At 55.0% G+C, this 52,969-nt stretch overlaps 1 protein-coding gene across 1 annotated transcript; it reads left to right on the top strand.

The window, feature by feature from the left end:
* Window positions 1-370: 370 nt before the first annotated feature.
* EPHA8 (EPH receptor A8) lies at window positions 371-37,778 on the top strand. The gene is made up of 17 exons (XM_030913114.1): window positions 371-591; window positions 6,130-6,194; window positions 12,618-13,281; window positions 22,343-22,498; window positions 24,758-25,093; window positions 29,148-29,272; window positions 29,346-29,508; window positions 31,223-31,316; window positions 32,084-32,151; window positions 33,296-33,460; window positions 33,641-33,826; window positions 34,116-34,177; window positions 34,796-35,005; window positions 36,681-36,830; window positions 36,918-37,108; window positions 37,305-37,478; window positions 37,642-37,778. Exons 1-17 carry the CDS (start codon window positions 498-500, stop codon window positions 37,754-37,756), a joined length of 3,018 nt encoding a protein of 1,005 aa, XP_030768974.1. The 5' UTR covers window positions 371-497; the 3' UTR covers window positions 37,757-37,778.
* Window positions 37,779-52,969: the final 15,191 nt, after the last annotated feature.

Here is a 52,969-nt window from a genome sequence, read left to right on the forward strand (position 1 = left end):
TGTTTGGGGTCATGCGTGCAGGAGCGAGCTTGCGGTGGATGTGCGGCCCGCGCGTGTGTCCACAGAGGGAATCCCTGGGTGGGTCTGGTCCTGGTGTCGCTGGGACGTCCCGATGGTGTCTTCGCGCACTGGGGCCCTAAGTCCACGTGCGCAGCGCGGGGCGCGCCCCCGAAGGTGCCCGCCGCCCGGGGAGGGTGGGCGTGCGCACGTGCGGCGGCGGTGGCCGCGGGCCGGGTGGCCGCGGTGCGGGCTCCGTGTCCCCCACCCCCCCGCCTCGGTGCTGATTGGCTCGGCGCCGTGACGGGCCGGCCCCCGCCCGGGGCGGCGGCGGCGGCGGGCGCGGGTGCCCGCGTGTGCGCTGGGAGCCGCGTGTGCGCCGGGGTGTGCGCCCGGCCGGGTGTGCGGAGAGCGAGGGAGCGCGCTCCCTCCCGACGCGCGGGCCGCCGCGGCCGAGCCCGAGGGTGCGCGGCGCCCCCGCCCGCCCGCCCGGCCCGGCCATGGCCCCCGCCCGGGGCCGCCTGCCCCCCGCGCTCTGGGTCGTCACGGCCGCGGCGGCGGCGGCCACCTGCGTGTCCGCGGCGCGCGGCGAAGGTGAGCGGCGGCGGCGGCGGGGCGGGGGCGGCCGAGGGGCGCGGGGCGCGGCGCGCGCTGCCTGCGGCTCAACTTCCTTTGCATCGACCCTGAGCTCCAAGGCGGCTGGGATCCCTCGGCCCGGGGGGCAGGGGTGGCACCGCGGAAGAGACCCGGGATTAAGGGACAGAGCAGTGGAGATGGGAACCCGCCAGCTTGAGGAAGAGGGACAGGTACCGGGGACTGGGGGACAGTGGGAAAGGACAGGAGACAGGACTGAGGGATGTGCAGCTGGGGACAGAAAACTGAGGGCCGGGGACAAGGGGACAGGACTGGACAGAAGACAAGAGAAGAGGTAAGGAGGAAAGGGTACAGTGAGATAGGGCAAGGAAGAGGGTTGGGGACAGAGAACGTGGGGGTAGGCACTAGGGATGGAGAGACAGGAGAATGGCAGAGGAGGTTCAGAGGTCGGAAGGAAAAGGGGGTGGGGACGGCATTGAGAGATAGGAGCCAGGCGCTGAGAAACGGGACCCCGGAGAGCAGGACGGGCTTTGAGGGGAGGCAGGAATGAGGGGCAGGGAATGAGAGTCTGGGAGAGGGGTCAGGACCCGAGGGCCACAGTCTGGTGATGGGCTGGGGAGAAGAAGCGAGGGCAGGGAAGTTCCGACTGGAGGAGAGGCAGCTTGGTGGGCAGCGGGAGCGGCTTGGGGAGGAGAGGGCTGGGGGATGGGGAGGCCACAGAGAGACTGAGGTAGGCAGGCCCCAGAGAGCAAAGTCTTGTCAGAGAAGGCTGGGATGGCAGGGTCACTCTGGGGCCCCGTGTGGGAGGAAGGATTGGGGTGGGAAGGTGCACTGAGTCGTTGGGACCCAAAAGGTCTGGGAAATGACTTCTGGTGGTGGGGGGACAAGAAAAGCTGAGAGGGAGCACCCAAGCCTCCCATCCACACACCCCTTAGCTCCCTGGAGACCCCAGCTCCATCCAGCTCAGGAGGTTTCCCTGGGTCCCACTCCCCACACCCCAATCCTTGCCCTGGTCCTCCTCTGTTCCCATAGCTCTGCCCCAAGGAAGCCAGAGCATCTCTGTGCAGGCTCCTGGGCTGACGATGTCCAGGGACCAGAGCTGGGTCCTCACCCTGCCAGGATGAACTTCCAGGTGTGAGCAAACTCCAGAGCTGGTGCTGCTCTTCCACGCCCAGACAGACCACAGATCTGCCCTTCACGCACAGCTCACCGAGGTCCCACCCTACGCACAAGCACACACACAGGCTACTTGGGACTCACACTTGTGACTCAGGCCTGTAGAGACTCACGTGTGTGGTCAGTCTCCCCACCCCACATAACATCCACAGCCACACACACAGAAATGAAGCCAGTACACATGAGCACAAACACATATGTACATGCATGTACAGATGCATGCACATGCAAATATGCAACTCTGTGTCTACATATATATATCACACCACATATGTAAGGAGCCCGTCGCTTGCATTCATGCCCATGGAAATGCATGTGCACCAACAAACACACACAGACACAGATAAAATCATAGTCTCCCGTGAGCCCAGGACCCAGCATGGAGGAGGGGCATGGCAGGGTTGCCGAGAGGTGAGATGCCGGCAGAGCAGGGCCAGGTGGGTGTAACAAGACGCAGGTTCCCAGGCACCGGGAGAGGTCTGGGGTTGGGGGGTGCTGGGGAGTAGGAAAGGGGGCAGGGTTGGAATCTAAGAGGTCTTGGGGCCCTGGGAGCTGCGCCTGAGAAGACGGCTTTCTGAGGGTGGGTGGAGGGAAGGGGGCAGTTTGTTTGCCCAGCAGGCTCTGAGGAGCCCTCCATCAAGGTGCTGGGAGTCCGGTGATGCACCCCCAACCCCCTGCCTCAACTCTCCTCTCTGGGGAGGAGCCATCACCCTCTGGAATCCCAGGCTGGTAGCCCCAGAGCCCCTCGAAGAGGGTGCTTGGACCAGGCTCATGTGCCAAGGACAAACCATGGGTCTGGGGAGGGGACCTGTGCAGCGGGGGAGGGGGGGGTGGGCCAGCAGCTGAGGAAGAGGCAGGGTCTAGAGAGAGAGGCAGGTGGGGAAGTCTATGTCCCGGGTGAAGAGAGGCATAGCCCAAGGGCGAAAGTCCACGCCCTCTCCGATCAATGCAGCAGGGCACCCATAGCCAGGCACAGGTTACCCACGCGAGTCAGACAGCCATGGGGTGGAGACCTAGGACCTGAGTCCCATGTGGCGCATCTAGGAGTCCTCTCCAGCACTGTCCCTGGGCTGGTCTAGAACAACCAGTGCCAGCTGAGGAGACTGTTGGAACTCGGGAGCAGGGGCTCTGCTCCCAGCTGGGTCTAGCAAAGGTGACAGGACCTTAGCCTGGCCAAATACCCTTACACCAGCCACTCTCAGAGCCTTTGCTGGGGCACCCGTGGGCCCAGGAAGGGCCCTGCACCTGCAGAGATGCCCTCTGACCCCTGCCAGGCCCAAGGCCGCTTATTGCTCTCTGGTGTGGTTTATCCTCCACTTTGAGGTGATCTCCAAGGCATTCAGAATCCTGGCTGACATCCCCTGGCCACCCCGAATTCTCCAGCCTCACCATCCTGCGCTGTGTCCTCAGGGAATGTAAATCAATTTAAGTATTAGTCTCAGCGAAATGGAATGGGGGAAGGCGACGGTGCTGGAGAAAAAAAGAAATCACATAATGCCTTCTACAGTCCAACAGGAACGGCTTAGGAGTTATCTGTGTTTCCCAGAGCAGGAGAGGGACCCGTTTGATCCCCCCAGAATAGCCCGGGCAGATAGGCCTAGGAGGGATGCCTGTGGACATCTTTCAGATAAGGAAACTGAGGCAGAGGGGTTAAGTGCTTCGCTTCACTGAAGGGCCCTGGGAGACCATGGAGTCCAATCCCCCTGGTTTGTAATCGGGGAGATGGGCCCACAGGGGAGAACTGGCCTCACAGTCTGGCAGGGCAAGAGGCGGGAGAGAGGCCCCCTGTGGTGACCAGAGGGTCTGAATTCCCAAGGGGACCCAGACCCAGGGTGAGTGGGCCTAATGCTGGCGTTCTCTTCAGCCCTGATCAAACCTCCTATGGACTTGGGGCTTCCTTCAAGGGACACTCTGCGTTTTCATCCATTCAAGGGGACATGGATGGGGAAGGGAAGGTGGAGATGGAGACAGAGGAAGAGGAGGGAGGGGAGGGACAGAGAAGGGTCTGGAATGAATTGGAACAAACAGCCCTGTAATCCTATAGCCCTTCCTGAGTCCGATAGAATCGACTTTTGACTTATCTTTGGATTATCTGAGCCCCCGGCTGGTTGATCAAGAATCAGCTGCAGATAAGGTGGGGCTTCCCCGGGGAGGGCAGGGCCTGGAGAGCAGTGTCTGCAGGCCCTGAAGTCCGCACGCTCCAGGGGGAGAATCCGAAGCGGTGGATATCCACTCGGTGGCTCCAGGGTAGGGGCAAGTCTGGGCTGCATCCAGGCCAGGTCACGGAAGGGGCCCAGTCACCCCGAGACCTGTGTCCGGGATGCGGGGTGAGGCGGGGGGCCCCATACGTGTCCTTCCCTCACCGTCTCCCCAAACTCGGCTTTGCTGGTCTGGGGGAAACTGCAGTGCGGCCCCCTCCCCCTCCCACCAGCCAGCAGGAGGAGAGAGCTTGCCTGACCCAGTTTTCTCCACATTGCCTGAGAGGGAGGGAGGGAGGCGGGAAGCCTTCTCTCTGCCTCTGCCCCTGATGTGGGGCCGGCTTGGGGAGGGGGACGTCCCTCTGCGGACATTCGCTCTGTCCCCTGATCCCAGGTGGCCCCTGGGGACCCAGGGGGGAATGCAGGGAGGAGCATGGAGAACCCCTCCCTAGTTCTGGCAGCCCCACTCCAGCCGGCCTCCTCCAGGGTCCCTGATGGTGGGGTGGGGAGGGTGAGAGGCAGGAGAAAATCAGCAAATAAGAGCATCTTCACCCCAGCATTTCCTGAGGACACTTGTCCCCATCTTTGAGGGGCAGGCTTAGAGCTATGCAAATCTCAGGCAGAAAGACACCCAGCCTCCCTGTGGGAAAGTTCCAGGAGGGCTCCATCTTTAACCCCCATCACCTGCCCAAGCCCGCTGACTGGGGTGATTAAAAGCCCATGGCTGTTGGCTGGGAGAGGAGGTTCATGGAAGGCAGAGTGAAAGGGAAAGCTGTGGGACTCTGGAGCCAAGGGCGTCTCATACAGCAATCACCAGCTAACCAAAAGGAAGCAGAGTGGTGAAGGGACTTAACCAAGGACACACAGCAGTTAGAGACGGCTGAAGCCTGAGCCCTGATTTCTAAACAGCATAATGCATCTGTATCACCTTAAATGAGGGAGTGATCACAAGGGACGTGGAGAGAGGTGGAGGGCGAGGGACTTAGAGAAGGGAAACTAGTGTTGTTAAGGACCAGCCCTGGCTCCAGGCTTTACATACTTTCTTGACCCTCATCCCACTCTTAGGTACTATGAACCCATTTTACAGATGCGTAAATTAAGGGTCACCTGCTAATAAGTAGCTGCCTTGAGACATGGGCCCAGGAATGTCTGACCCCCAAGATGGGCTCTTTTCCCTACCGTGTCGAGCTTGCAGGCTCTCCTTTGCAGAGGGCCTGACTTAGAGTGACTTGCCCTTTGGACCAGTGCTCCTTTCCCGCCGTGGAGACTACCCAGAGGTTCTGCTTCTCGGGCCTGAGCATCCAGGGATGGTGATGGCCTGCAGTTGCTAAAGCAGGTGCTCTGAATGCCAGCCCTGCCAGCTACACCTGTGGGGCTCTTGGCACATTCCTGGACCTCCCTGAGGTTCGGTTCTTTTATCTGTAAAATGGAGATAATAATGGCCGCCTCTCAGGTTGTTGGGCGGGGGCGCAGATGAGGCATCTCAAGCTCCCCTTGCAGATATTGGCACATAGTAGGTGCTCACTAAGAGGCAGCTCTTACCCCCCAAGCCCCTCCACACCAGATGTGCACAGAGGACGTGCTAGACGCCAGGCACCATGCTGGGGGAACAGGGTAATTACTAAGCTGGGGCCAGTCCTCCAATGGGAGGTATGACTTTGCAGCATGGACCTTGAATGCCATCATGGCTCCTGCAGGAGACAAGGGTCAGGTCATCGTCACAAAAGCCCTGTGGGACCGAAATCGTTATCACCCTATTTTACAGAGGAGGAGGCTGAGGCTCAGGGAGGTGAGGGGAATTGCCCAGGGACACACAGCTCCTAAGTGGCACAACTGGGATTTTGAGGCCTGCCAGCCTCGAGCCCACCTCTTAACTATCCCACTGTGCCACCAACCAAGGATGTCTGGCACTTGGAACAGCTTGTGCTCTGGGAGTTCAGAATATTACTTTTTGGCCAAGAGGGTGAGAGGAAGGCTTCAGGGAAGAGAACTTAAACTGGGCCTTCAAGGAGAGGGGAAGAGAGAAAGGACATTCAGGCAGAGGGACCCGTGTGAGCTGTGTGCTGGGGGCTGAGTGTGGACCAGTGTAGCTGGGTCAGGCTGTGCTTGAGGATCTGGGGAGAGGTTACAGGGGCCTGATGCTCTCTTGTCTCCTGTTTTACAGTGAATTTGCTGGACACATCGACCATCCACGGGGACTGGGGCTGGCTCACGTATCCGGCTCATGGTGTAAGTGACGGGCAGTGGGGACAATGCCATCCCCCTGTGAGCGGAGAGAGGCTGCCACTCACAGAGTCTGCATGAGATCAATCAAAGGAAGCAGAGGCCCAGAGAGGTCAGGAGACTTACCCAAGGGCACACAGCAGTTAGTGCTGCTGATCTCTTAACAGTTTAGTGCATACAGACCCTTGAGATTACAGAACCAACCCTGGCAACAGATCCCTGATTCTTCAAGTCTGAGGCCCTAGGTCTGGGGATCCCCATGGCTGCATCCTACAGATTCATGAGGTGCCAGGCCAGGACTAAAGAAGGCCAGCCAGGCCTTCCTGCCTTCTGGGTTGCTCCCTCCCTCCCAGTTGCCCTGGCCTCACCAGTCCTCTGACCTCTGGAGTCTCTGCTTGTCTCTCTCCCCAAGTGGCCAGGTTCCCAGGCCTCCATGGTGACTCTGGACTCAACCTTCAGGTCGCTGTGGGTAATGTGCTCACAGACCATGCCCCCATCCTCCTGGGGAGGAGCTGCAGTGAGCAGGCTGCACTGCCCCATCCCTCTGCTTCTCTTCTCTGAATCCTGCGGGGGCAGGGAAGTAGAGTAGGAGTGAGCCCACCAGCCTGGTGAGATCCCTGCTCTGTCCTTGACAAGCAGATGGCCTTGGGTCACCACTTCACCTCTCTGAGTCTCAGTTTCCCCATCTATAGAAAGGGACAAGCCTGTGACGACCTCCTAGGTCTACGGCAGGGCGAGAGCAGATGACACAGTCTTGGCACTGAGTCTGGCACAGGGTGAGCCCTCAATGAACGTAGGCTTTTATAATGATCTTTAGCATTGTTACTCACGTGTATTATCTCACACAGTTACCGTCACATGAACTTCCTCTCACCAGGGTGCTCAGAAACACACACATGCACACACACGCATGCGCATACACACACATGCACACATCCCTGCCACGGACACGAGCACATGGTGCATACCTGAGTTCTGTCATGTCCACGTTCAGCTTCTATGGCTGTGAGGACAGAGGGATAATAATATTAATGATGATGATGATAATGTTACCAATGGTTAACACTTATGAAGGGCCTTTCTTGACTTTGGGTAGAGTTTTCATCTGGGCATTTTGTGGGGGGCCTGTGGTTGGAAGTCTAGACATGGCCCCGCTCCTCTGTCTCTGGGGATCTGGTCACCAGGCAGCAGTGAGCTGAGCCTGTTATCAACCCTCATGCACCGGGCTCCCGGGAGCTGGGGGTGGGCCACATGGCCCTGGCTCTCCAGGTCCCCGAGCCTGGAGAAAGCCCTCATCACCTGAGCCAGCACCACTGCCCGAGGACGGAGGCCGGGTGCTTGGGGTATCCCTTTACCTTGCAGCATGTCAGTCCCCTGCTCTGTAAAACGCTCCTTGGTGTGGCTGTCTTCCCCGCGTGAGTGTGGTGTGGAAGGCTTTGGTGCAGTGAGCTGGCCCCCGTGTCAGGGTTCCACCCGTGAGGAGACGGGTCCTGGTTCCTCCCTCACTGCATGGCGTTTGGCTGACTTGGCATTCCCCTGAGTCCCAGCAGCTAGGAGGGCACACCTGGGCCCTGGCTGGCTCCGGGGTGTCTTTATCCCGCCCAGAGCATCGGACTTGGTGTTTAGGGTAGCGAGGAATTGTCAGGGTTTTCAGCAGGTGGGGAGCATGGCTGGCCTCGTGTTTTGGACGCTCACTCTGGCAGTCTCAGGTGTGTTTTCGTGCAGGGCGCTCTAAAGCATAGCTCAGCATTCTGGCATTGCATTCGCGAGTTAGAACAAATCAGGCAACTTCACTGAGCTCTGAGCAGGTCACAGGCATTATCTCATCACTCCCCACAACCAATCCTTGAGGTGGGTGCAGCCACTGCACTTCACAGGTGAGGAAGCTGAGGCTCAGGGCAGTGAGGAGTAATTTGCCCATCATCAGGCAGGTTCCAGCTGATGGCAAGCTGGGACTTAAACTTGGGTCTCTCTGGGCCCAGAACCTGTGGTGAGTCCCTTATGCCACCTTTGAACTGCAGGCAGTAAGGCCCACTCTGTGACCATTTCGTGAGATAGGAAGGCAAGCCTGCACTCTCTGCTGAGCCAGGGACCACCTACCATCGTCAGGGGGCCTGGAGACTGGGGCTCCTCGGAGAGGAGGGAAGGCTGGAATGACATGCCTGATTCCCAAACTCTAGACTTTGAACCTGTGCCAGGCCAGCAGGTGAAGGCTGCAGAGTTCCACATCCAGGAGGTCTGTGGAAGGGCCTGGGAATCTTCTGTTTAATAAGCTTTCCAGGGAGCCAAGCATGGTGGCCCACACCTGTAAGTGTAGCATTTTAGGAGGCTTGCTTGCGACCAGGAGTTCGAGACCAGCCTGGGCAACATAGTGAGATGCTTTCTGTACAAAGATATTAAAATTAGTTGGGTGTGGTGGTGTGCGCTTGTGGTCCCAGCTACTCAGGAGGCTGAGGTAGGAAGATCGCTTGAGCCTGGGAGGTCGAGGCTCCAGTGAGTCACTGTACTCCAGCCTGGGTGACAGAGAGAGATCTTGTCTCAAAAATAAAAATTAAAGTTAATCAGCTTTCCAGGTGATTCTCCTGCCCAGCTGGGAGGGGGAACCTCTGGAGATGGTCCTTGAGGTTCATCCATCCCTCTGACTCTGGAGTCCATTCAGTAACTTGAGGACAAGGGTCACCCAGGACAGTCTGCAGCCTCAGAAATGTTACCCGATTGTCAGACAGGTGCAGAACCTGAAGGGCCCGGGCGCTGGGTCCTGATGAATGGGGGCTCCGCCTCCTGTAGTCAGTGTGATTCAGGCAGATCACTTACTTCATCTCCACCTCCTCATTTATAACATGGGGACAATCTTAGAACTGCTCCGTGCAGTGCCACCAATGGGATGATACATGAAAAGGCCGTTTTACCAATGAGAAACTGAAAGCTCTCAGAGGCGAAGCAATTCTGCGAAGACGGGGAGGTCTGGCCCAGACCCTCTGCTCTTCATCAGGCTGCGTCCTTCCCTCTGCTCCCGGGAACTTCCGCACGCTGGGGCTGGGACGTGCTCCGCCTGCTCTGGCTAATTAACATGGACTAATGAATGCTGCTTTAGGTAAGCGGGCAGGTTAATTTCCATTGTACCCCCTGGAGTAGACGGAAGGAGCAGGCATTCGCTACCCCATTTTACAGAAGAGAAGCCCAAGCCTCAGAGAAGGGACGTGCCTCAGCAAGCACTGCACAGCTGGTTCACTGCATTCTGATCTGGGAGGAGGACAGAGTTGGGGGAGCAGTGTGCCAGAGTCAGTTTTTGGGCTTGAGAAGCAGCGGAGATGGGAGTGGCACCCAGCATGGGGTGGGGGTGCCCCAGGCAGAGAACAGGGCTGATTCTGCCCTTGCACCAGACCTCCAGGAGTCTGTGCCACTCTGGGCATCTGCAGCAGCTCCTGGGGTTGGCAGGGCTAGGCCAGACCATTGGCCCCGGTGGGGCAGCTGTAGTAGACTCAGATTGAGCTGATTAATTTATCCGGGTCCCTGGCAGGAAACAGACAGGGAGCAGCTGGCTGGCTCTTTGGTGCTCCATTAATTGTGACAATGACTTTAACCCCAGATGTGATGCTGTGCTGCCTGGAGCCTCTGACAGCAGAGCGGGGTGTGGAGCAGGGTCCTTCTTGGGTTGGGGAGACTCGGAAGCGTAAACTCTTTCAGGTGAGGCTCGCACTTCCTGGGACCCCTTTGGAAACAGGACATCTTCCCACATGGTCCCTGGAGGCAGGCGCAGTGGGCTGTGAAGATGCTGCCAGTTCAGTATCATATTCAGGCCATTCGTTAAGTGCCTTCCTGTGCCAGGCCTGAGCTAAGCACTTTGCAGAAAGTTTCCCACTGCATCCTCTCAAACCTAGCTGAAGTGGGGCCTGCTTGAGTCCCATTTTACAGATGTGGGCACTGAGGATCAAGACGAGACTAGATGGAGGGGCTTGGGATGGGCAGGAAAAGACTTGAGATGCCCATGACCTTCTCTCTAGCACTTGTGGAATAAGCCCAGAACTCCACAGGTTCTCAGAGCATCTGGTCATGAAGCCCCCCTCCCCCTTTAAGCAATAGGCTCTCTCATTCAAGGACAATTGAAGAAAGTCAAGGTGTTGCATATGTGAAGGAACCGGGACAGGGGCCGAGAGACCAACCCTTCCTCTGCCCTCATCCTCCAGCTCCTCCTTGGAGCTCTCATGAGTCCCTGAAATCAGCTCAACAAGGACTGCTCCCGGCCAGCCGGTGCTCAGCAACCGAGGAAGCTAGGGCTGTCCCCTCCCGTCTTCTGCAGACATCCACCCTTGCAAGAGGGTACTGCTTCATTGCAGTGCCAGGTTGACAGGTAAACTACAGATGCCCACACCCAGGAGGGCTGGAGAGGGGCCTGGGAGTCTTACCCACCTGGATTCCCTCGGCTCATCACCCTGCACTGCCTGGTCTGGTGGACCCGGGGCACTTGGGACAGGGAGCGTTTGTGGTATCTTTCTTTCTTTCTTGTTTATTCTGGTGAAATACACATAATGTAAAGTTTACCATCTTAACCCTTTTTAAGTGCACAGCTTGGTGACATGTAGTACATTCACATTGCTGTGTGGCCGTAACCATCACCACTGCCAGGACTCTGTTCATCCTGCAAAACAGAAACTCCGCACATTTAAGCAGTTGCTGACTCCTCCCTGCCAGCCCCTGGCAGCCAGCGTTCTACTTTCTGTCTTTTGTAAATCTGGCTACTCTAGGTACTGCATATACATCGAATCCTAACAATATTTGTTCTTTGTTTCTAGCTTATTTCATTTGGCATATCTTTAAGGTGTATCAGAATTTCCTTCCCTTTCAAGGCTAATACTCCATTATAGGTATATACCACATTTTGCTTATATACTGGTTCATTGACGTACACTTGGGTTCCTTCCACATTTTGGCTCTTGTGAATAATGCTGCTATGAATAGGGGTGTACACATATCTTTTTGAGACCTTGCTTTCAATTCTTTGGGATATATACCCAGAAATGGGATTGCCAGATCATATGGTAATTCTATTTTAAACACTTTGAGAAGCTGCCATACTGTTTTCCACAGCAGCTGCACTATTTTACAGTCCCACCCGTAATGCACAGGGTTCTAATTTCTCCACATCCTTGCCAACACTTATTATTATCATTTTTTTTTTTTTGAAAGGGAGTCTCGCTCTGTCACCCAGGCTGGAGTACAGTGGTGCGATCTTGGCTCACTGCAACCCATCTCCCAGATTAAAGTGATTCTCCTGCCGCAGCCTCCCGAGTAGCTGGAATTATAGGCACGCGCCACTGCATCTGGCTAAGTTTTGTATTTTTAGTAGAGACGGGGTTTCTCCATGTTGGCCAGGCTGGTCTTGAACTCCTGACTTCAGGTGATCCACCTGCTTCGGCCTCCCAAGGTGCTGGGATTACAGGTGTGAGCCACCGTACCCGGCCTTATTATTATTATTTTTTATAACAGTCATCCTAATGTGTATGAAGTGGTATCTCATTGTGGTTTTGGTTTGTATTTCCCTAATGATTAGCAATGTTGAGCATCTTTTCATTTGGCCACCTGAGTATTTTCTTTAGAGAAATGTCTGTTCACGTCCTTTGCCCATTTTCTGATCGAACTGTTTCTTTTCTGTTGTTGTTGAGTTGTGGGAATTCTTTATGTATTCTGGATATTAATCCCTTATCAGCTACATGACTGGCATATCGCTTCCCCCATTTCATGGGTTACCTTTTCACTCTGTTGAGAGTGTCTGGTTTATTTCAGAATCACTGATGCCCAGCCAGCAGGCAGCACAGAAGCAATTACACTGAACTTTCTCACATCCTGGGATTCCCTTGAGTGGGACCCAGGCCATCCCAGGGAAACAGCAAGAAGAGCAGGGTGGAGGGAGTCTGTGGATCAGGCAGTCACTCAACAAGCAGCAGTGCAGGAGAGGCTGCTGAAGGATTTGAGGTGGGGGCAAGGCATAATCTGGTTCATATGTTAGAAAGATCCCTCTGGCAACTGATACGGAAACTGGACTTACTGACTTCCCCAGGCAAGTCCTCCCACTCTAAGAAAGATAGAAGGAGCCATAGAGAAATGAGGGCAGAGCTTTGGCATCAGACAGGCCCGATTCCCGTCCAGCCATTGCTCGATAACGACATAACCTCACACATGTGGCTCACAGGTCAGAGCCTCTACTTCCTCATCTCTAGAGTTAGTAAATAACACTTCCCCTGAAGATTGTGGCCCTCTGCGAGATCACGTCTTCAGGGGGCCTGACATCTGGTAGCTATGACAGTCCACCAGCAGGCCAGTTCCTTTGTCTTTTTGTCCCCAGCGACCCCAGCACAAAACACAGGGTCACTGGCAAAAGAAGGTGAGGTGCTGGCTGTGCTTCAGTGGCTGTGTTCTCTCTGCCCACAGTGGGACTCCATCAACGAGGTGGACGAGTCTTTCCAGCCCATCCACACGTACCAGGTGTGCAATGTCATGAGCCCCAACCAGAACAACTGGCTCCGCACGAGCTGGGTTCCCCGCGATGGCGCCCGGCGCGTCTATGCCGAGATCAAGTTTACCCTGCGCGACTGCAACAGCATGCCCGGCGTGCTGGGCACCTGCAAGGAGACCTTCAACCTCTACTACCTGGAGTCGGACCGCGACCTGGGGGCCAGCACACAAGAAAGCCAGTTCCTCAAAATCGACACTATTGCCGCCGACGAGAGCTTCACAGGTGCCGACCTTGGTGTGCGGCGTCTCAAGCTCAACACGGAGGTGCGCGGTGTGGGTCCCCTCAGCAAGCGCGGCTTCTACCTGGCCTTCCAGGACATCGGTGCCTGCCTGGCCATCCTCTCTCTCCGCATCTACTATAAGAAGTGCCCCGCCATGGTGCGCAATCTGGCTGCCTTCTCGGAGGCAGTGACGGGGGCTGACTCTTCCTCACTGGTGGAGGTGCGGGGCCAGTGCGTGCGGCACTCAGAAGAGCGGGACACGCCCAAGATGTACTGCAGTGCGGAGGGCGAGTGGCTGGTGCCCATCGGCAAATGTGTGTGCAGTGCCGGCTACGAGGAGCGGCGGGATGCCTGTGTGGGTGAGCGCGCCATGGCCTGGGCATGGGTCAGCCGGCAGCGGCGCTTGGTCTGGGCAGGGCTGCCAGGGTGTAAGGGGGGGACGTCAGAGCCCACAGGCACCTGGGTGGCCCACACAGCCCCTGGGAAGATGGATAAACCTCCAGTGTTCCTACATCAGCAAATACGCCAGGCCACCTGTGTCCGTGTGTTGGGGAAGGACGTGGAAGCAAGAAGGGGGAGGGGAGAGGGAGGGAAACAGACTCCAGCCAGGCGGTGCCTTCTGTCGGGGGTACCTACCAGCTAAAGGCACCTGTGCAATTGGGTATGCTATGGGATTCCTACCTGGATTAGGGAACGATACCGTGGGCTAACTCAGGTCAGACATAGTTCTAAGCACTTTGCGAGTATTAACTCATTGAATCCTGGCCACTGCGTTATGACATAGGAACTGCTATTATCCTGGTTTTATAGATGAGGAGACTGAGACACAGGCAAAGCAACTTGCCCAAGGTCATGCAGCTGGGGATGGCAGAGCTGGGATTTCAACTCAGAAGTCTAGCTCCAGAGTTGGTGCTCGAAACCACTGAACTTCTAACCTGTAGAGTAGAGGGAAGTGGGACCCGGGCCCTGGGTGAATGAGCACAGTGAGGGGTATAAAGCCAGGGGCACCCGGGAAGTACAGTCTGGGTTGGGCCTGTCCCTGGGGCCCTGAAAAGGCTGCTTCTGTTCAGGGGGAGCTTATCAGGGACCTGTGCTAAAGACAGGCAAGGGCCTTGTGGAGGAAGACAGCGAGCAGAGAGCCCCTGGGCTATGACTTAGGGTGGCGCCTGGACCCATAGGTGTGCTGCTGGGTTCCTGTGTCGGACCAGGAGCAGGGCATGCAGACGGGGGAGCCGAGGCCCAGGTGGTGTGAGTGTATGTATGCATGTGTGTGTGCATGTGTGTGCAAGTGCACATACGCATATATGGGTACGCGTGTGCATGTGTGCGTGAGTGTACACATGTGTGTACGTGTGTGTATGCATGTGTGTGCATGTGTGCGTGAGTGTATGTATGCATGTGTGTACATTTGTGCACGAGTGTATGTATGCATGTGTGTGTGCATGTGTGTGCAAGTGCACATACGCATATATGGGTACGCGTGTGCATGTGTGCGTGAGTGTACACATGTGTGTACATGTGTGTGTATGCATGTGTGTGCATGTGTGCGTGAGTGTATGTATGCATGTGTGTACATTTGTGCACGAGTGTATGTATGCATGTGTGTGCATGTGTGTGTGCATGTGTGTGTATGCGTGTGTGTGCACGTGTGTGTGCACGCATGTGTGTGCATGTGTGCATGAGTGTATGTGTGCCTGTGGGCATGAGTGTACGTGTGCATTTGTGTACATGTGTGTGAGTGTATGTGTGCATGTGTGCAAGTGTATCTGTGCATGTGTGTGTGTCCGTGTGTGTGCGTGTGCGCGTGCACGCGAGTGTATGTGTGCGTGTGTGCATGTGTGCGCGTATGTGTGCAGTGTGTGCACATGTGTATGTGTGCATGTGTGTGTACGTGTGTGCGACTGAGCAGGCGTGTGCATGTGAGTGTGTGCAGTGTGTGTGCATGGGCGCGACTGTGCATGTGTGTGCATGTGTGTGTGAGTGTATGTGTGCATGTTTGTGTGCATGTGTGCATGAGTCTATGTGCGCGTGTATGTGTGCGAGTGTATGTGTGCATGTGTGCATGCAGGTGTGCGTGATTGTATGTGTGTGCATGTGTGCGTGAGTGTAATGTGTGCCTTTGTGCATGTGTGCACACGTGTGCGTGTGTGCGTGTGTGCACATGTGTGTGAGTGCATGTGAGTGCATGTGTATGTGTGCATCAGTGTATGTATATGTGTGTGCATATGTGCCTGAGTGTATGTATGCATGTGTGTGCATGTGCAATTGAGTGTATGTGTGCATGTGTGCATAAGTATATGTGTGCATGTATGCATGAGTGTGTGTGCATGTGTGCGTGCATGTGTGTGAGTGTATGTATGCATAGTGTGTGCATGTGTGTGCGTGTGGGGGAGTCTGTTCAGCCAGGCACCCCAAGAGCAGGGAACACTAAGCAAGCTTGTGTGGACAAACAGCAGGTGCCCAGCTGCTCCTGGTCTTGGCCCAGCTTCTCTCTGTCGTTTTCTTTGGTCTCACCAGTGGCACATGGTGGCTCAGCTCCCGGGGCACAGTGAAGCCTGGCTTTTGAGATCATTGGATCCCCTGGACAGAGGAGGTGAAAGGGAGGGGGATGTTCCTATGCAGGGATCAGAGAGACAAGAGCCTGTCCCCAGATAACCTTAGTGACAACTGGAACGGGGCCCTTGTCAGCCACTGGGAATATACTCCTAGCCTTTTGCTGCTACTACACAGGCCCTGGGACCACAGTGAGAGGGATCTTTAGTCCTCATCACCTATCCCTCTGCCCCCAGCAGGCAGGCGGGAAAGGCCCCTGAGCACTAACAGGACTGGGTATGACATAGGCTGACAGCCTCAGGTAATAACAGGTGGGGATGGAATCCAGCTGGCTCCACTTAGGAGCCATCTTGCCCAGAGATCTCTGGGGCCAGGATCTTCTCTGCAGCCACCAGGCCCTTTCCAGCCCTTCCCAGAGGCTCAATGGTTCTCTCTTTCTTTCTTTTCTTCTTTTATCTCTTTTTTCTTTCTTTTCTTTCTTTCTCCTTCCTTCCTTCCTCCCTCCCTCCCTTCCTTTTTTTTTTGGAGATGGAGTTTTCACTTTTGTTGCCCAGGCTGGAAGTGCAATGGTGTGATCTCAACTCTCTGCAACCTCCGCCTCCCGGGTTCAAACGATTCTCCTGCCTCAGCCTCCCGAGTAGCTAGGATTACAGGCACCCACCACCACGCCCAACTTATTTTTGTATTTTTAGTAGAGACGGGGTTTCACCATGTTGGCCAGGCTGGTCTCAAACTCCTGACCTCAAGTGATCCGCCTGCCTCGGCCTCCCAAAGTGCTGGGATTACAGGCGTGAGCCACCGCCTCCAACCCACTCTCTGGTTTTCTTAAGAAGTCTTGTTTCACATCCCCAATTTCTGAGTCTTCTCCTGTCCTGAGCTCTAAACCCCAAAGCACCTTCTATGGCGTTTGCCCATTTCTGGATTTGTTCTGCCCTCTGCAGCCTGGTTTGCCAGGCTCCCCAGGCCACAAGCCTCTCATGGTTACTATCACAGACAGCCCTGTATGGCTCAGCTTTGCACTGGGGAAGAAAACCAACACCCCTATTGCCTTCACAGCTTATAGTGGGGTGCATCACATACCACCTCATTTGCTCATTGCAGCAAGGCAGGTATCACAATTCCATTTTACAGACGGGGAAGCTGAGGTGTAAGAGGTAGTGTTACCTGCTTAGGCCTCACAGCTGGTGAGAGCTGGAGCCTGAAGACAGGTCTGTATTGCTCTGAGCCAGATACAGGCTTTTAGCGTCTCACTGGCTTGCCCCAGGCTGCTTTGCCTACCAGAGCTGCTCCAAACATCCCCTCATTCTGATGGGGATAATGAAGGACCTTAGTGATGATTTTTCGTCTTTGATGTTATAACAGTTATCCATTCTGCTGAGCATCTACTGTGTCCCAGCACTGGGGATACAGGTACAATACAGGTACAGGGAGTCCCTGCCTCTGGGGACTTAGCAGTTTCCTATCCTTACAACAGTCCTCTAAGCTAAGTATTATAGTCCCATTTTACAGATAAGAAAAACTGAGGCCCCTCAACTTAAGTAGCAGAGTAGTGATCTGATCCCAGGTTGCCTGATTCCAGCACCTTCAATTGCTTCCTCTGTGCACAAAGCCCTCTGCGAAGCCCCACTTCCCTCCTCCATGGGGTAGCGTTCGGATGGATGGTTAGTAACTGGTACAGCATAAGTCATAACAATCTGGCTGGTTGGCCAGCGCATACGCACTCAGGGTCGGCCACCATCCCCAACTCTGGATTTAGCCAGCGAGTACAAATACATCAATCATTTGTCCCAGGTGCACTGAGCCACATTTGTCTGTAGGAAGGAGACCTGCCCTCCTGTCTTTGGGGTCAAGACCTCACTTGGAGGCCTCAGGTAACGCTGCAGTCTTCTTGTGTGGCAGAAGAAGGTAGCGGAGCCCAGAAAGGGAATGTATCTTGCCCAATTTTCACAGCACATCAGGGGTGGGGCTCTGAGTGGAAACCCCAGGGCCTGAGTGGCAGGACCTCACGGGGGCTGGGAGAGGCCGAGGCCACTCCTATTTCCTGGCGCTGCTGCCACATTAATAACAAATAGAAAGAAATGCCAAAGTGGAGTTAGGGAATTGCAGCATATTTTGAATTTTACATTTAAATCATAATACAACATAATTATGCCAGTTTCAAGATAATTACAGGTTTTATAAAAAATATTAATTCATAGTGCACTGCAGGCAGTGAGATTTGGGAACGGAAAGCCTGTTTTAAGTCGCACAAGGAAAGACATTTCTCAGCCCCGTCGGTGGCTTCTGTAGCTGTATAACTTCATTTGGGAAGGGCAGCACGGGTCCCAAACCAAGGCCCTTCACAAGTGGTAGCCAGGTCCAAGAGCCCCGCCTGGTCCCCCTTTCCACCCCTGGAGAAGCCCTTGACCTCTGTGGAGCTGCCTGGCTCCTTAGTGGATGGCCTGGGTTAAAGGAGGGGCTGGGAACAGAGTGGGGTACTTTTCCTGGGATACTTGAGATGTTTTCTGCAAGCTGGGGCTGCCCCTGCCCAGCCTGAGGGAGATTCAGGAGATCTGCTGAGGTCCATGGGGCCCCTGCCTGGTTTGAGGACATCCTGATCCCTTTTGGGCAATTCTCTCAGCAAGCAGTTAAGGAGAGGAAGGGCGTGGAGTCAGGGGTCTCAGCTCACCCAGCCCTGAGTCCTTGTCCTTCTAGTGACAGGAGCAGGGGTCGAGAGCCTGAGACCCACAGTAGCGGTCAGGCCCCTTCTACAGCTGCCATCCCTGCCTCGGGTTTTGCCCTCAGAGGTACCCTCAGAAGGTGGCCAGGCAGTACTTGATTTTGCAGAAGAAGACAGTATAGCCTGGGATAAGGGATCCACCAGGTCACATGGCTCTTTAGAGGTCTTGCTTAGATTGCACTCAGGCCTCAGAGGCCCATGGAAAAATGTCAGAGCGATGTGGGGCTCGTCCAGTTTACCACTGGGGAATTGGAGGCCCAGAGAAGTGAAGTGACTAGCCCAAGGGCACACAGTGAGAGGTAGTTGATAGAATCTCACGTCTCCGGACTCCTTGACCAGAGGAAGCTCCCCAAACTCCACAACTCTGGATCCAGTGACCTCCCCACACCAGGCTGTACTTCCCAGCACCCCCCTGGACCCCGGTTCACCCCAGAAAGGGGAAGGGCCTCTCAGGGCATCACCCAACAGAGCAGCAGCCCAGAGTCTGAAGTCCTGGTTGCCGTCCTTCCTGTCACCTGGACGCAGAATGTAAATCACCCTTCGCGGCCCTAATCATCTTTCTATAAATATCAGAGAGTCTCATTTCGGAGGGGGAGCAGGAACAGCGAGCTCTTTTGCCTTCCTGACTGTGTTTAAAATCTGATTTAGAATTAATTTCCTTTGGTTGTCCACCGGTGGACACCTTATTTGTCAAATCTCCGGCTCTTTGCGGGGGAGAGCAGAGAGGTGGCCGGGGCCACAGGCGGCTGCTGGCCTGACAGGCGGCCTGGGCAAGGTGCCCTCGGCAGGGGCAGGAGCCCCTCCTGGCTTGCGGCCCGACACCCGGCCACACGCAGGCTCCGGAAGCACCCCGGGTCGACAGGCAGGGTCGGGCCCCAGCCCAGAGCTGCTCCATCTGTCTCAGCCATTAATTCCCGGCCCAGCCTCCAGGTCTCTGGGCTCCCTGAGGCCTGGTGATTAGTATTCTTATTAAAGATTGTTTTATTTTCATTGCGTGGATTAATCTGGCCTTGACACGTTATAGCCATATGGGTATTAGCCGAGCGTGTGAGAACTGCCGACTGGTGAGCCACAGCGGCACAGCTATCTCTCAGCTCTGGGATGGTGCTGCGAAGACAGGGGAAAAGGCCATAGCTCCAGAGGCTCCCCGGCCTGGCTGCACGTCCTGGCTCTGCTGGGAACCTGGGGCAAGGCACTCAGGCTCCCTGAGCCTCTGTTTCCTCTTCTGTCGAACAATTGTAAGAATTCCAGCTACATCAAATTGTTATAACAACAAGTGCCAGGCACTGCCCTGGCATGAATTTATGTGTTTTCACTCATGTCATCCTTGCCATCTCCCTCTAAGGCGGGTAGAATTATGATCTCCACCTTACAGACAAGAAAACTTGACTTCCAGCAACTTGCCCAATGTCACCGAGCTCAGATAAAGGGGGTCAGGCAAGGACAGGAACCCAGGCACTGCTCCCGAGTTTCTGCTCAGGCCTGACAAGGACCAGGTGGGCGCAGGAAAGGGTCAGAGACTTGCAGGACCAGCTGTGGTTCTGGCTTCCCTCAGGCCCTGCATCGCGCCATGAGGCTTTGTTTGTCCGTCTTCCAATGCCCTGGAAGCTCCCTAAGAGCAGGCCCAGCTCTTACTTCTCTTGGGTCCATAGTAGAAGCTCAGTAAATTTGGAGAAGGGAATAAATGAGGGAGGGAAGAAGCAAACGGTCTCTGAGGTGTTAATCATTGTGGACTGGATCACTGCAGTGAGGATTACTGTTATTCAGCTCAACAACAGGTTCAACAAATATTTGCTGACAAAATGCAAAGCCCTCTTCTGATGATGCCACCCCCAGCGGCCCGCGGGGCTCAGAAGGAGCCTGCGCCCCAGGCTGTGCCCCAGGACTAAGCCTCCCGGGGGGCTTCTGGGAAGAGGAGGTGAGATCACAGTGTGTCAATCAAGACTCCCCGGGACTCCGAGCTCCCAGCCTTGAGCTCAGCCCCCAGGCAGGCCGGAGCCCTCTTGGAGTCCTCTGGAGGGGAGGGAAAGGTGTCGCAACACTGGGAGGTATTTTCCCGCACCCTGCAACTTACAAGCCCTTTCTTGCTCTGCAGCCTTCTAGAGCGTGAAGCAACTTCAGGGCGTTACCATTTCTCCTGACTCCAGGTTTTCTCTCAAGTTTGTAGAATTGTACAACCGAACCTGGTTTTAGCTTTTATAATAAAGAGATACAATCAACATCCAGAGAAGAAATGCTCTGCAGTGGCGTGATGTCTTTGTAAATGAAGCTTCTCTCAGACGCTAAGTTTTCCAGAACAGGATCTAGTGGAGAGAGAACCGCAGTGAACTTCCTGGTGGTGCCTGTTGCAAAGGACTTCAGCTCCATGGACGCACCTGGGAGCTGCCTGGCTGGGTGGCATTTGGTCTCCCTGAACCTCTAGGGTTTCTGCCCAGAGCAGATAGTGGTGGGATCCACTCAATTTGAAACCTCTTGCCTGGAGTTTAACAGCATCTGCCCAGAGCTAGCACTGGACCAGGTTCTGGGACATTGAGATGAATAAGGGAGTCCTACTCTGTTTGCAAGGATCTGCCCACAAGGGCCTCTCAGTCTAGAAAGAGAGTCAGACACAGACAAGCGAGTACAGCCATAGTGTTGCAGGTGGTGAGGCCAAGCAGGGGCTGCAGGAGCAGGGCGGGGAGTGGTCCTTTCTCTCTCTCTCTCTCTCTCTCTCTCTCTCTCTCTCTGTGTGTGTGTGTGTCTAGAGTTCCAGAAGGGACAGTCTAAATTAATCTTAAAAGAGGAGCTCAGCAGGTGGACAAAGGAGAAAAAGCATCCCAGGAAGAGGGCACAACATGTGCAAAGGCCCTGAGGCAGGAATCAGCCAGCTGGGTGTGGGAATCAGCCAGTGCTTTAGTTTGGCCTAAGGATGGGGGTGAGGGGCAGCACTAAAGGAGGCTGCAAGTGGGTTTTGGCTGGGCAGGGAGGGATTTGAACACCAGGTTTCATTGTGTAAGCCCTGGAGAGCCTGTGAGGTGCAAAATAGGCAGTGACTAACTGAGATGTGCATTTTGGAGACTCCCTCAACCGAGGGTATCCCCCTCCCTGCACAGTGGACTTGTTCTTATTCTTTAGGCCACAACTCAGATATCATCTCCTCCTCTGGGAAGTAGCTCCTCCCACTGTTTACCCTTCCTTCACCTTGGCCCCCTCTTCTCTCCCTCCCTCCCAGCAGTGATCACAGCTGAGAGCCAGTGGCTCTGGTTCACAGCCCTCGGAGGCCCAAACAGGCCTGGTCCAGAGTCGCGCTCATGAACAGTGGTTGACTGAAAGCATGATCATGCAGGCAGCTGTGGGGTGTAGGCGGGGCTGGAGGCTGAGTCTGAAGGCTGCTGTGGGTGAGAGATGAGGTAGGGTGTGGCAGAGGCTGGAGAGAGGGTCAGTCCCAGCCACAGTGACAGTGACAGTGACAGTGACAGTGTGGGCCCGGGAGGGGAGGAGCCTGCACTTCTTGGATAGTCAGCTTCCCACGGGGAGCTTGTAAAACAGATCCCCAGGTACTGGCCCTGGCTCTTCTAACTCAGCTGTCTGTGGTGGGGCCAGGAATCTGTATTTTTACAGAGGTGGCTCCATGTCTCCCCGTGTTTGGGAGCGATGGGTCTTACCATGTGTCCTCGCCTTTCTAGTCGCATTCCCAGCAACCCCGTCCCTGGCCGGCTTCCTCATCCCACCCAAGTCACTCCCAGGGCATTTGATCCTCAGCCCTATGGCCCTGGCCCCTAGGCTGGTGTCCCACATAAGGACCAGCGTCCCATAAAGGACAGAAGGACAGCATCTCCACCCCTAAAGCTGGAGACAGGGCCTGGGGGAGGGATCAGAGGAGGGCGGGAGAATTTGGAGATGCTCGGGGTGAGGCTGACTTTGAGGCTGGGACTCCCATGTCAGGGTCTTAACTTCAGCTCCGCCCTGACTGGCTGTGGAAGACACAGGCCCTCTGTGGACTTCAGTTCTGCCACCTGCAAATGAGGGCAGCACTGGGCAGTGCTGAAGGTCTGCACCTCTGTCCCCCTGGGGGACCGCCAGGATGCTGTGGGCCCCAGTGTGAGCTGTCCCCAAGGCCTGCCAGGGTGGCCCTGCTGGCTCACGTGCAGCCACCTTCTCCTCCACAGCCTGTGAGCTGGGCTTCTACAAGTCAGCCCCTGGGGACCAGCTGTGTGCCCGCTGCCCTCCCCACAGCCACTCTGCAGCTCCCGCCGCCCAAGCCTGCCACTGTGACCTCAGCTACTACCGTGCAGCCCTGGACCCGCCGTCCTCAGCCTGCACCCGTGAGTACCACTCCCAGATGCCAGCACCCTTGAGCCCAAGACTGGGCCGGGCCCCTGTGTTTGGTCCTCCAGGCCTCAGAGAGCCAGTTCTCTGCTGGTGGGCAGGGGCAGGTGGCTCTCTTGGGCTAGAGGTCAGACTGGGGTCGGGGGGTGACTCTGACCCCTCCACGGTGGCCTAGACCTCTCTGGGCTCCCCGCCTCTGCCATGTGTCACCTACACTGGAGGGCAGAATGGAGCTGGCCTCACTTCCTTCACCACACTGAGCAGTTTTTGTCATCTTCTGATCTAGCGGCGATGCTGATGTCCTGAGGGCCAGGTGGGCAAGCCAGGGTGCTCGCCTGTGCGGAGAGGGTGAGGATTAGAGCAGCAACCCCTCCATCACCATCATCTTTGATGAACTTGTTGGAACTACTGAATGCTGAGAGTTGCCTTAAGTGTGGATGGTGTGTGTGCGTGTGTGTGCACACATGGAGTTTGCATGTCTGATTCTGTGTGTGCCCTGGGCCCCCTGCAAGGATTGTGTGGCTGCATGTGTCTGTGTGGGCAGCTGCTCTTACAGACGACACCTGTATCGTGTTTGGATGCCTGCATGTAAATGTGTGGTGTGTAGTTGAGCTCACATATATAAAGGATTCATCACATATATTAAGGATTCTTAAGAGGAGGGGTGTGTGTGTGTGTGTGTGTGTGTGTATAGGTATATGTACATCTGGGTACCTGAAAGGGACTCAGAAGTCCTTGTAAAGCTTGAACGAGGGTGTCTTGTGAGCTCAGCACGTGTGTGCGTGCATGTGCACACCTGCCTCTGCAAGGGTGCATGTGCCTGAAGAGGGTGTGGCTGCATGTGCACCAGCCTTGCGGACCTGAAGGTATGGGAGGGATTCTGCGCCCATGCCTGCAAGGCCGCGTGACTGTCCTACCTTCTGCTGATGCAGCGCCTGGGTTCTCTCCTCTCATCTGTCCTGACGGGCCACTCATACTCCCATTCCAGGCCTGGGGAGGGACCACAGCCTGCTCAGCCCAGCCCAGTTGCCAACCCTGGGCTCTTGTGGTAGGGCAAGAGGCGCTTCAGACTGTTGTGATTTTGCTCTGAATCTACGCAAGCACTGACCTCCATCTCCCCCTCCCATACATCCATCACCACCCAGCTCCAGACTCCCTGCACATGGCAGGCGAGGGCCCAGGTGCATTCATGCCTACATGCTTGTGCACATACAGACACACACACACACCCTCCCTCCACTGCCCTGCCCAGATCTGTGCATTTTCCCCGTGTGGGACCTGTTGGGGCAGAAAAGGTGACCGGGTGACAGGGTGACAGCGTGGGCTCCTCAGGCAAGGCGAGTCCGGCCCCAGGTCATGGACACTTGCGTGGAACTGGCTGGACTCTGGTTTCTTTCCAAACCCACAGTTCAGTGCCTTTAGGTTCTGGAAAGCTTAAGACCATAAAGGCCGATCTTTTAGTATTCTATACCCTTCAGATGTTAAAATTCTCTTCTCTTCAGATTGTAAGATTCTGATTCCAAGATCTTACAATTCTGTTTTCTGAAGACCTAAGATTCTCTGCCTGGGATTCTGAAAACTAGAATTCTGAGGCCAGGGGCCCCCACAGACCCCCATGCTCTCCTCGCTCAAACCCCCACCCCAGCCCCTCATGCCCCAGCCCCACGTCCTGGTCTGCTCAACCAGGGGGTCACCCCTCTCTCTCCAAGTCTTTGTGCTGCCCAGACAGAGGCTCCCATGCCCGGGATTGGGGAGGGGTTGCTTGGTACACACAGCCATGGGGATATACAGTGGGCTTCTGAGGACCTCCACTTAATCCTACAATGCATGCTCAGTGGCATTTTATATCAGATCCAGCTCAGAAGGGTCAAGGAATGAATGTGGCTGTAAATGCCTGGGTCACTTACACACAGGGTGGCTGCTCTGGGCGCCCCCGGGACTGTGCGCTCTCTCTCCCGCTCTGGGTGAGTGCTGGGACGCCCAGACCCTGGGATCACGGTGGTCCTGATGGGTGCGGGGGATGGGGTCCCAGGGTTCTGTGCCCAGACTCTGACATTGTGGTCCCAGTCTGATGGCAGAGACACAAACTCTGCCGTTGGGGAGGCTCTAGAGGATGGAGTAGATGAGACCCTATCCTTAGGGAGCCCTAAATATGGTGGGGAGCCCTTCTCTTGGGGAGCCCCAGGTCTGACGATAGGAAGACAGGACGGCTCACATCAATAACCACTGCCCCACCTGTCATCCTCTGCCCTCAGGGCCGCCCTCGGCACCAGTGAACCTGATCTCCAGTGTGAATGGGACATCGGTGACTCTGGAGTGGGCCCCTCCCCTGGACCCAGGTGGCCGCAGTGACATCACCTACAACGCCGTGTGCCGCCGCTGCCCCTGGGCCTTGAGCCGCTGCGAGGCATGTGGGAGCGGCACCCGCTTTGTGCCCCAGCAGACAAGCCTGGTGCAGGCCAGCCTACTGGTGGCCAATCTGCTGGCCCACATGAACTACTCCTTCTGGATCGAGGCCGTCAATGGCGTGTCCGACCTGAGCCCCGAGCCCCGCCGGGCCGCTGTGGTCAACATCACCACGAACCAGGCAGGTAGGCGGAGAAGCTCCGGCTGGCAGCCTCCCGGTCTCCCAGCTTCCCCTGCCCCAGGCCCATCCAGGGATCAGAGCTCTGCCGGGACATGCTGTGGGCCTTTAGGCAAGTGCCTCTCTGGCCCTGCCCTTCTCACCAGGACCCAGAGCTAGAGGCTCTTCATTGCCTTTAGAAAAGTGGAACATGTTCTATCAGTAACAGAAATCCCAAAAGCTCAGAGGCAGGCTAGTGTGGCTGTCGAAAGCCTAGGTTCCAGAATTTTCCCACTCTGTGCCTCTGTTTCCTCCCTGGTGCAATGGGAATAATAGTACCTGCCCGAGGTCCTCTCAGGAGGCTTAAATGAGAGGAATGAAATTGCTTAACCCAGCACCTGGCCCGTGGTAAATGCTCAATAAATGTCATTAAAAAGTAAAATCACTCTGATGATCATTTTCCAGAACAGCTGCTACAGCTGCCCCTGGGATAGACCTGGCTTCACTGGCTTGGACCATAGTCATTTATCCATCAGTTTCTGGCCAGCTGGTGGGCTGAATTCACCCCGGAACCTCTTTCTTCCCAAACTCTGGAGGATCGTGCCTGTCAAGCGACAGGCTGGCCCAACAGCCTGCCCAGGGCAGCTTCCTATTAACAGCCACCATCACCTGTGCCCAGGACCCTCAGACCCCCACCCACCATCTCCTCCCAAAACCACGCAGCCCTGGCCCCACAGACACTACACCTACCATGTCACAGAAGAAGAAACTGAGGTCTGGAGAGCCACCCAGGGCCACCTGACATAGGAAGTGGCAGAGGCAGGGCTCAAACCCAGGTCTGTGTCACTCCCAAGTGAAGCAGGTCCCCCCAACTCTGAATCCAGGGCACGCTGTTCCCTGGTGCCAGGGCCTCACCCCTTCAGAAGATTCCCTCATTCTACAGCCCTCGTGGAGCACCCACTAAATGCCAAGCGCGGTGCCAGGTGCTGGCAACACAGAGAGTGACCTATGTGCCCCGTGGTAGAGCCCAGCCCTTGCCCACCTGTCTCTAGGCACCTGAGGTCCCTGGCAGGCTGGTCCCAATGGAGGGGAGAGCAAGAGAAGCCCACAGCATTCAGGCAGCATCCAGGAAGCCCCAACATTAAAGAGGAAACTAGACCCTGCCTTGAACCTGCCTTCCCTTCCAGCCACCAGACAGTTTCTCTTCCCATAAGACCCTCTCTGTCCGTGCCTGGCGTATCTACTTCCTCTCCCCTGTGGGCCTTCTCTGCATCTTTCCTCACCTCTCCACAGAAGTCAGCAGCCCCACATGGCCACATCCATGGGCGCCTCTCCCCTTTCATTTCCTCCACCTAGAAACACTTTTCTCTTGCTCCTGTGTCCCAGCCCACCCCCATTTTCCATCGACCTATGTGGCCTGTCCGTCTCATCTTTGTAACCCCACCTCCTCTAAATGGCCTCTAAAGGCCACAAGTCCCTGGGAATGTCCTGGGTCCTCCTCTCTTTCCTGTGTGCCCAGATCCATCTTTTCTGGGCGGCTGTTTCAGGGCCCATGACTTTGAATTCCATCTTCGTACTAACAACCCCAACTTGCGGTCACCAGCGCAGACCTCTCCCCTGGGACCCAGCTGCCCACTCCCGTCTCCATTCGGTTGTGTGAAAAACAAACAACCCTGCCACACCTGCACCTGCCCCGCCCTAGGACGTCGCACCCCCAAACCCAAGGCTGTCATCCTTGACTCTCATGCATGTCACATCCATCCACCTGAAAGCCCCAGGGGCCTCCCTTCAAAATGACCAACTGACCTCCACCCCCGACGAGTTCATGCCTGGACCACCACAGGAGACCCTCTTGCCTCACCCCCATGACATTCTCCACACCACTTCTGAGTGAGCTTTACAAATAGAAGTGAGGGCTGGGCGTGGTGGCTCACGCCTGTAATCCCAGCATTTTGGGAGGCCAAGGCAGGAGGATTGCTTGAGGCCAGGAGTTTGAGACCAGCCTGGGCAACATGGCAAGACCCCATTTCTGCAAAAAAATTTCTTTTTTTGAGACAATGTCTCAATCTGTCACCCATGCTAGAGTGCAGTGGCATAATCACAGCTCACTGCAGTCTTGGTCTCCGGAGCCCAAGTGATCCTCCCATCTCAGCCTCCCAAGTAGCTGACCAAAGGCACACAGCACCATGCCCAGTGATTTTTTTTTTTTTTTTTTTTTGTAGAAATGGGGTCTCCCTGTATTTCCCAGGCTGATGTGAAACTTCTGGGCTAAAGTGATCCTCCTGCCTCAGCCTCCCACAGTGCTGGGATTACAGGCACGAGCCACCGTGCCCAGCCCCCCAAAATTTTTTAAATGAAAATACGTGAGATCAAGCTGTCCTCAAAGCCCTTCACAGCCCAGGCTGAGTGCACATGCAATTCAGACATTCTCATGGCCTGTGGACCCACATGGCTTCGCCCCCGCCTGCCTCTCCAGAGCACCTCTTTCCCTGGCTCACTCTCTTCTGGCCACGATGGCCTCCGGTGTCCCTCGTTGAACACGCTGGGTCTTTCCCTGCTGCTAGGCCGTGGCCTGGCTTCTCCTTCGGAATGACTCGCTCTTCCCCAGACATTCCCATGCCTGGCTCCTCTGCCCTGGAAGCTCCCCCGACCATCGCAGCTGAAATGGCCCAGTGCCCTTCCGGGCCCTGCAGACATCTTCTCCATCACAGCACCCCTTCCTACCTTTCCCAGCACCAAAAGAACCCCCATTCTCCTGTTTATTGGACGCCCTGTCTCCTTTCCTGGGACAGAAGCTCCTTGAGGGCTGTCTTAGGCACCGCAGTGCTCCCGGCTCCTCGCCCCATGCCCAGCATGTGATAGGCACTCAGGAGTTCTGAAGGATCAAGCAACAGCTCTAAGCAAATGGGGAGGACTGTGCTCAAAGACCACCTGCCCCTCCTGCCTCACCATCGCCACTTCTCTACAACCAGCTTCTCCCTGGAGCACTCCCACTCTGGGCCCTGGTCTCACTCTGTCCACCCCCATCCCACAGCACCTCCTGCTTTGGTTTTTAAGAGACACACCCTGTGTGTCCCTTGCAAACAGTGGCCTCATCGAATCCTCCCCTCCCCCTGGCAGGTGGTGCTCACTAGCTTCACTTTATAGAAGGGGACCTGGCGTCCACAGGCAGCAAGTGACTCACCCAGGATCCCAGCTAGAAAGAGGGTCCCAAACCCACGCCTGGCTCCTGGGCTGGTGGGCTTTACCCTGGACCACACCCTTCCAGTGCAACTCTGGAGCTGCTTCTTAATTTCTCATGCCAGAATCATCAGCAGCATTTATTGAGCACCTACTGTGTGCAGTGCCTGCCCTCAGGGAGCTCCCAGTTATGCTGGGGATGCCCAGACATGAGGGAAGACTTAGTCACGTAGGATAGAAAGTCAGAACTCGGAGTGAGCAGAGGGGAGGAGGAGGCCTGAGGGCTGGAGGGGCAGGAAGGACAGTGCAGTTCCCTCTGTTTGGCTGTGGCTGTGGCTGTGTCTGACCCCTCCTAGCAGGCTCCCCACAGGGCTGACTGCACCTGAGCCAGGAGGCAGGGATGCATGAAGAAAGGCATGGGTGACTCTGTCAAGGAGGGAGGGGTGGTTGGGCAACCAAGTGTGAATACCTGGGGCTCAGCTCACCCCCTTCCCTCAGCATCCAGAGTTGTCCCAGCTACGCCCTCCAAACCCAGGCAGTAAGGGCCCCGTTCCTCCAGTCTTTCTACACTTCTTTCGCCTGACCTTTCCTCCTTCCTCAAGCACTCCCAAGCAGCTGGTCCATGCCAGGCCCTGGGCTGGAGAGCGAGACTCAAACCTCTTCTTGGCCAAGCCAACCCTAGCATCCCAGACCATGCCAGGCTACACCAACCCCAGGGGACTGACCCCAAGTGGCCACCAGTGATTTGTTGGGAGAACTGGAGGGTGCTGGCTGTCCTGGGGCTGGGGCAGGACCGTCAGGAAGCTGAGCAGGGCTGGAACCAGGATCCCCGGGTGGAGCCTGGGAAGGCGTGGGAGAGAGGCCACCCCTTGTCTCCCATCCGCCCATCTTGGCCGCCCCAGCCCCATCCCAGGTGATGGTGATCCGGCAAGAGTGGGCAGGGCAGACCAGCGTCTCGCTACTGTGGCAGGAGCCTGAGCAGCCCAACGGCATCATCCTGGAGTATGAGATCAAGTACTACGAGAAGGTACCATGGGCAGGACTGAGCGGGCGGGGCTGGGCCATCAGGGCAGGGCCCACTGACCACCGTCCTGTGGCAGGACAAGGAGATGCAGAGCTACTCCACCCTCAAGGCCGTCACCACCAGAGCCACCGTCTCCGGCCTCAAGCCAGGCACGCGCTATGTGTTCCAGGTCCGAGCCCGCACCTCGGCAGGCTGTGGCCGCTTCAGCCAGGCCATGGAGGTGGAGACCGGGAAACCCCGTGAGTGCAGGGAGGGGGCGGGCATGGGCATGGAGCAGCCCAGGCGCCAGGACCCTGGGTTTGGGGGGTGGCCGAGAAGAGAGCTAGTGCGGGCTGAGCTGGTGCCAATGCAGGATTTCTGCTCTGCTTGCCCTACCAAGTGGGGTTGTCGGAGTTTTTTGTTTAATTGAGACAGTTTCACTCTGCCACCCAGGCTGGAGTGCAGCGGCATGATCTCGGCTTATTGCAGCCGCCGCCTCCTGAGTAGGGCTCAAGGGATTCTTCTGCCTCAGCCTCCACAGTAGTGGGAATTACAGGTTTGAGCCAATACACCCGACTACTTTTTTTTTTTTAGATGGAGTCTTGCTCTATCGCCCAGGCTAGAGTGCAGTGGTATGATCTCGACTCACTGCAACCTCCACCTCCCAGGTTCAAGCAATTCTCCTGCCTCTGCCTCCCGAGTAGCTGGGACTACAGGTGCCCCCCCACCATGCCCAGCTAATTTTTGTATTTTTAGTAGAGACGAGATTTCACCATCTTGGCCAGGCTGGTCTCGAACGCTTGACCTTGTGATCCACCCACCTGAGCCTCCCAAAGTGCTGGGATTACAGGCATGAGCCACCGCTGCCAGCCTAATTTTTTGTATATTTAATAGAAATGGGGTTTCACCATGTTGACCAGGCTGGTCTTGAACTCCTGACCTCAGGTGATCCACCTGCCTTGGCCTCCCAAAGTGCTGGGATTACAGGCATGAGCCACTGCACCCGGCCTCTGTCGGCATTTTCGCAGATGAAAAACCGAGGCTCAGAGAAGGACAGTTGCTCACCTAAGGCGGCAGAGATGGTGACAGCACCCCACATGCAATGGCTGGTACTGAGATCAGTGTCAGGGTCTGGGACCAGCAGCATTGCTCTCACCTGGGGACTTACCAAAAATGCGAATTCCCGGTCCTCACCCCAGCCCTTCCGAAACCCTGTGGGTGGGGCCCAGCCATTTGGGTTTTAACAAGCCCTTGGTGCTCCCCAGGCACTGTCACATTTGGGACCCTCTGGCTTCGAGGCTGTCCCTTTCACTCTCCTGCCCCAATCTCCAGCCTGAGTCAGGGTCTCCTGTATGTGCACCCACCGTGTGCTGGAGCTAGGACAGAGATAGCGACCACCCACCTGGCACTCACTGGGCGTCTGAGTGCCTCCGGTGCTCGTAGGCCTGGCACCCCCTCGAGATCACCCGGATGAGAATCCTGAGCCCTCCATCCTATGTACTGTGTGACCTCGAGTCAATTCCTTGAGTTCTCTGAGCCTCAGCTTTCCATCTGAAAACTGAAGATAATGCTGGGGTCTCCCTGGAAGGGATGTGGGGAGGGTTTACTGAAGCTTGAAGGTACAGCTCTCAGCACACTCCGTGTTGTCACTGTCAGGATAACAGGAAGGACAGGCGTTTATTGGGTCAGAGGACACACGAGTCTTCCCCGGTCCCATAGCCCCAAGAAGCAGCGGCACCAGCATGAGGAAGCCGGGGCATCCAGGTCCAGGAACTTGAAGAGGAAGCTTAGGAGAGGGTGGGGTGGGAGCAGAGGAGGAGCTGGCCTGCGCCCTGACTCTGGGCTGGCTCATGGCTAAGGAGGCTCCCCACTGGCCCCAGGGTCCCAGCCAGGCAGGCTCAGAGGACTGCCAGACCCCTGGGCCCAAGGCCAAGGCTGAGAGCCTGGTCCCCCAACCCTGGCTTTCCCCTGCAGGGCCCCGCTATGACACCAGGACCATTGTCTGGATCTGCCTGAGTCTCATCACGGGCCTGGTGGTGCTTCTGCTCCTGCTTATCTGCAAGAAGAGGTGGGTGGTCTGGCCCAGCCACATCCAGCCCCTCCTCTCAAGCGCTGTACCTCCTGCCTGCCCCCAGCCCCACCGAGCCGGTGGTCCCCGTGTGCCTGGGGCTGGCTCACTTACAAATACATCACCTTATTTAACCTAATGACATGCCAGTGATGTAGAGATTCTGACCTCACTTTGCAGGTGAGTAAATTGGGGATCAGAGAGGCTAGGCTTCTTGCCAGAATCACACAGTTGATAGATGCCAGAGCTAGGACACGAGCCTAGGTCTGTCAAACTCAAGCCCATACTCTCAGTTGTCCTCTCCACTCCATTTTGGAGGGAGGTAGAGACAGGATAGTGTGTGGGCTTGGGGTCCCAGACAATGAGGATCATCTGATTGATGGAGAAATGGTGACCCAGGGAAGGGAAGGGGCTGGCCAAGGTCACCCAGTGTCGTTGGCCACAGAAGCCTCATCTCCCGATGCCCCACCAACAGTGGTTTCATATAACATTGGGCTGACAGCATCGTAGACTTTGCCAAGAGGGTCAGGTGGACTCGAGAGCATTTTGAGGATCGCACAGTGCTTGTGACCGTCACGGCGGTCACAGTTTAGCTGGGTTGAGAGCCTGAGGTCAGGGACTTTCCCCTGCAGACTTTGTAAGGAGCAGGAGCTGACCTGTCAGGGGAAGGGGCATGAAGAGAGAAGCCATGACTCATCCCCTGGTTGGGGTCAGGTCCTGGGCTAGGGATGGCCTGGCCTCAGGCAGGGGGGTGCCCTCCTCTGCAGGCACTGTGGCTACAGCAAGGCCTTCCAGGACTCGGACGAGGAGAAGATGCACTATCAGAATGGACAGGGTGAGTGCAGGGGCCCAGAGGTCTGGGGCAGAGGGAAGGGCACAGGGGGACCCAGTGCTGGACTAGGGGTGGCACAGATGGGAAGGAGGAAGGTGCCCAGTGAAAAGACCAGAGCTTGAGAGACAGACTCCAGGATGTCACAGAGACCTGGTGTCCCAGAGGGCAGCGCCATTCATGCCTCTTGGACTCTCAGACTACATTCAGGATGCTAGAGATCCTCTCCCCAGGGAAGGGCACACATTTGTATATGATTTCGGAGTGGGAGTTCATATACTCTTTGACAAGAACCCCTACTACGGAGAGATTTTCAGGATCCTGTAGAGATCCCAGACAACGAGGCGAATCTGGGAATGCCTCCCTCCATGCCCCACTCCTGTGCCCATGGCAGACATTAGCATCAAGCATGGTGCCAGTTCCCACCAGGCCTGGGTGCAGACTCAGACTCCTCCTTAACTACTTTTTATATTTATTTATTTATTTATTTATTTATTTATTTATTTATTTATTCTGAGATGGAGTCTCACTCTGTCACCCAGGCTGGAGTGCAGTGGCTCAATCTCAGCTCACTGCAACCTCTGCCTCCAGAGTTCAAGCGATTATTCTGCCTCAGCCTCCCAAGTAGCTGGGACTACAAGCGTGCACCAACACTCACTGCTAATTTTTGTATTTTTAGTAGAGACGAGGTTTCACCATGTTGGCCAGGCTGGTCTTGAACTCCTGACCTCAAGTGATCCACCCGCCTCAGCCTCCCAAAGTGCTGGGATTACAGGTGTGAACCAATGCGCCTGGCCAGAAACTATTTTCAATGAATCAAAGTTGACCCTTGTGGCAAAAACTTATTTTTGCTACATCCCTACTCCAGAACAATTGAGAAAGATCTCAAGGACTGTAAAAGTGACCCCAGAAAATGACAGACATGCCCAGAACTCTCTGGAGACTCCACAACCCCATAGAAATCCCAGAGCGACTCCAGATACCCCGCTTTCACGTGGGAAGTACTTATGGGGTGCGTGTTGTTTGCTAGCACATTCAGAGATTCCCAGAGACACCCCTTACTCCACCCAGACCCATCCCAGGCCCAGGGACTGCTGGGAGAGAGAAATCCCCCCTGGGCCCCACTGAAGGGCCTCCTCCCGCCCCTCAGCACCCCCACCTGTCTTCCTACCCCTGCACCACCCCCCGGGAAAGCTCCCAGAGCCCCAGTTCTATGCGGAACCCCACACCTATGAGGAGCCGGGCCGGGCGGGCCGCAGTTTCACCCGGGAGATCGAGGCCTCTAGGATCTACATCGAGAAAATCATTGGCTCTGGTGAGTCTCAGGGGTTGTGAGGGCGGGGACTGCATGGGGCAAGGTGGGGGCACCCAGGGCAGAGGAAGCGTGTGACCCAAGGGTCTGGCAGGCCCAGGGGGCACAAGGTCCTGGGAGCCTGGGGGAGTCTGAGGGTCCCACTGCTCCCCCTCCCCACCTGCCCCTCTTGGGGGCCTGCAGGAGAGTCCGGGGAAGTCTGCTACGGGAGGCTGCGGGTGCCAGGGCAGCAGGATGTGCCTGTGGCCATCAAGGCCCTCAAAGCCGGCTACACGGAGAGACAGCGGCGGGACTTCCTGAGTGAGGCGTCCATCATGGGGCAATTTGACCACCCCAACGTTATCCGCCTTGAGGGTGTCGTCACCCGCGGTAGGTGCCAGGCGAGGACAGCCTCCCCCTGCAGTGCCCCTCCTGCCTGGAGAGGCCTCTGGGTCCATCCCCTCATCCATCCTGCTCTGCCCCACCTGACCCTGTCCTCTTGGTTCAGATCCCCAAATGACTCGGGGTGTTCAGAGCCTGGGACCCCAGTGGAAACCCAAAGCACCCTGGGGCTTCCAGTGCTGGCACAGGTCCTGGGATGGCAGTATGCTCCTGGGGTCTCTGATCAGCAGCCCTGAGCCCCAACCAAGAGCCACCCTCTCCCCACTGCCCGCCCCAGGCCGCCTGGCAATGATCGTGACGGAGTACATGGAGAACGGCTCCCTGGACGCCTTCCTGAGGGTGCGTGTCCCACCCCTGCCTCTTGCATGGGCTTGGGGAGGGAGGTCCAGTCTGGGTTTTGGGAGATAGTGCAAAGCCCTCTAAGCCTCCTCCCTGGCTTGGACACCACAGGCTGGGGAGTGGGAGGCAGGTATAGGGAGGAGGTCTTCGCAGTCAGCCAGTCAAACTGCCTTTCGGCCCCCATTGCATGAAAGTCCCTCTGCTCCACGGGGTCCTGCTGCCCCGCACACAGGCCGAGGGAGGTGCCCCTGTGGGAATCCAGGCCCCACCCAGCTGGGGGACATGCTGGCTGTCATGGAGACGGCGGGATTCCCAGCTGCTGCCCTGCAGTTTCTTTGATGGGTGCTCTTAGGCACAGAGCTTAACCTCTCTGGGCCTCCATCTCTCGTTCCACAAAATGGGTAAGCCATCATTGCTGCCCCACCTACCTCGCAGGGTTGCTGTGAGGGCAAATGAGACCAGGAGAATAACCCTTAACTGCAAGGTGCTTCAGAAGCATGGAGCACTTGGTAAATTGCAAAGCGCCATCTAGAGCATCCTACAGATGGGAGGGGTTCCTGTTCACGGACCAGGCACCTCACTGGGCCTTCCTGAAGCCCAAGCCGTGTCCCCCTGCAGACCCACGACGGGCAGTTCACCATCATGCAGCTGGTGGGCATGCTCAGAGGAGTGGGTGCTGGCATGCGCTACCTCTCAGACCTGGGCTACGTCCACCGAGACCTGGCCGCCCGCAACGTCTTGGTTGACAGCAACCTGGTCTGCAAGGTGTCTGACTTTGGACTCTCACGGGTGCTGGAGGACGACCCGGATGCTGCCTACACCACCACGGTGCGTCACCCACACTCCTTCCGGCTAGACTGGGGAGTGGGGAGGTGGCGCCGGTGGCACCCAGGGCCCGACAATTCTTCTGCAAGTAGTTGAATGAAGTTGGCAGTTTCGGGGTGGCCCTCAACCTGGGGCACATCCTGTTTCTCCTCTTCACACCAGTGCCTTCCTCTGGGAAATGGGAACAGCCTTGCCTGCCTTTCTTCTGTCATCACATGGCCAGGGGAGACCCCAGGGCTGGTTCCCACGGTCACTCACTCACCAGGAGACTTCAGGAGGGTTGGAATCTCCCCGAATTGTACCCAGACTCCACATCTGTCTCTAAAGTTTGCCGAAAACCCAGCTGTTTTCAAACGTGTTCCATGGGGATTTGGACCTCTCTAGAAGTGCCTTAGGGGCGGCCTTAAAGGCAGCAGCTGAGTGCACAGGGGTCAGTTTCCACCCCGCCCCAACAGGAGCCCTCCCTTAGCCTCTGTCCCATAGCCTCTGAGTAAGGTTTCACAAGGAGAAAGGATCCTGTGACAACAAAAGAAAGAAGGAAGGAAAGGAAGGAGGGAGTGGAGAAAGGGAGGGAGCGAAGAAGGAGGGAGTGAAGGGAGAGAAGGAGGGAGGGAGTAAAGGAGGAAAGAAGGGAGGGAGAAGGAGGAAGGCAGAAGGGAAGGAGGAAGAAAGGAGGGAGGGAAGGAGGGAAAGAAAGGAGAGAGGGAGGAAGGAGGAGGCAAAGGAGGGAAGGAAGGAAGGTGGAAAGGAAGAAAGGAGGAAAGGAAGGGAAGGGGAGGGGAGTGTGGGGGGGAGGGGAAAGGGGAGCGAAAGGAAGGGAGGGAGGGAATGACGAAGGGAATGGGGAAGGAAGGAGGGGAGGGAGAGAGGGAGGGAGAAAGGAAGGAAATGAAGGAAGGAGAGAAGGAGGGACGGAGGGAAGGAAGGAGGGAAGGGAAAGAAGGAGGGGGAGTGGGGGGAGGAAGGAAGGAAGTGGGGGAGACAGGGAGGAAGGAAGGAAGGAAAGAAGGAGGAAGGAATGAGGGAAGGAGAGAAGGAAGCAAGGAGGGGAAGGAGAGAAGGAGGGGGAAGAGAAGGAGGGAGGCAGGAAGGAAGGAAAGAAGGAGGGAAGGGAGGGAGGAAGGCAGGAGGGAAAGAAGAAAGGAGGGAAGGAAGGACAGAAGGAGGGAGGAAGGAAGGAGGGAAGGAAGGAAGGGAGGAGGAAAAGAAGGAAAGGAGGAGGAAAGGAAGGGAGGAGGAAAGGAAGGAAGGGAGGAGGAAAGGAAGGAAGGGAGGAGGAAAAGAAGGAAGGGAGGAGGAAAGGAAGGAAGGGAGGAGGAAAAGAAGGGAGGAAGGAGGAAGGGAGGAAGGAAGGAAGGAGAAAGGAGAAGGAAGTGGGGGAAGAGAAGGAAGAGGAAGAGTTGGAAAACGACTAGGCTGTGGCCCCTGAGCCCCCTGGGCTTGTGACTGGTACTGGCTGAGCACCTGCTCGTGCCAGGCGTCTCACTCCTTCCTTCCTTCGTCTTCACAGTGGCTCTTGAGGGGCCTCCCTCAGGACAGGTGCTCTGGGAAGGTGGGGGCTGTGTTGTCCCTCTGGACTGGGAAACAGGACCCCAGTGCTTAGCTCTCTGACTCAGAGGGCTCGGAGGACACCCTGCCAGGCCTGGGCAGCCCCTCGACTCTTGTGTGTCCATCGCAGGGTGGGAAGATCCCCATCCGCTGGACAGCCCCAGAGGCCATTGCCTTCCGCACCTTCTCCTCAGCCAGCGACGTGTGGAGCTTCGGTGTGGTCATGTGGGAGGTGCTGGCCTATGGGGAGCGGCCCTACTGGAACATGACCAACCGGGATGTGAGTACCGGGCCCTGGCAGGGCTGCAGGCGGTGAAGACTTGGGGTGCCAGGAGGGACAGCTGAGCCCAGCGCTGATCCCCCACAGGTCATCAGCTCCGTGGAGGAGGGGTACCGCCTGCCCGCACCCATGGGCTGCCCCCACGCCCTGCACCAGCTCATGCTCGACTGCTGGCACAAGGACCGGGCGCAGCGGCCTCGCTTCTCCCAGATTGTCAGTGTCCTCGACGCGCTGATCCGCAGCCCCGAGAGTCTCAGGGCCACCGCCACTGTCAGCAGGTGCCTCGTGCCCACCCCAGCTCCTCGAGGCCCAGCTGCCTCCCAGTATTGCCCCAGATCTGTCCCTGACACCTGGACCAGGCCCAGCCTGGGCCCCCGGCCCCTGCCCTTCCTGACCCCTTCCTCAGCCTGCCTCTTCTGGGGGGTCCAACCTCCCGAACCCCCTGGCCACTCACCAAAGGCCCCTGTGCCTCAGGTGCCCACCCCCTGCCTTCGCCCGGAGCTGCTTTGACCTCCGAGGGGGCAGCGGTGGCGGCGGGGGCCTCACCGTGGGGGACTGGCTGGACTCCATCCGCATGGGCCGGTACCGAGACCACTTCGCTGCGGGCGGCTACTCCTCTCTGGGCATGGTGCTACGCATGAACGCCCAGTGAGTGATGGGTGGGGCTGGGGGCCCATGCGTGTGGGGGCGGGGGCGAGGGCCCAGAGGCAGGGCCGCCGGGGAGGCTACAGGTCCAGATCCATGGCCCTGGCTGCGTGCGTGGCTCCCAGCCTCCCAGGCCCAGCTGGCCAGCAGCACCCTTCCTTCACAGAGACGTGCGTGCCCTGGGCATCACCCTCATGGGTCACCAGAAGAAGATCCTGGGCAGCATTCAGACCATGCGGGCCCAGCTGACCAGCACCCAGGGGCCCTGCCGGCACCTCTGATGCACAGCCGACAGGGCCCAGGTGGCCACCAAGCCCTCCCCAGGTCATGCCAGCAGCAGAGGACGTGCGGGGCTGGCAACAGGCAGGGCAGCCCCAGGCCTCTGCCCTCCTCTCGGGTGCTAGGGGAGCTGAAGGATCCGCCACAGGACCTGGAGTTATCAGGGGTCAGGTGCCTGGGAAGGGGCCTTTGGTGACCACCCTGGCCAGGACACCCGTCCCCCAGGGCAGGCGCCTTCTCTTTTCCGGAGCCTGGGGCCTCCACGCCACAGAGTCCAACAGGGACGTCACTCGCCTGCCTCTGTGTGCGTGTGTGTGTGTGTGTGTGGTGGGGGGTGTTCTCACAAGGTCAGGGGATCCCGTGTGAACAATGTGTGATCATGTGTGTCCACCCCTTCGGGTCTCAGCATGGACGTATGCATGTTATGAGCGTGTGCGTATCTGTTAAGCCTGGAGGCACATGTGGGTGATGGTGGATGATGTGTCATGAATGAGGAGATGTGTGAGCAGGGAACTCAGTGTGTGACACCGCCAGGTCCAATACCCACGGGGATGGGGGAGAGGCACACCCCCCACGCCTGGAGGCTGGAGCCAGGGGCCACTTCTGAACTGCACCAGCACCAGGCCCACACTCATCTCTGCCTGGGTGAGCCCACCCTGGCTGTATCTCAGGTCTGGGTCCTCCCTCTAGCCGAGGAGGCCACCTGCAGCCTCCACCCAACTCCCACCGCTGCTTCAACAGGAAAACAGGGTTCCCGGCCAGTCCCACTGGCCATCTTCATGGAGGCATCATGGCAGAGCACATAAGACACCCTCAGCTGGGCTTGGCTGCCTGGCCAGGGCCAGGGGCTCAGCAGCCCCCTCTAGCCTCTAATGCCTTCCCTCCACCGCCCCTCACTCAAAGTCCCTTTGCCAACCTTTCACTGCCCAGCCCTGACACCTCCCCATTGTCCCCGAGGCCTAGGATCAGGGACCAGAGGATCCTAGCTTCTCAGCCCCCAACCCAGCCCTTCCTGTAGCATATGGGGAGACCGAGGCCTGGAGAGAGGGGTGATGCCCCATCCCAGGTCGCACCACAACCAAGTGGCGGAGTCAGGGCTCCTGCCTCCTGCCAAGGCTCTTGTCCCCATACACCATCCCACATGGGCGCTGGGGGTGGAGGTGCCCTGGAAGCCCCGCCCCCTCACACTGACCTCCCTCTTACGGCCCACCAGGGTATGTAAATATCTCTTTTCTACCATGTCAGAATATTTTTTCCTCACTCCTGACAATGCAAAAATGGTCTTCAAAGCACATAAAAAGCACCCAGGGTGATAAAGCCCCATCCCAGAGGCCGTTGGCAGGCAGGGTAGCAGGAACCCCACCGTGTGCCCCCTGCCAGCCCCAGAGGGAGGGGCGAGCCCAGTTCCCCAGCCCTGCCCCCCCTCCCCATAGCCAACACAGCTATCCCGCGGGGACACCAGCACTGAGCCCCCTCTCCCTCCTGCAATAATTCGGGGAGTCTCAGCCCCATCCAGGTGCCGCGGCCAGCTCTCTACACCTCTATATATTATATTACTATATAGCCGAGCTGTTCTTCCTTCCTATGGAAGTCGGAAACATGGTCAGAACACGATCTGGGGCGGGGGGAATCCTGTCTTCTTCCCCACCCCCACCCCACTCTTACCCGGTTTCTGGGCTCTGGATCCTCACAGTCATGGAGGCAGAGTGGGCCTGGCACTTGCAAAAGTGTGGCCCCTGACTCTAGCGTGGGGTCCCTCTCAGGGTCCTAGGGATCTGCCTCTATGTGGTCTCCATCCTGACTCTTGAAATTACCCACAATGAGAATAAATTCTGCCTCATCTTTGCCTGTGTCCCCCATTTTTCCCCCATCTCTACAAGCTTGACATCTCCTGTTGGGGAAGGGTCAGCCTCATACTGAGCACCTACTGTTTGCATCCCATTCATTTTTCTCCCCTCTGGTTTTCTCATCTGTCTGGGGAGGTAGGATTAGTGCATGCATTGTACCTACGGGGAAGCTAAGTCCTGGTTCAGCCAACCTGCCTAAAGCCAAAGGACAGACCGGGGGATGAATCAGAACCTAGATTTGTCACACCCCAAATCCCAGGCTCAGCTAGGAAGCACCCCCAGCCCCAAATTCTCTCTTCCAAGAGGTGCACATGGTGCTTAACCCTAGAGTCCAGTCCCTTCCAGCTGGGTATTGCCCTTGAGTTCTCTTGGGGGAGAAAGATGCCCACATGGAAGAGGAGGGAAAGGATATTTCCTGGAAACAACTTCCTCAGGACCTCAGGACCAAGGGGGACCACTGGGAGACCTGTGTGCTGGGAGGCAGAATAGGGGAGACAGGGTACAAGCATATTCCATAGTTACATCAGGGAGCTGAGGACTCCCTCTGCTCATGGGGAAAGGGAGCAGCAGCAGGGGTTCTGGTCAGGAGACAGAGATAGAGGCAGAGCAGAGGCCAACAGCATCCATTTGTGCCAGTGGCTCAGACATTTGGGGAAGGTGCTCCAGGGTCTTAGAGGTGAGGGAGTGGATGATCTCCAGCTGAGAGAAGGGCTTCACTCCTGAACCTCCCTCAAACTGGGGAAGTGGGAACAGGCAGAAAACACCTACACTGCATTTCCTACATTGTCTCGCTCAGAATCACAATAGCACTATGGGATTGAGAATATCGTCCCCCACTCACACATAGCCAAAAGCTTACTTGGAGAGGCCAATGTCTCACATGGCAGAGCCACTACACAGAGCTAAATCTGTCTGATTTCAAGCCAGTTATACTTCCTTGAGACTCCAAACTAAGCACCAGGCCCTTTCATCAGAAAACCAGTGGTTTCCTATGAGGAAGAATCTGTTGCTACAGACTTACCTTCCCTTAAGGGGAAGAGATCCTAACATCCTATTGGGCGATAGGATCCAATCATCAGATCCTAATCAACATCTGCTCTGTGCTGGGTGCCACTGGGGGTACAAGACTATGAGACACAGCCCTTCTTCTCAAAAGCTCAGAGACTAGGTGGAGGTGCAGACTGCACAAAAGAGGTTCCCTCAATCAGATCCAATGTGCTAAGTGTCCAAAAAATGGAGCACACAGAAGGATTCCAGAGTGTTAGAGAGAGCCTTGACAGGCAGGTCTGTCATTGGAGGACTTAACTGGAGGAGGAAGCATTTCAGTTGAGCACTGAAGAATGAGAAGGGTTTGGAGGTGGATTTCCAAGGCAGTCCTTTGTGCAAGGCATGGAACGCAGAGGAGAGGAAAAACAAACCATGTTCATGGATGGGGAGCCTCACCGCCACAACACTGGCTATGCCCTTCCAATTTAATCTATGCATTTTTATTTCCAATAAAAATTGCAATGGGGTTTTCTTGGTAACTTGACGGAGTCCTCCCCAAATGTACATGGAATAATAAAGAACACAGAATAGCCAAGACAATTTTGAAAAAGAAAGAGGAAGAGGAAGGGAACCTCCCCCTATCAGGTATCAATAGGCACTATGGAGCTCTAACAATTGAAATAGACTTGGTCCCAGGAACAGATCAACAAATAATAGAACAGAGAATAATGCCTGGGGCAGATCAAAATATATAGGAGAGTGTGAAACATGACAAAGGGTAAAATGGTCTTGTTAACAGATGATGTTGAACAATTGAATACCCCTATTGGAAAACATAAAATTGGATCCCTGCTCACACCACTCACAAAATAAGTTCCAGGTTGGTTAAAGTCCTAAATGTGAAGAGCACACTATAAAACTTTTTACAAGAAAACAGAGGAAAGTAACTTTATGATCTTAGAGTAGAAACTAAACAAAACACAAAAAGCATAAATGATTTTTAAAATGATAAATCTTATTACAATTATTTCTGTGTGACAAAAGATGAATAGATTTCTTAAAGCCACTGGCTGGGAGAAGGTATTAGCAATCCATACGAGCAAGAGACAATTAGTTTCCAAAACAATGTTTTTTATAACTCCAAAGAATCAATCTACCAAAACATTCCAGAGCAATAGGAAAATGGGCAAAAAAAAAAAAAAAAAGTGAATACCAGAGGAAGAAATGTGAAAGACCAAACAAGATATGAAAGAATCTCAACATCACTGGTAAACACGGAAATGCAAGTTGAAACAATAATGAGATAGCTCATTACACCAATCCGATTGGCAAAATTAGTGTCTGACGTGAGTATTGATGAAGATACGGGGGGAAATAGCAATGTTTATAAACTGCTGGTGGGAATTTAAATTTTCACAGCTACTTTGGAGAGCAATTTGAAAATGCTTGATAAACTTTAAGACAAGCAAATCTATGATCTAGCCAACTCTGCCACTAATGTGTGCCTCTTGAGTTTCCTAATCGGGGCCTGAGTCAGGGATTCTTGTGCAGTGATTTATTGAAGCAGAGCTCTTAGGTGAAAGGGAGATGGGATGGCAGATAGGGTGGAAGCGCTAGGCAGTGATATGTTCTCGGTTGGAGATTAGCTTCAATCTGATCCCATGGGAGCTCTGGGGCAGGAGTGACAATGCAGAGTCGGTCTACCTCGAGGCAAGGGAGCCAAAATTTTTTACCCCCATGTCACTCAGTCATCAGCTATGGCCATCCCATAGGAAGGATGGAGAAGTGGTGTAACTGTGGGCAAGGGAGTTCCCAAGAAGGGAGTAGCTCTGAGCCCTTAGTGTCAACACTCACAGCTGGAGGGTGGGAACACCTACAGGTAAAAGGCATCCGAGTGGGACACCAGCAATGTTTTTCACCGTGTCCCAGAGAAGCATACTCATATGCAGAAGCATACATGTCCACGGATATTTATTGCACCTTAGTATGTAATAGAAAGACAAAGAGGAGCCTAACTGCCTCCCAGCAGGAAAACAAAAAATAAACTGCTTTATAAGTGCAATAAGATAATCAACCACCGTTCAAATGAACAAAGTAGATCAACATCCATCAATAGGGGTAAGTCTCCAAACATAACATGGAACGAAAAAAATAACAAAGGAACCTCCACAGGTTTACACCATTTATGTAAACTTTAAAAAAATATATGTAAGAATTGAATACACAGGTTTTGAATGCGTAACTAGGTAATGACAACATAAAATATGCACGAGGCAGATAAACACCAGGTCAGCACAACTGTATCTGTCTTTCATTGACATCTCTTTTGTAAAAATAGGGGACTCTGAAGCAAATATGGCAAAATGTGAATATCCATTTAATCTCGATGTGTGTCTGTTACATTATTTCTCGATTTTCTCATATGTTGAAATGGCCTATAATTGTAAATAAGAGTGTTTAAAAAACACAAAGGGGACGGGGCTATATGAGAAGTCTCTGTACTTCCCGGTCAATTTTGCTGTGAACCTAAAACTGCTCTAAAAAATAAAGTTTCTTATTTTTAAACACCCACAAGGGAGGGAGGGGTTCTGCAGGCTGCCTTCAGGAAACGGGGTCTCAGAAATGGGGATGGGGAAGTGGGGGGATGGTGGGGTGGGGAGGTTGGAAGAACTGACTCTTCTGGGCTGAGGGGAGGGTTGACGCTGTCCAGGGTCCTGGACCCCGGTGGCGGGGGCTGGTTGCGCTGCGACAGACCAGCAGATGTGGTCAGTTCTCTCCCCAAAATGTAGTACACGGAGCCTAATCATGTCCACCTGCCCCTGGTTCTGCTGCCGCCTCCTCTTCCCTCAGCGACTGCGGAAGCCTCATCAGTAGCCTCCCCACTTCCTCTCTGGCCCCCATAATCCATTCTCCGCAAGCAGCCAAAGGGATCTTTTAAAAACATAAACCAGATCTTGCTACATTCTGGATTAGAATCCTGCAAAAGCTTCCTATCAAGTTTACAATAACGTCGAAAATCCTCCCCCGACCTCCAACCTCCCCGCCCCCCGCCCCCGTCATCTGCTGCCGCCGGCCTCTCCAATCTCTCTCCAACTATCCTCCCCTCTCTATGCCCTTCTTTTCTTTCATTTATTTAGTTAAAGACAAGGTCTTGCTCTGTCACCCAGGGTGGCATGATCTCGACTCCCTGCAGTCTGGATGGACCTCCCGAGCTCCATCAGTCTTTCCTCCTCAGCCTCTCAAGTAGCTAGGACCACAGGCGCATGCCACCACACCTGGCTAATTTTTTTTTTTTTTTTTTTTTTTTTTTTTTTTTTTTTTTGTAGAGACGGGGTTTGCTATGTTGCCCAGGCTGTCCTCTTACTCCTGAGCTCAAGCGATCAGCCCACTCAGCCTCCCAAAGTGCTGGGATTACAAGCATGAGCCACAGTGCCTGGCCCCAGCATAGTGTTTTTTAAATCTGTACCCACCCATATCTCTGGCTTTGCCTCCTGTCCTTACTCTCCAGCAAGCCCACAGGAAACCTCCAGCCAGGGGGAAACACCTGCAAGCCCGTGAATAGTCTCACCCCTCTCCCACAGCTGTGGCATGTATGTTTTCTACCAGAGGTATGTCCTTCCTCTCCCTTCTGCCCCTGGCCAATTTCAACTCACACTGAAGGTCTCAACCTCTGGCTCCCTTCTCCTAATTCGAGGTTAGATGCCTCCCTTCTCTGAGATCCCACAGATTCCAGGGCTGCTCCCCATTGAAGCACTTATGTTCCACTGTCATCGATCTCTCACTTTCATCGTGAATGGATGAAGGCCAGAACTGTCTCCACTTAGTCAGAGAACCCCAGTGCCTAGTCCAGGGGAAGGGGGGACACGGTAATAATTCAGTGAATGATAAATGTACAGGCAAATCGCTCTTACTGGGGCCCTGGGGATCTGCCCTAAAGCAAGGCCAGTTTTCTCATCCTTCCCTTTCGTGTGACCTTGAGGAAGTCACTTCTCTGAGCCCTGTTTCATCCTCTGTAACATGGGGCCACCACTTCCATCTACTCCACAGGATTGCCATAAGGATTGAAGGGTAATGTGAGGATAGCACGCAGGGGACAGTGTTTGTCACTATTGCTGGAGGGGGATGCTTGGGTGTCTCTATGAAGGGACCGAAAGCAAAGCTGTTGGCAAGCATGGATGAGTCTTTGGGAATAGGAGGGGAAGCAGCCCAAGTAGTCGAGTCCCGGCCCCACTGTTGCTCCTCTGTCACTCACTCCACTTGGGGCTGGTGGCCTGGACCCAGGGCTGGCTGCCCCTTTCACTCCATCCCCAATGCCCAAGAATCTCTGCAGGACCCTCCAGCTCCCCTACTCTGGGCGGGGAAGGGTCAACTGCTGGATGGAATTTGCAGTCCTCAGAGGGTTTGCATTTCCATGTCTCCCGTATTGGGGATGGTGGAAGGTGATGAATAAAAGATGGGGATGGGGGGAGCTCCTGTGGCTTTAAGAGAAATGTGATGAGCATTCAGAGTGGGGAGATTAGCGTGAAACTTCTCCCTGAATACCAAGAACGCAGGTTTCAGCATCCAGTGCAAAATCAACCAAAATCAACCAGAAAGCCACCTTTCTGCTGTGAAGTGGCAGAACCCAAGGAAGGAGAAGGCACCCCTGGGCCTTTGGTGGGGAGTAGGAGGGGCCAGGAGGTCACAGACTCAAGTGAAGGAAGCCCAAAGCATCAGGAGGGAAGTTCATGGATGCACGGCCAAGGTGACCCATGGATGGGGCCAGGGTGGAGAGCAGAGGGGCATCCAGGTGCAGCCCCTTCCTTCCCAGGGTGGACGCCCTCTTCAGATGCTAAAATAATCCCCACACACACTCACATGAGAGGGGCTGTGGTGGCAAGGCTGTCTGCATGGCCTCTGACAGGAGCCTCAGTGGGTGGCTGACTGTCATGATTGTCACTAATGATGGGGAGTCACTATTCACCGAGATTTTATCCTGTGCTATACAGAGCACCAAGTGCTTTCCGTGCACTGTGCTTTTCAGTCCTCACAGCAACTTTAGGAGGGTATTGCTCTTACCATCCCTTTCTCACCAATAAGAAAACCAAGGCACACAGAGGTTATGTAACTTGCTCCATGTCACACAGCAGGTGAGTGAAAATCAGGATCCAAACACAGGTCAGGCTGACTCCCTCGGGGAGGGGCAGTGCTGGTGTGTGCTGGGGCTGGGAGGAGGGTTGAGGATGTGGGCCCTGTACAAAGTTCGGGAGTCACCCAGCCAGCCAGCATGTCATAGCTGAATCTGTCTTCCAGTTTCTCCTGGGGGAGAGCATCCCAGGCCCACTGGTCAGGGATAATGAATGATGGGTAGAAGGATGCGTGCTTGCTTTCTCTCTCTCTTTCTTTCTTTCTTTCTTTCTTTCTTTCTTTCTTTCTTTCTTTCTTTCTTTCTTTCTTTCTTTCTTTCTTTCCTTTTTTCTTTCTTTCTTTCTCTCTCTCTCTCTTTCTTTCTTTCCTTCTCCTTCCTTCCTGTCTTCTTTCCTTCCCTCCTTTCCTCCCTCTCTCCTCCCTCCCTCTCTCCCTCTCTCCCTCCTTTTTTCCTTTCTTTCTTTTTCTTTTTTTTTTGAGACAGAGTCTTGCTCTGTCACCCAGGCTGGAGTGCAGTGGCCAGATCTCGGCTCACTGCAAGCTCTGCCTCCCGGGTTCACGCCATTCTCCTGAGTCAGCCTCCTGAGTAGCTGGGACTACGGACACCTGCCACCTCGCCCAGCTAGTTTTTTGTATTTTTTAGTAGAGACGGGGTTTCACCGTGTTAGCCAGGATGGTCTCAATCTCCTGACCTCGTGATCTGCCCATCTCGGCCTCCCAAAGTGCTGGGATTACAGGCTTGAGCCACTGCACCTTGCCGGCCTTTCTTTCTTTCTCTCTTTCCTTCTTTCTTTCCTTCCTTCCTTCTTTCTTTCTTTCTTTCTTTCTTTCTTTCTTTCTTTCTTTCTTTCTTTCTTTCTTTCTTTTTCTTTCTTTCTTTCTCTCTTTCTTTCTTTTCAGACAGCGTCTTGCTCTGTCACTCAGGTTGAAGTGCAGTGGTGTCCTCACAGCTCACTGCAGCCTCGAACTCCTGGGCTCAAGCGATCCTCTCACCTCAGTTTCCCAAGCAGTCAGGATGACAGGCGCACACTACCATGCCTGGATAATTTTTTAAAATTATTTTTTGTAGAGACTGTATCTCACTACATTGTCCAGGCTGGTCTCAAACTCCTGGTCTCAAGTGATCCTTCCGTGTCAGTCTCCCAAAGTGCTGGAATTACAGGTGTGAGTCACCGAACCCCACCTCATTGCTATGAATTTGTGCTTAGATGTGAGTAGATGACTAGGAGGGGTTGTGACATATTTGTGCATGTCATGGTGTGTGATTGCGCAAAGGGTACATGTGGCATTATCTCCACTTGTGTATATGACTGTCGGTGTACCACCATGCATGTATGTGTTCATATGAGTGTGGCTGTGATGGGTAAGTATATGCTATGAGCATGAGAGTGGCTGATCATGGGTGTGTCTTTGTGTGTAAAATCCAGTGACTAAAATATATAAAATACACAAATGGGTTCAGTGTGGTGGCATGTGCTTGTGATCCCAGTCACTTAGGAGGCTGAGGCAGGAAGGTCACTTGAGCCCAGGAGTTCAAAACCAGCCTGGACAACACGGTGAGACCCGGTCTCTACAAAAAATAATTTTAAAAATGACCAGTTTGGGTGATACTCTGCCTCAAAAAAACAAGAAAAACAAAACAAAACAAAAAAAAAACAAAAAACACGTGTGTGTGTGTGTGTGATTGGTGTAGGTATAGTATTATATACACGATTGTATGTGTGCATGCTTGGTGTACATGTGTTTCCATGACTGTGACATGGGACAGCCTGTGACTGGGTGTGAGTCGTGTGCCTGTGTGTACAGAGAACTGTGTGTGTGTGTGCACATGCCAAGTCAGGATGGTCACTTCTGATTCCTCTCTCCCCACCCCCGTCTTGCCCCCAGGATAATTTTTTGTCTGTTGAGACGCTCAGAATAGGAATCATTTTGCTTCCACGCAAGGATCCTCGCAGGGACAGCCTGGACATGGAGTGTTCAACGGCAGATACTCAGCAGAACCCCAGAGTCCAGCTTAACATGTTTCCCTCAAGATCCTCCCAGTGTCCCTCCCAGCCAGGCAGACAATCTTGGCTGTATCCTCACGAAAGGCCACATCTCAGAAGGACTATGCAGCAGGCACGTTAGATATACTATATATTGTATATCTTTCTCCCCATTTCATAGCTGGGGAAACTGAGGCTCAGACAAGTTAAGACTTTGCCTTCAACTTCAAGTCAAAATTTCTTTCTCTGAAGGTTCCCTAATTTTCTGAGAAAGCAATTCAGCAATGGCTGAAACAAAGACATTCAGTCAGTCACTCATTTATCAGTTAGTCAGCACTCCCATCCTGTGACCACACAACCTAGGCTGCCAGCTTATCACCAACTCTCTGAGGATGCAGCCACCACCTTCCTCGGCCTCCCACAGCCTCCAACCCAGCAGGACGCATGCAGAGCCATAGCATGGCTGAGCTGTCCTTGGTGCTGAAGCGTCATCCGCTGGCTCTTGCCTCTGGGTCCTCGGCTGGGACGGGCTACTTCTTGACTTCGAGAGCCTGCAAACATTCCTAAGAAGTAGCCAGGACCTGGGGCTGGATTGTTTGGAGCAGAAACTCACAATTTTCCTGCCATGTTCTATGCTGGCCCAGCACATCTAGAGCCTTGCCTCTCTTGTAGCCTGAACACCTCTTACACAGCTTCTCAGGGGCAGGGTGAGGTTGATGCAACCCAGAGATTGGCTGTGATACTTGCTGACCTGAGCTGAAGGGAAAGAACAGGCCGTTGGGTGTGTCCAGGGGATGGAACCATGGTGGAGGGGGGGCTGGATGCCACGGCATGGGGAGACGGTAGCAAGACCCTGGTGAGGATGCGGGAGCATCACCAAACGCTGTCTGTCCTCAGGTCCCTTGGAATCTCTCCCAGGAAAGGAACCGGGAGGCCAGGAACCAGGCTAGGTCTTTGCAGAACCAGATGGTGGATGCTTCAGGAAGACAGATTTCAGCTTCACTTAAGGAATCCTTTCTTACTGTCAGAGTTCCTCAACAAGGAATCATTTTTGCCTCCAAAAGAAGTGAGCTTCCCAAAAATGAGAAAGACAAAACATTATTTTTCTAGGGTTCTCAGGGCAGCAGACCAGCTCTTACGCACAATGGCTGCCTTTTATTAAACACGTATTATGTGCTTGCCACAACGCAGAGGTGTATGTATTATTAGCCGTATGATACAAATGAGGAAACTGAGGCTCAGAGAAGAAAGAAAACTTGTTCAAGGTCACACAACTAGGAAGTAATTGGGCTGGGGTCACACTCAGGTGCGTCTGACTCCAAGCCTGTGCTGTTAACCTCTGTGCTACGAAGACTCCCTGAACCAATCTGGAAGGCAGAGCATTTCTACCCCTCCCCCACACCCCGCAGCTTTCTCTCAGCTCCCTTCCCTCTTTCTCCCCTTGGATTGAGTTTTAAGGAAGAAATAAATGAAAAATGGATGAGGCACCCAGCCCAGGGTGTGGGGCCTGATCCGATTAATACTGATGTTTCTTTCATGAGGGATGAGACGGTGTCTCTCACCTGCCGCAGCCCAGGGCTTGGAATAAGCTGCCTGTAAGTCATTAAGGCCACCTGCCTCCTGGCTCCGTGGGTTCTCCGGCCCGCCCCGCCCACCATCTGCCACCACCTTCCCCTCCTCCCTCCCTCCCCACGGCCCAGCCACAGCTCTCAGAAGCCCTGCTAAGCTCCTGCACCATCTCTGAGACAGCCTGGGGCAGCAGAATGAGCCCAGGCTTTAGAATCAGACTGGAGTCTAGATCCCGACCCTGCCTCTCACCAAGAGACTTTAGAGAAGCCAGGGAGGCTTCAGCTTCCACTCTAGTAAAATGGGGCCAATGCCTGCCTCGGAGTCACTGTGAGGTGTGAACTAATGTGTCTTGGGCTTGGAACACAGTTTACCTCTTCCTGGTTAACACTTGGTAAATGACCATTACTGCTCCTGCCGCTCCCACAGCTGCTATGGTTATCTTGATGAATGGAAGTATTTTTTGTCCTGAGTTCTGATGAGAGAGAACTGGATGAAAATCAAGGTGATTGGTGCTGAGGCCCCATTTACTCCTCAGGGAAGCCCCAATTTCCACCCCACCTGTCTCGTTGGTGTCGGGGCTGGGCGGCAGTCAGCAACAGGGAGTTGAGTGACTGGAGCTCCAGCTGTTGGGGGTTTGCCTCACCTGAATTTGTGACCAAATAAGAGACAGATGGCAGTTCCCGATGGATACCAGAGGCACTTGGACCACTGAAGAAGCTGATGCTGTCAATGTGGCTTCCATCTGAGAGCCAGTAGGTTTCCTAAAGGGAATTCTAGGGTCTGGCACAGTCACTCCCCTGCCAAAGTACATTGGACTTAGCAGCAGCATCAGTTACGGAAGAGCAGAGCACAAGTGAGCTTCCTGTGAGCAGCCCAACCCCCGGACAGAAAGATTCCACCCCCCGATGCTGAAAGTCCTTGGTCCACCTCCCTCCTCTCCCTGAGCCTCAGTTTGCTGCTCTGTTAAATGGGGACAATAACAGAATCTACCACACAGTGTGGCGGCCAGGGTCAGATGGAACAGACGAATGAGGCAGAGGGATGGAGCAGCAGCCCAGCAGGCTCCCTTTAGGACTTCCCAACCTCCCAAGTCCAAGTCCCCAGGGCTAGGACCCTGAACTGGGTCTGAGCCCCCCGCAGACAACTGGGCCCACATAGGGGTCCACGCAGTGCTCCCACTGCCCAACCACGGAGCAGACATCAAGGCTGCTCTGAGCCTCCTTGCCTTGCGTGCCAGATCATGCACATGGCTGTGAGGGGGAGGAGGAGGAGGGGGAAGAAGCCGGGAAGCCTGGGGCCCAGGGGAGCACCCCACACGCCAGTCTCGTCACGCAAGGGGCTTAACACGAAATGTGAAGCCATCTGCCGGGTCTCCTCCTGCTAACGTGTCTAGGGAGGGCTCGACGATTCCAGCCTCTGTCCCCAACTCCAGCCTCCAGTCCCTGTCACCTGGTGTCAGTCCATGCAATTGTCCTCTCAATGGACAGCCTGGCTGTCTGCCTCTCCCTGGACCTGCTGCTTGGACTGTCACTGGGCCCGTCTGTCTGCCTGTGATTCTGTCTGTCTACCCGTGGGTCGTCAGGCTTCTTGTGGGTCAGGCTGGCTGTCCATCTGTCATTCTGTTTGTCTGTCTGTTTTCCTCTGTCTACCTGGCAGTCGGTCAGTCCCTCTAGCTACCTGTCTGCCTGTCCCTCCACTTCTTGCCCCCTCTGTCTCTCTGCCCACACTCTTGGCTCTTGCTATCCCCAGCTCTCTGCCCATTTCTCTCATGTATGGCACTGAGTTCACTCATCAGCAAGGTCACTCCTCTAGGCCATGGGCCAGGGCTGGCTGCCTCCAGTGAGGTAGAACAGGCCCGCTCCTACCCTCAAGCCCCTGCCCCAGTTTACACTCCCCAGCCTCCATTGCTAAGCCTCTCCCTTCTTCCAGCCCCCGTCCCCATGCTCCTCTCTCCAGCCCTTGAGTGTTAGAGAAAGATTTAGCTGAAGGTATCTGGGGGAGACTAGGTTTGAATTAATGGTGAAAATCAGGTTTTCTGATTCCATTTCAGTTTTATCCCTCGACTGATTTTCTATATTACCATTGAGCAGCAGTCGAGAATGGCTGTTCTCTGCAGTATTTATGGTAATGCAGGTTAATGTCTGAGTTCGAGGAGCTCAATTAGCAAATTCACGGACAAGGGGGTCCATTCGCGCTTCTCTTGTGAAGCTCGATGATTCATTAGCCATAGGGAGACTCCGGGCTTCATGTCCGCATACAAAACGCCAGCCGCTGCTCTCCAGGCATGGTGCCTGGCTCAGCGCTGGTGCTCAGGGAGCCCGTGACTCTGTTCCCTGTGCCTATCATAGTGCTTGGCACAGAGTAAGGCCTCCATATTTCTTTTTTTTTTTTTTTTTTTTTTTTTTGAGGTGGAGTCTCACTCTGTTGCTAGGCTGGAGTGCAGTGGCATGACCTCAGCTCACTGCAACCTCCGCCTCCCAGGTTCAAGTGACTCTCCTGCCTCAGCCTCCCAAGTAGCTGGGACTACAGGCACACACCACCACACTCAGCTAATTTTTATATTTTTAGTAGAGACGGGGTTTCACCATGTTGGCCAGGATGGTCTCAATCTCCTGAACTCGTGATCCATCCGCCTCGGCCTCCCAAAGTGCTGGGATTACAGGTGTGAGCCACCACACCTGGCCGCCTCCATATTTCTTTGACACTAACCACAGGGCACATGGTAGGTGCCTCTAAACATTTAATAAATCAATTAATCACTTCATTCCCAGTGCCAGGTACGGAACTCCAGAACAGAGGAGGTGCTCAGTGTTTGCTGAAGAAATTGACACACCCCAATAACCTGTGCTTAAAATGGCATTGCCACCTGTTAAATGCTAGGTGAGTGTTTGTTGACTGACCAACTGATTGATGATGGATGCATGAATGAATGAATGAATGATTGCTGGTCTTCTGTAGCTGCAAGGCTACTCTGATCCCCAGGATCCCACCTGGAGGGTGACTGGAAGAAACAGGATCTCAAGGAGGTGATCTTAGTCCAGACAGCATAGGGCTGGAGAAGATGTGCAGAGCTCCTGCCTCCACTTCAGGTGAGCACCAGACTTCAAAAGGTGGAGTGGCCATTTTCAGGTTTGTAGCTTTGGGTATGCTGGACTGGGTCCCAAGCCTGGGGAGAAGCTGCAGGTCACACCCTACTCCTCTACTAGGTGCCCAGCTGTGATTCTCAGGGGAGGGGAGCTAGGCAGGCAGAGGAACCCATTCTCCTGGTGGCTTTTCCAAGACTGGCCTCATTGGAGACTTGCTTCTCGGTGATGTGAGGCAGGGTGATGCGTCCCCTTTTGCAAATGTGGAAACTGAAGGCCAGAGAGAGGAAGTGCCTTGCCCAAGGTCACACAGCATGTTAGTAGTTGAGACAGGCTTTGAACACAGGTCTTCTGTGTTCTTTCTACTGTGGCCCCATCACATTCTTCGTCCTCCCTGGGCCTCTGATTTCCAGCAGCCTCCCCTTCCAGTCCCCCATTCCGCCTGCACTAGAATGTCAGCTCCATGAAGGCAAGGAGCCTAGTCTCTTTGTTCACAGCTGTCTCCCCAGTGCCTAGAACTGGTCTGGCAAACTATAGTAAGTGCAAAGCCGCCTTATTGCATAAGTGAATGACTGACTGAATGAATGAATCTCTTGCCCACCTGAGAGGCCGGGGAC

The sequence above is a fragment of the Rhinopithecus roxellana genome, chromosome 12 (genome assembly GCF_007565055.1).
Source record: "Rhinopithecus roxellana isolate Shanxi Qingling chromosome 12, ASM756505v1, whole genome shotgun sequence".
NCBI lineage: Eukaryota > Metazoa > Chordata > Mammalia > Primates > Cercopithecidae > Rhinopithecus > Rhinopithecus roxellana.

Excerpts from the sequence above, each read along its gene's own strand:
- EPHA8 (XM_030913114.1), top strand. The coding sequence starts at position 498 with ATGGCCCCCGCCCGGGGCCGCCTGCCCCCCGCGCTCTGGGTCGTCACG. Across the intron at positions 592-6,129 it reads GTCCGCGGCGCGCGGCGAAG|TGAATTTGCTGGACACATCG; the intron begins GTGAGCGGCGGC and ends CCTGTTTTACAG. Across the intron at positions 25,094-29,147 it reads CATCACCACGAACCAGGCAG|CCCCATCCCAGGTGATGGTG; the intron begins GTAGGCGGAGAA and ends TGGCCGCCCCAG.